General features: G+C 41.0%; 1 protein-coding gene and 1 long non-coding RNA gene across 4 annotated transcripts; one reads left to right on the forward strand and one right to left on the reverse strand.

Moving 5' to 3' along the window:
* The first annotated feature begins 13,241 nt into the window (after positions 1–13,241).
* Positions 13,242–48,372, forward strand: ARFIP1 (ARF interacting protein 1). 3 transcript variants are annotated; one of them, XM_081926129.1, is made up of 10 exons: positions 13,257–13,398; positions 18,997–19,076; positions 23,661–23,762; positions 32,268–32,376; positions 32,787–32,882; positions 35,317–35,429; positions 37,820–38,041; positions 39,663–39,820; positions 42,306–42,480; positions 46,960–48,372. In XM_081926129.1, the coding sequence occupies exons 2-10, from the start codon at positions 18,999–19,001 to the stop codon at positions 47,116–47,118; spliced, it is 1,212 nt and encodes a 403-aa protein (XP_081782255.1). In that variant the 5' UTR covers positions 13,257–13,398; positions 18,997–18,998; the 3' UTR covers positions 47,119–48,372. The 3 variants fall into 3 exon arrangements, with proteins under 3 accessions (XP_081782256.1, XP_081782255.1, XP_081782254.1); XM_081926130.1 differs by lacking the exon at positions 18,997–19,076 and having other exon boundaries at positions 13,242–13,398; XM_081926128.1 differs by lacking the exons at positions 13,257–13,398; positions 18,997–19,076; positions 32,787–32,882.
* LOC309378290 lies at positions 31,466–32,261 on the reverse strand. The gene is made up of 2 exons (XR_014172002.1): positions 31,869–32,261; positions 31,466–31,577 (listed from the first exon to the last, which is right to left on the reverse strand). It is a non-coding gene; the product is annotated as an uncharacterized lncRNA (long non-coding RNA).
* Positions 48,373–53,291: the final 4,919 nt, after the last annotated feature.

Genomic DNA, 53,291 nt, shown 5'->3' on the forward strand with positions numbered 1-53,291 from the left:
GTAGGAAACTACAAGAATGAAGCAGCTGGAGGAAATGACTTGTGATTTCAATTGTCTCTATACTAATGCATAGAGTATGAGGAAACAAGCAAGATGAATTGAGGCTCTTAATAATGCTTTAGTTGAGATTCCTGCATTGTAGGGGGTTGGACCAGGGTTCCTTCCAACTCCACAATTTTGTGATTCTGTATACTTGATTCAGATGCAGCTCTGCAGGGAGGGAATTCCACAACTTAGGGAGACTTAAGGCAGAGAATGCCCTTTATATAATTATAAATTCATCTATAATATAGATGAATTTTTGAAAACTTACTTTTGCTATGCATATCTATCTATCTATCTATCTATCTATCTATCATCTATCTATCTATCATCTATCTCTATCTATCTATCATCAATCTATCTATCTATCTATATCATCTATCTATATTCTATTTTGCTGGAGACTGAAACCTAGTGGAGAAAGGGACGCACACCAAAACAGGTGAGCAACACAGAGAATGAAACTAAAGAAGATACCAAACCATTCATTGATATTTTTGAAACAAAATTCTCTGAATTCCCAAAAATCTCAGTTTCTTCACAACTGTTTAGAATAGACATATACAGAAACCTTTTGCGCTGCAGATCCATGGCTGATCAGTGTCAAGAAGTTAGATGGATCAGTGATCTGACTTTGTAGAAGGCCATTTTCTATGATCCTGTGTAAGTCAAAGCCAACTGCGAAAGGTATCTTTCCCCTACCTGCAGAGCAGAAACCAAAAGGAACCATGCCCAGTTTGAAACAGTCAGAAACAATTGGGTAGGTAAAGCTGATCAGGGATATCTGACTTCCAATCTTTATCTCCATTCAACCATAAGGTTCACTGGGTGGACTTGGCAAACCTTAATCTCTCTGCTTAGGGTGTTTCCAGACTGCCACTATTTTCTGGTGGGATTCAGTCACATATGGACATATCTTAAAGATATGGTGCACGGCTCCAGACAGCATCCTAAAAAGCAGAGGCATTGCCTTGCCAACAAAGGTCCGTATGGTTTTCCCAGTAGTGATGTATGGTTTTCCCAGTAGTGATGTATGGAAGTGAGAGCTGGACCATAAAGAAGGCTGATCGCCAAAGAATTGATGCTTTGGAATTATGGTCCTGGAGGTCTTGAGAGTCCCATGGACTGCAAGAATATCAAACCTTTCTATTCTGAAGGAAATCAGCCCTGAGTGCTCACTGGAAGGACAGATCCTGAAGCTGAGGCTCCAGTACTTTGCCACCTCATGAGAAGAGAAGACTCCCAGGAAAAGACCCTGATGTTGGGAAAGATGGAGGGCACAAGGAGAAGGGGATGACAGAGGACAAGATGGTTGGACAGTGTTCTAGAAGCTACCAGCATGAGTTTGACCAAACTGTGGGAGACAGTGGAAGACAGGAGTGCCTGGCGTGCTCTGGTCCATGGGGTCACGAAGAGTCGGACACGACTAAACGACTAAACAACAACAACAACAAATGGGCAGATTTGGGTGTCATGATGATAATGGCTTAGAAGGTCTTGCATACTAAATCTGATAAGGAAAGTGATGGCGATATGCAACAGAAGTGTGGAAAAAACACTTGCTTTGATGCAATGTCACTTGGCCTCCCCTCAAACAAAGCAGGGTGAATGCTCATTGAGCAGGTTGTCTCTGGAAGTGACCTTAAGCAAACTTGCAGTATTTGCCAAGGCCATAAAATGAGATAATCCCAATTCCCCCTCCCTGAACTCCTTAGAGAATGGGCTGGAAATAAATGTGACTGATACATGGATGGAGATTGGGTCTGGCATTCAGAGTGTGTTACCAAAATAGCTACATTTGATCCCTTTGCACGTGCTCTTAAAGACATGGTGCACAGCTCCAGACACACCAAAAGCACCCTACAGACTTTGGTTCATAAAATGAATGTGCAAATGCACCCGCAGTTACTCCTCCTTTGCAGACTTCCAACATACTCATATACATAACTCTCACCTGATCTTAAAAGGCTCAGTGCCAAGCAACAAGGTATCTCCCTCCATCTTTTGGCTTGTTATCCTGGACACCTCGCTAAGTACACAAAACAGAAAGCAAGCTGGGAAAGCACGCAGAGCATTGGCATGTAGATGTCGACACCCAGCAACAATATGCCTATAAAACATATTGCCTGGTGCTTTTGTGGCAGCAGCTACCAGCCTGGCACAGAGTCAAAGCATATGGTTTGGGTTGAAGCAAAGCCTTGTGTTCTGTTCCGTTGCAGGCCCTCAGCTGCCTGGGACAAGATCGTGCCGTTTTTAAAGCCCTTCGTTCTACCTTAATAGCTGGTAGAGTTTCAGTTCATTTGGTTTTCGACTCATTGCTAGGACTACCAGACAACAGCAAAACATGGACGGGGGGATTAAGACAATAAAGGTGTTTTTTGGCTCATTTAAAGCACAGGGGAAAGCTGTGGTACGCAGAACCATGGCCTCCAAGCATTAAGCCTCACTTTGTTCAATGCTTTTCACTTGTATAAGGGAAGGCAAGTCTGATGTGGTTGGTATGAGACGGAGGCCTGCTTCTGCTTTACTCCTCAGCATGCTCCTTGACCACAGAAGAAGCCGGCCCAAGACATTTTGCTGCCTGAGGCAAAGGGCAAGATGGTGCTAGCCTTCATGTTCAGAAGGTGAAGGGACCGAGAGCTGACTCAAACTTCAAGGCTGGCAACAGGATAGCAGAATTCCCCAGCACACCTGAGGGATACTGAGTAGTTTAGGGGGTGCAGGGCAGTCTACCTGGCACACCCAATTCTGCCCTCCAGCAGAGAGGAACAGTCAAGGAGGTGCTGCTGCTGCTGCTGCCACCCCTCAGCAAGTGAAGCCTGAGGCAGCTGCCTCCCTCTGCCCAACGGTCATGTCAGCCCTGACCAGAAATACATTACCTTCCTCATCTCTTGACTACACCAGGTCTTTCTGCCAGATGTGGTAGTGGGGCACGGAGTTCAACTTTCAATTTTTTAAAGCAATCGTCTTGCTTTATTTATTCATCTCTCTAAACCCCACGCTTCCTGTAAGGTGCTTCCTGTGGCATAAATAGATTTCCCCTTTATCCTGTGAGGTACAGTAGGCTGAAAGATAGTAGTGACCCTTAAATATCACCCAGTATCTCAGGTGTGTGCTCTCTCTATATATATATATATGCTTGTTCAGGTTTGCTCCCTGCCCTGGTTATGTGTCCGAAGTGTGGGTTTTTCCTCATATATGAGGTACCGCATTGCCTTAGAACTGATATAAATGAAAACTTAAAAATAGAACTTCACTGAAGATCCTGCAACCATAATATTTAAGAAGGACACAAGGTAAAGAGATCAAATATGTCTAGGTCCATTTAAAATTGAACAAATAGCAATATGAAGAATATGAAACCACCAATATCATTTTAAACCTTTGGCTGGATATTTTTGTGGTTTAGTTCCCACCCCACACCAAACCACACATATACTCTGATTACTGCTTTAGCAGCGCCCTCTAGTGCCCTGCTATGACCTGCTACAGTTTACAGAAGGGTTTTAATGTTAACAGCAACAGGTGTGCACCTTAAGGGCTTGGAGCGTTTCATTATTAAGGTGGTTTTGAAAGCTGAACCTAAATTGGCCTGGGGGGGTGAGGAATATGTAAACTCAATCTTTGCAACTGCTAGAACAAAGCTGAGGATGGTTCTTTTTAAATTTTAATGTTAAAACTTTTAATTCTTTTAAATAAAACTAACCAGTTTTGTTTGTTTGTTTCTTAATTCTAAAGATTGCCATCATATTCTGCCTAACTCCTTTATAAATGCACAGGAACAACATTGCTGTAATTTAGATCAGACTTCCCAGCTCAGTGCTTGGCAGGTTTACTTGGAAGCAATGTCCAATGTTCAATGGAGATTATTTCCAGTCAGTGTGCATAGGATCACATCCAATATGGGAGTACAGTGGTACCTCGGGTTAAGTACTTAATTCGTTCCTAAGGTCCGTTCTTAACCTGAAACTGTTCTTAACCTGAAGCACCACTTAGCTAATGGGGCCTCCTGCTGCTGCCGCGCCACCAGAGCACGATTTCTGTTCTCATCCTGAAGCAAAGGTCTTAACCCGAAGCACTATTTCTGGATTAGCAGAGTCTGTAACCTGAAGCATATGTAACCTGAAGCGTATGTAACCCGAGGTACCACTGTAATGGAATCTATTGGTAGGTCACTACGTAATCTGAAGTAGACTGGCAAGGATTTCTGATTCCCAACCACTTAACAATGGCAACAAATACAATTCCATACACCCTGCCCAAATAAAATAGTGTTGCACTCCAGCCCATTCTCTGAGCAGTGAGAGATTCCAGGGGTTCCAGGCACTTCCCCAGGATTTATGTTTCCTTTTGGAAATGAGGCACAGCAGAGACTGTGGAGTCTTTATGATATATGGTTTATTTACATATATATATGACCTGAGCCTGAGATGGAGGGGCTCACAGCATTAATTAACACCCCAAGGGGGTCTTGTTTCTCTTGTAGCCAGAGCCTTGGGTTCAAGCAGAAATCAGTTCCGATTCTCTCTTTGCCTTTACAGCCTGCAGCTTTTTCCTCTAGGTCACATCACAGCAAACTCTGCTCTCCAACTCAGGCTTTGTCCTTCTAGCTATCTAAGATCTGGAGGAGGGGCACCACACCTTTGGCATCTGACACAGAGCCCCCTTCCTTTTGTTCTCTTAATGACCCGTCACGCAGGCAGTAACATCTGGATGCTTGCCTGGCTTAAATATCTTGCTAGGTTTAAATTCATAAGAATATATTGCTGCAATAAAGACACCGTATGGAAGGACTGTGAATTCCATTTAGTTCTAGCACTCAGACAAACTCCTGGTCTCAGAATTCTTTAATTTTAGATCTATCTCTTTTGTAGTTAGCTCCAGTTGGAGGATCCTGGGAGTTCTAGTACTGTATAAAAACATGAATCCCTCAGGCCTCCCCTGCTTTTGGCTATAACTGTGTGTGCACTCTACTGACCAGGCAGGGTTTTTCCGAAAGTAGAGTTTTGAAAGTAGAGTTTTCAAAAGACTAACTATATTTAGCGTCTAGGGGTCATGAATCCCAGAATATGCATCTCCAAAGAGCACCAAATTTCATTAAGAAGCACTAAATCTTTAAATGATTTTCTTTTGTAATGTCGATGCTCAACAGTTTCTCTAAATTCTTTTACTTCTGCTTCCACTGTTTGCATATCTGAACTTGCCAAATATAAGTTTATTTTTCTTAAGGGGCTTCATGGTCCACTAAGTTCACCTTTTAAAGTCACCCAGGTAGGATTTATGAGCATAACTACATTTTGCAGGGAGGGGAACGTGCTGTCACACTGGATCAAGACCTAGGGGCAACCTGTGGGTAACCTGTGGCCCTCCAAAAGTGGTCAGACTCCAATTCCCATCAGCCCCTGCCAGCATAGCCAAAGGTTGTTGGACCACAACCAAATCTGAAGGGCCCACCCTCAAAACTACAGGAAGCAAGAGCTTTATAACAGAGGGGAAGAGCAGGGGCATTGCTAGGGAAGGACCAACACAACCCAAAAATAAAATGACAGACCAAGTAACACAACGGAAACTTTGTGTGATGCATTTCGTGAGCAGTGTTATGGTAATGTATTTACCTTATCCCTAACTCAAATAGTAATAACGTAATTCTCTTTTCTTCTTCTTCCAGGTGTGAAAGAGTGTCATTCAACGACTGTTTACTTAGGAAACAACATTACCACATCCCAAGACATACAAAGGCAGGGATGAGGGAACAGCAATGCTCTCTTTTACAAGTGAAATCTGTGTTAAACCATACCACCATAAATTTACCTTGTACAGATTAAGGCAGTGGGTAGGTATAATACCAGTCTTCAAATATCTAGGTGGCTGTCATGGAGAAGAGAGAGCAGACTTGTCCTCTGTTATTTGAGAAACTGCATCATAGACGTGGATTGCGACTAATGTCACGTGTACACGGTTTCGAAAACCAGCAGTGGGAGCACTCTGGAGCCAGAATAAATTCAATGTGTGCATAGCCTTAGTTGTTGCCCTGCCAGTAAACCTCCAAGTTGCTCTCTGGCACTCTTACATCCTTAAGCCAAAGTACATACTCAGGATCACTTTCCACAGATTACATAATTTGTGTATTTTTTTGCAAAGTGCCTTTGATCCTGCCCCCTATAAAGATGAATTAAGCAACGTAAAGAAAAGAAAACCATCAACCAGATGGGCAGAGTAACATTTATTTATTTATTGAAATATATATATATATATATATATTTGCTTTCGTAGATTTTCACGGGTACAGGAATGCAGGTTTTGGTGTCCTCGGGTGTCTTCCCGTGTAAAAGTTGGGGTGTCTAGGCGACGTTTCGACGAGGTCTCACTCGTCATCTTCATGTCTTCCCGTGTAAAAGTTGGGGTGTCTAGGCGACGTTTCGACGAGGTCTCACTCGTCATCTTCATATATAAATATATATATTTAGTACGTTCTGTAGTACTGGGATACACGTTTTGGAATACTGCCATAAATAGTACTGCTGAAATTATATCATGAGATCACCATCATGTGCTGTAGTGGTAAGAATAGTAGTCAGAATCTTGTGTGTGTGTGTGTGTGCGTGCGCACGTGCGCGCACACACACACTTTTATGTAAGGCACTGTAATTTGCCAGCAGGAGCAAAGAAGTAGAGTTTTAAAGTCAGAGCACGCCAAATGGGTTTCCTTAAGGCAGTCAGATTGCAACTCCCATTATTCCCATCTGTTACCCAGGATGGCTGGAGGTCATGGGAGTTATAGTCTGAAGCATCTGGAAATTTCAGGCTGTGTAGGAAGGGGTTTTTGTATGTATCCAGAACACCTCAGAATATATTTAGCTGATATTTTGGGTGGTATGCTGCTCGGAGTAGACGCACTAAAATTCACAGATCTAACTTGCGTTTATTAATTTCAGTGGGTCTGCTTTTAATAAAACATAGTTGATTACCACCAGTTATTTGGATCGTTTTTTTCCTTCTGTCCGAGATCAGCTCATCTTACTGGAGTCCAAGCAGGCACAGAGACCAAAGTGCAGGTAGAATTCTGGCACAAAGCAAAGGGAGATCCAGTCAGGAGCCAGTGCCAGAATGAACAAAAAAGCAGGGCAAAGATCAGGCACACACTGAGCTGTTTTATGCTAGGAAAGCCAGGCCATTCTCTTTCAGATCACCAACTGGGTGCCAAGATGCACCAGTTGCCCACTTAAGTATACATTTTCTAAGCAGACCTCTGGTTCTTCGCCAGTTCTGTTTCTTCCTCAGCTTTAGGGAGATAGGAGGTTAGGATAGGAAGTGGTGGAAACCTGGATCTGTAAAGGGGTGCAGAAGCTGATCAAAGCACCCCTGCCCCGAGTGAGGTGTCTGAATGACAAGGTGAGTTGGACTGCTAAACAGGTTATTCAGGTGTGTCAAGGCTGTCTGTTTGGTCCCAGTCTGAATCCTTTGGGTCTTAACATCTTCCTAATATATTGAGCTGCTATAAAGGCTTGAGCATGTGGGTATATATTGTTATCTGTTAATATTACTTGATTTAATTCATAACAAAATAACTTTTTTAGTCTGCATCATGTGAAACAGAGCCAGTGAAATGTTGTAAGTACATTCTAGTCTTAAATATTTCATTTATTTTAGTGTTTTCTTCACACACTTTGTGTAAAGTACTTCATGCTGGCAGCTCAAGTCACATTTTACATCCATGTCAAACCTGACCCACTTTGCTGCTATGCATCTCACAGTTAGTTTTGCAATGTGATCTCTTTAGGGGTATAATATTAGATGTGTTAGATGGTGGGGAGTCGCTTGTCAAAGCAATATGCCAAGATTCCACTCAAGGGCTACTGACTGGAAGAGCTGGGGAAGCATCTTCAGCTAAAGAAACAGCAAGCAGTAACAAAATATTATACACTGGTACCTCAGTTTATGAACTTAATCCATTCCGGAAGTCCGTTCTTAAACCGAAACCATTCTTAAACCAAGGCGCACTTTCCCTAATGAGGCCTCCTGCACTGGTGCCCTTCCACCATTCGGATTCCGTTCTTAGACTGAGGTAAAGTTCGCAAACTGGGACCCTACTTCTGGTTTTGCGGAGTTCGGAAACTGAATAGTTCATAAACAGGGCTGTTCGTAAACCGAGGTACCACTGCATCTGTAAGTTGCTTTGAGTCCCATCAAGCGGAAAGACGGGGTATAAATAAATATCTAATCATAATCATAAATGCAGAAAGAAAAACTACTATTTTAGGATAACTTGCATTAACATAAACTAGTTGTTATACAGCAGTGCTTACAAAGATACATCTTGATCTCTTGCCATAATCTACCTTACAGGATTGTTGTGAGCATCAAATGCTACTCTGAATTCTTCTGGGGTGAGAAGAATACATTTGTAACCTGAGAGCGTAGACAGAATTATGGATCGGGGTAGCACCAACACAATTCACAAATCTTGCATTGTTCATTGGGCCTGTCCAGTTTGTGACCTGCCAAGGCAGACACAATCCACCAGCCATGTGGTGGGCATTTGACAGCTCTCTGGGTTTTTGCAGTCCCATGGAGGCAGCAAAATCCACCATACAAGGCTCATAGGCCGGGTTTAGCATAATAGGCCTCAAATTTTATAGGCCTTTACTATATGATAGAGTTGTTTTTAAAATGAACTAAGCAATTAGTAGTTTCCATTAAAGTACTTATTTAGATGCTGCAAGATGAATAAAGTCCTCCAGAATCGTGAAGGAAGTATGAAGAGATTCCTTCAAATCTTGATGTCTAAGAAATCTTCGAAGAGTATCTAAAGCAGTAAGGGCCTCCTTCTTTGATGGCGAAGGGTGTTTACATCCTGGAAAGTCATCACCTTCATCTTTCTCATAAGTTCCACTTGAAGTACCTTTTTTAGCCTGTGATATTTCAGTGTTAGGAGGCATTTCACAATTTATCAAGTCATCATTGAAAGTTACATATTCCTCCAAAGACAAGCCTTTTGGAAACTCAACTCCTGCTGCCAATGCATATGCAGCCAAATCAAAATTAATTTCCGTTTCTGCGTCCTCTTCAATGTTTCCCCCAGTTTGTGATCTAAACCCTTCTTTGCTATGGCTTTTAACAACTGTCCCTGGAGATACAGCCCTCCAACACAGGTATAACATGTCAACGGCATCAAGCAAAGTCAGCGTGAATTCCTTACCACTTTCAACACAGTCTACAAATCTCTTGAGAAGAAGGCACCGGTATTTTACTTTCAGACTCTTGGTGATATTTTGTTTCACAGCTGTAAATCTGGAGGGTGAGCAAGAAGGGAAGGATACAAGTCTGATAGACTTCAAATTCCTTACCTCTGGGTGAAAAGGGAAAGAGTCCACAAAAATAATGATGTGACGCTTCTGCATTTGAAATCTCTTGTCAAGTTTGCTCACCCACTGATCAAACAGCTCTGAAGTCATCTGTGCCATGGTAGTTGACTGATATTCCACAGGCAGTGATGTGACACCCTGAAAGCAGCAGGGAGTTTTGTTCTTTCCTATAACAAGCAACGGAAGTTTTTCTGAAGCATCCATATTTACGCCAACCACTACAGTTATTTTTTCTTTGCCTAATTTTCCCAGGGAGAATGTTTCTCCTTTAAATGTAAAAGTAGGACTAGGTAACATCTGATAAAACAATCCTGTCTCCTTCATGTTAAATATATCATTTGGCTGATAAACCTTTAAATAGTAAGACAGAATATTTTGATGCCAAGCAGTTGCTGTATCCTCTGTAGCGGTAGCAGTAGTGGTACGAGTAGTACGAGCAGTAGCTACAACTGGCTGAGATCTGAATGCCAGTCCATACCTTGCTTTAAAACGATCTAGCCAGCCATTGCTGCATTTAAAATCGTTATGTCCAAGTTTCTGGGCAAAATCATTAGCTTGAAAGCGTAGCATCGGCCCATTCACTGGTATATTTGAACACTGAGCCATTCTGTACCACTTCACCAGTGCCTCTTCCAGATCTGTATGAAATGCAGTCCTTAACCTTTTTCTTTTAGGGTCAAATTGCCATGATTCAAATGCCTCTAAAACTTTCTCTTTGTTCTTCATGATGGAGGACAAGGAGTTTTTCTTTATACCGTATCTTTCCGCAATGTCTGCCTTCTTCTTGCCACTTTCTATTGCAGCTATTATACTAATTTTGTCCTTGATTGATAAGCTTTTCTTCTTCCTTACTGCAGGCAGAAGTGAGGGAGCATCTGAAGACTCCGCCATGGTACAACCCCCAAACTCCCTCAGAGGCTCAAATGCATCTAGAGACATTTGTTCTGTCACCTCGCTATCCTCAAGTGCTTTAATTAGATTGGCTTTCAAATGAGTACCCTGATCTCATGGTTATAAACGTCACTGTGTTAATAAATAAACGTCACAGAGTTAGAGTAGCAATGCCATGGGTATATTCTTGTATATCACAAGCACACAGTTAAGGAATGAGCACAAACAAGCCCTTCTGGTATCTTTGCCCAATAAAAATATTTTCCATAACTTCTCTAGACTGAGTTTCAAACATGTGGACTAAAGAGTTGAGTACTTTTCAACTAGGAATCTTCTTATTTCACATCAAAATAAAGTGTGAAACGTAACTTCAGCTGTACTATATGTAAAACATGTCAGTACTGCTGCTTTAATTTGAGAGATCTGCTGACAGATGTGTCTATTTGTTGCAGTAGCTGTTTTAACATGGATCTTGGGCGCCCTACTCTATGCCTGGCACAGGTTTAGGGAACCTTATTTCAGCTGAAGGGCTGCTGTCTATTCTGAGCAGGCCGGGGGGGGGGGGGTGAAGCCTGAGGCCAAAGTGAGCAGAGCAACTAACTAGAAGGCTACTTTCTCCCTATACTCATGCTTTCCTCTCTATCTTGCAATGTCAGAGTTCAAGGGCACATTCTAGCAGGGCAAAACACTCAAGGAGGGTGTTGAGCAGGCCTGGTGAGGGGTGTGGCCTGTGGAGAGTCCTGGGGGCCAAACAGAGAATCCTGTAGGGCCAAATTTGGCATGAGGTTCACCACTTGTGCTCTAAAAGTAGAATCATGTCCTATCAAACATTCCATGTGAAGATCTGATGGGAGAATGCACTCAGCTGAACATGCTTTGAAATTTTATTCAGGCCTTTATGCAAAATGCAGAAAAGTCAGGAGTGATCACAGGGAAAGAGCCTGTAATGGGTGAAGTGCGGAGGCTTGGCAGGTGGCTTAGTCCAAATCCTACACTCACTCAGCCATTGTTTCCACCAATGTAACTTTACTCCCGAAAAAAGGAGTACAGCACATTATTCCACTTCCTCTCACATTAATAGAGAGCCCAGGTGACTGCCCCTCCCAACCTATTCCAGCCACAATATAGACTTTGGTTCCAACTCACATTCTTCACTGAACTCTATTTAGCCATGATATTCTCCATGCAATCAACAGCACATGAAGAAAGAGCAGAGCCATGCGTGCTAGCGCTGTCATTAGGTGCATATCTCCTAAGCAGAGATCACTGAATAGAACTGTGTATGCAGCCTGACTTTTTCTTCACATGATGTTAATTACATGCAGCCCTGGCACACTAGCTAAGGACCTCACTGCAGCTCAACTCAGCTATGCCACCACTCACTGTCCTCACTGCTACCCCCCCTCCCCTGGTGGTGTCTTAGCAGCGGGTAGCACTGCTGCTTTTTATTGGAAGCCATGGTTAGGTCCAGTCTATGGTGGCTGCCCACCATCTTGATTTACCCAGAACACAATGATCTATGCGATCCAAAGATGGTGGCCACCACAGATGGCAATCAAGGTCAGTCCTATTCTAAAGCTGCACTGCTGCCCTTCCGAAGGTTAGACGCCACACTGGCAGCCCAGCAAGGAAGGTGGGTTGGGCTGTTGATTCCATGGTGGTGGCGGTGGGGGGACGCAGCTACATTAAGGGTGGTGTGTGTGTGTGATCAGGTGCGGTGGAGGCCCAGCAGCAGCACTTGAATTCTCGTGTACAGTGGAACCTCGGGTTACATACTGTCCTCCTTATGAACGTTTATGAAGTAGGTGTTCCGGGTAACAAACTTTGCTCTAGGATGTGAGTGGAAGTCGCACGGCAGTGGGAGGCCCTATTAGCGAAAGCACACCTCAGGTTAAGAACGGTTTTGGGTTAAGAATGGACCTCCGCAACAAATTAAGTTCGTAAACCAAGGTACCACTGTACCTCTGGATGCGAACGGGATCCATTCTGGAGCCCTGTTCGCATCCAGAAGTGAATGCAACCTACACCCGTGCATCTGCGGGTTGCAATTCACCCCTTCTGTGCATGCGTGTGACGTCATTTTTACCGTCTGCGCATGCATGAGTGGCGAAACCCGAAAGTAGCGCGCTCCGTTACTTCCGGGTCACCGCAGTGCACAACCGGAAAATATTTATCCCAAAGCTACTTCAACCCGAGGTATGACTGTATTTCCGTTTGCCGCTTACAACAATCCCACCTCTCCTGGGAATCACAGAACTGTAGAGTTGGGAGGGAACCTGAGAGTCATCAACCCCCTGCAATGCAGGAATCTCAACTAAAGCATCCATGACAGACAGCCCCCCCATCTCTGCTTAAAAACCTCCAAGGGAGGCCCACCACCTTCCAAAGGAACCTTTTCCACTGTCAAACAGCTCTTGCCATCAGAAAGGTCTTCCTGATGTTTAGTTGGAATCTCAACATCTGAAGGCAACCCTGTTTAGGGAAGTTCCCGGGTGAAACGAGGCTCTTCCTTGTTTTTGCCGCGGGCAATTGAATGCACTTAAGTCCTCTGGGAGGGCGGGAAAGGAAAAGCCACACACAGCACACCCTTCGCTTCCCGTGCCTACTGGCGAGCCGCAATTCGTAGTGGAGGAGCCCTTAAAGGGCACGGCACCCTATTCTACTTCTGCGCACTGGTTGCCCTGCACAACCGGAGGAGCTCCCCCTTTTTCCCACTAGGTTTGCAGCCGCGGCCCGCTTGTCGCAGGCTGGAAGCGAGAAGGGGGGGGGGGGGGGAGACCGGCCGCAAAACGACAGGCCCGGATGCTGTTGCCATGGTGACAGCAACGTGGAAGCGGCCCCTCGCTGCTGCTGCCGCCGCCTAGAGCGGCCCCTTCGGAAGGTTACAGAGCAGCAAGCGGACGCTCTACTTCCGGCCAGGCAGTTCCGGTTGGTGCAGCCGTTCAGGGAGGGAAGCAGGGCGGGGAGGGGGGTAGGGAGAGAGAGAGAGAGGCTGAAGTAACCGGCGCCCGTTTCCTCGCGAGCCCTTTCCGTTTAAGCTGCTCTGCCGTGTTTCCGTGGCTTTTGCGGGGGGAGCAGCTGGAAGCAGCCGAGCTTGAAGGCAAGTGAGGGAAGGAGAAGGAGAAGGGTGTGGTGGGTGGCTGCTGTGGGCGGGGGGGGGGCGAAGAGATGAGCGCCGTGTCCCCCCCCAAAAAAAACCCTCTCCCCTCAGACAGGACCGACGCGGAGCCCTCAGCGTCTCCCTCGCCGAAGCGCTTCTCGTTCCGCCGCCGCCTCTCCCGTTACTCCGCTCCTTCCTCCTCGCCCGCGGCGCCAGGCCGGTGTTCTTGGCCTCCTCCTCCTGCTGCGGCGGCCCCGGAGCTTCAGCCGGGGCCTAGGCCACGTATGAGGGAAGGGCGCGTCCCCCCACATTTCGCTCTTTCCCGGAAGAGAGCTCTGCAGCCTGCCCGGCAGGCAGTGGCTCAACAGGTGTTGCTTTATTTTTATTTATTTTTTAAATGTCACGGCACGGAGGTATAGGACGATGCGGGAAGATTAGTTTCGCCTCGCAAACCTTCGCCTGTTAGGTAACAAATCGGCTTGGGAGGCCTGTCGGGAAGGGGATCCTGGTGCGCACTCGGTTCCTGCTCTTTATCTCTTGGAGGGTGGGGCAAAGGGCAGGTGTAAAGCTGATGTGTTTGTGCCCAGGAGGAAGTACTTGTGGTCAGCGGAGAAATACAAACCTCCTCATGGAAAAACGCCCTTTTTGGTTTTCTTCTCTTTCTCACTTTATTTAGCCTTTAAAAAAAACCAAAATCTTTAGGTTCTTTGGTGCTTACACCCTTGACTTCCAAAAGTGAAGTTGCTGCTGCTTTGTTTTTGCTCAGGGGTTGTATTCTGGCCATGCACTCTTCTTTCTGCCCTGCTTCCCCAGAATCCATGACTCCTGGCCATTTGGATGAGTTATAGATGAAAGGTTTGGGGCTATGTTCACACAAAGGTAGCTTTCTTCGTTGTGAAATGGAACTTGTAGTTCAGTACTGTCTGGGATTTAAAACTTGAATAGTTATGTCTTCTTGTGAAGAAATTTAATATTGGATCAGTTCTTAAAGATTGTTAGGGTGGAAGTGACTTCTCTAAAGTCAGTAGGTGAAGCTGATGGTCAAGCTAGGAAATAGTCATCCATAGGAAACAGACATGGAATGGTTTTTGCAGGTACATTCAAAATACAGTGAGATGCACAAATGTGGCTGCTGCTTAGTTGAATAATGTACTCGGGTCTCTTCTTGCACTTCTTATACCGTAGCATTCATCTTGCAGAGTACACTAGTCTGTGTGTATTGTACCAACTCTTTCTGGAATTGTGGCTTTTCTGGTTTTATAGATGACTAGAACTTGGAGGATTTGCCCAAGAATGTCCTCCCCCACCTGCCCCATGCATGCTTCTCCTTTCAGTTTTATGTGGAGGTAATAGCTTATTGTTCCTTAAGACAGCTTTATTGTACAGTAGGATATGTTTTCCTGTGTCTTTAGAGGCAAACATTTTAAACACAAGGCTAATCACAAAAGCATGCACCTAATTCTGTGTTGTATTTCTGCTTTAATTCCATGATGTTTGCTGTACAGTATACAGTATATACAGTTTTATGCTTAATAACATGCTACAAGGAGCAGCAGTTGCCACCAGTGTTTTTCTTTAAAATCTTAGGCAACTTTTTGGAAAGCCCCCAAAGCAACACACAATATTAAAATATGCTCATAAAAACAAAAAAGAAAAGGCTGAAACAACAGAACCAAATAAAGCCTATGTTTAAGACCCAGGGTGTAACTTTTAAAAAGAATAAAAACTAGGCAGCTAGTGTAAAAAGGAAGTAATGGCATATATATAGTCTACCTTCTGCCATTACGATATTGTTTTATTGAAGGAAATTGTTGGGGGTTTTATAGCATGCATATATTATGGGATCATAATGATTCATAATATGACATAGTTCTGAGATTTCTGGTAAAAGAACTGGAATATTTTTAGATTGCTCAATTGTGATTCCAGGTCCACAAATTGTGTTTCGGCTTGGTAGGTAGTGAGACTTTATTTGGTGCCATGATCAGGGGTCAGAAAACTTTTTCAGCAGGGGGCCGGTACACTGTCCTTCAGACCTTGTGGAACGCCAGACTATATTTTTTTAAAAAATGTGAATAACCCAGAGATGCATTTTAAATAAAAGCACGCATTCTACTTATGTAAAAACACCAGACAGGCCCCACAAATAACCCAGAGATGCATTTTAAATAAAAGGACACATTCTACTCATGTAAAAGCATGCTGATTCCCAGACTGTCCACTGGCCGGATTTAGAAGGCGATTGGGCCTGATCCGGCCCCTGGGCCTTAGTTTGCCTATCCATGGGTTAGGTGTTCTCCTTTTACACCCACTGACAAGGAAGGGGAGCTTTACAGGGAAGTGATGAGAAGAGGTACCGGTATATACCAAATCCTAATCCAATTTAAGGTAAGATACTCAGGTGCTTCTTTAAGACAATGAACAGATGAGACTTGACTGCTACATTGAGTTTCGGCATAACCTAAATGAAAACTTGGATGTGGCAGGCTGCATGAACTGTTTGATGGGTGGTATAACATGGCCAAGTCAACACTTCATGTATGCTCACCCGCAAAATCCTGTTTCTGTCTACCTACTCATATTACATCCCACAAGTGGCAGACTTTGGGTTTTCAAGTTTCAGAGGTGCCCTGTGCAAGGCCAGAATTCAGCACCCGCTTGCCTCTCGTCTTCCATTCTAAGTCATTGTTGTGGTTTCCCCTGTGGCACCTTCTCGGCTTGGCACCCAGCGCAGGTGAACCAATCACACTCCCTTAAATCCGCCTCTGACCACACCAGTTAGATGCAGGCTGGTGCTAACTGTGAAAGAAATGCTTCCAAAAAAATGTACTTAAATACTTGAACTTACTGGAAGCCTTCCCTGCACGTTTAATTTTCTGTTTACCACTAGTGTATTTGTGGGTTCTTGGCAGGTTAGAAAGGCATCATGTAAAACCACACTGTTAAACATACTAATTTGCAGTGAACTTTGCTTAACTTCCTCAGTCCTAGGAAGTACAGCGATTAATGGTAACTACTTCCACTTGTTGAAAATTCTCTCCATTTTCTCTGTTGTGATTGACACAATGTCATTCATTATGAAGTGAAAGAGTTTGTTTAATACTAGATTAATATTCAAGCTGATAATGTCCTCTTTACACATAAAGTAAAGGTCTTTGACAAGACCTGATTTTTATTGTATTTTTTTTAAAAAAAGTTCAGTGTATATTTTCTGAATTGATGGAAGAAGAGAGAGAAAGGGGCAGTGGGTTTAAAGAGGTCTAGAATGGTAAGACCATATGGTCAGAGTCTTCAACAGCAGCAGCAAAGAGTAAGAGCTGAATATGGAGTGAAACAGTGTGGGCTTTCCAGCAGCCTGCATATCTGAAAAGAAAGGGTACTAGTGTTCCCTGAGACTCATATTTTTCCCCCAAGTTTCTGAAGTGCTTCAATGCATAGTGCAATATCTGCTAATTCTATTGTGCCAATATTAACTTCTTTTTTAGCGGGTGAGTTTATATACTTAAAATGGCATTTAAAAGTTGTTAAAGGTTTGAAAAGTTTTAAGTGCTGCCTTTTGGCTATGATAATGTAGCAAGATGTACATCAGTGTACAGTAATGTAATCCATGTGATTCAGTTTCACTATCTTACGTTCAGCGTGTTCTTGTATGCTAGGTAATGTAGCCATGTGATGGAAATACTTTTAATTAGCTACAGTATAAATAAAACATTCTAAATTGGTTATATTGTTGAAATGATGATTCCTGCAGTGGACAGGTCCATTGCTTTTAGTGGGTCTACTCTTGAGTATAGCTAAGGTTGGAATCCTAACCTCCTATGCCTGAATGTAAGTCGCATTGAATCCAGTGAACTTGCTTCAAAAAAGACATGGCTAGGATTGTAGCCTTAGTTGGATAGTGCCTTTAGATGCTCTAGGTCTCTTGAGTTTAGTTGTAAATAGGCACTGAAGGCATCAGCAGTCAGTCTTCCTGTTTCCCTCTATAACCTTCCTACAGAGTGTTTGCTCAGCATTTAGTTTTGGCCGGGAAATAGGAAAACTTAGGTTTAGGGGAGGGTTTTTAATCAGGAAAAGTAGGAGCATACATATAGTAAATAAGAAAGTATAGTATTCAGCATAGTCTTCTGCAACTCTCAAAAGATTATTCTTGTTTATGGATCTAATTGTTCTGGAACAGGAGCTTTATAACGCTAGTCAGGGCTTGTGTGAGGAGGATTGTAAATAGCCACATAAAGGAAAACTTCTTTCTTTCTTTTCCACCTTCCTGTAACTCTTGTGCTGTATAATGCTAAAAGATTTGGATGGACTGTCATCAACAAACCTGATCAATTTGCTGTGTATCAGAGTGGTAGAGATGAAGACTATGTATGGCATTTAAAAAGGCATTTAAAGGAGATGACCTAATTCATATCTTGCAGACTTAAACATGAATTGAAACATAATTTTGCAGTACAGTTCCTGGTTCAAAATGTACCAGCACGTGTTTAAAAATGTGTTTTAGGATAGAAAGTTTAGGAATATGTACATTGAGATAAAATTAATACTTAAATATAAATATTTGTATGGACTTCTTTTTAAAATCAGATTAATGTGGAGATAGGACCGACCATACTTAAGAGTAAATGCATGTAAAATTGACCCAGGTCACAAGTGGACTGATCTATCCATCACTAAAAAGCGGGGGTGGGGGAGGTTTCTGAAGAGGGAAAGAAAAATAGTACTAGTTCGGCTCCTCCTTCACCTGAAACCTGTATAGTTTGGAGAAGAGCTTTATTTTAACCTCATTACAATCTTCTCTTTGACCTTAATCCCCCTAATTAATCCCAATTATAGAACGTTGAGAGCTGTTACAAGCTCACCCAGAACAATTTCCCTTTTTTTCTAATAACACTCAACATTCTGTATCTCAACTGCCTTCAGTATTCTATAGGTCCTGGAAATTAAGGATTAGGTTTTTCTGGGGGCTTCCCCCCTTACAACTAAATACATTTCTGCAAACCTAAAAAAGTCCCTTGTTATGAAGAAAATACTGTCCAGTTTTTAGATTTCCCTGTTTCGGTTCCAAACTGATAGTCATGAGGCTATGCAGGTTTGATTGGCGTGTGACCGCTGACGTGTATGCAGATTTTGGCCCCGGAAAGGGAGCAGGGCAGGGTTAGGGTTAAATGTGCATAAGTTATAAATTACCTGTATCTAAAATATTGTTGTGGATATCTAATACTGAAAAAGCTTATCAGGTGCTGGTATACAGCATTGTGACCTTGAGTTTCTTGTGTTAGTCTCAGCATTTTGATCTATAGGTAGAACTAATAGTAATTCGTTTTTAGATTGCTTGGGAACATTTGTATTTTTTAATTAGTAGTTCTAGTTTAGCTGAGGGAGCCCTTAACTATTCTCTTGTTGTTCTGTCCCTTGTGTTATGAAAGAGAGTAAAAGTAATTTACATTTAATGATAACATTTGTTAGTTAATGAAAAGTGTACTAACTTGGATACATATAGTTGGAAAGGTTTGTAAATATCTTGAAGGAACTTCCTTAAAGCCCATAATTTAGTTACTTAGAAGAACTCAATGCATGCTCAACTTATTTCACTTTCAGGTATGTCAGAAAACAGCAAGAATCCTGAAACTGTTGATGAACTTCACCAGGCTCCAGAAGAACTCCAGTCTGACTCTGAGGTGATTGGGTGATACAAGTGGTTGTAGCGATTTATAATCAACCAATCCAATAACAGGCTCAGACTGGGGGGAAATTGAACCAATCTCTGTTTTAATTGTTCTTGATTATAACAGAATATTATTTGTCAAATTCAAAACATGATTAACTGAAAACAGTTTAATTTTTACATTTGATTTTGTATTGACCCATTAAACAGCAAAGTATTCTGTCAGAGCATAGGAACAATGAGGATTTTATAGATAACCTTGCAAGTGTTTTTGTTGTCCCTCAGCCTCATTTTTGTCCCCACAGGTTTTTGGGTGGTTGGGGCCACCTGGTGCTTTTTCAGGAAAGATACACATGACAGACCTCTGTGACAGATTCTTGTGTGTTTATAGAGAAATAATTAATATTAAGATAGAATCACAGATGCTAGATGGTTTGATAAGTCTTTCACCACTATGCCCTGGTACGTAAAATCTCATAATACCTCCCTCCCCCACACCTCCCACTTATGCCCACTGCTATTCTTTGGCAAGATCTAGCTGAAAAGCATGCAGTTGGCCAGGTAGAAGATAGGGGATATAGCATACCCATCTCGGATGTTTGCACCCTCATAATATGGATCTTTGGCTACCAGTTATTTTGAGACTGAAAGTGTTGCCTAGTCTTATCCCGAATTGAGAGACTATTACAGTTTCAGCTTTTGTTGTAAGGGCACAGCTTCCCCTTTGTGGGTAAGGAGCTTATTTGGTGCTTGAGTAACTTCTTGCAAAGTGTCCTATTAAGATGTGAACAAAAGAAAATGGCCAAATCCTGCTCTTAAGTCTGTCCTTGAACAGCTACAACTGGTGCAGAATGCTCCAGGCCACTTTCAGGTGATTATATCCAGTTGTTGCTGCATCGGTTGTGCTAGTTGTATCTTAGGATAAGGGCTGAGCCTTGTTGGTTGTGTCCCTGGTACTATGGCAAGCTCTGCATGGTGCAGTCCGCCAGAGCTTACACCTGCAACTTTTAGAACAGTTGTGGGAAGTTCTGTTTTTCTGTAAGGGGCAATACTCCTAGTTGGTGCTGATCTCTTGGCAGCTGCATGTCAGTAGTGGGCAGGGACATTCTCTTTCTGGAATGACTCGATCAAGAGAAACACAAACATGAGGGGAAGGTGGCTGTGCCCACCAGTGTAATGAATTGCTTTTTAACTTGTAAACTGCTTTACATGATGGTTGACTGGGAATGTTGGAGGAAGAGTCTGTACATTGTAAAGAACCCTGTGAGTAGTGGCTACGCGGTGTTGGGAGTACAGGCTTGCCTTTGTTTCATCCCGAAATGCATCTTGTCCCCATAGGAAAGAAATGTAGTCATTCATTTAGGTGGGAAAAATGGACATCACCAGGCCAGTGGCAAAGCATGTCTCTGGTGAGTGCCCAAGGTAAGAAGGGAGAGAAGTCTGCTTGGCTGAATGTGGAGCACAAAAATCTTCCATGCTGCTTTCAGTCTAGCAGGGGTCGGGTCCATCAAAGCACGACATTATGCATGGTCAGCCAGTGAGCTTCATGACTGAGTGGGCATTTGAATCCTGGTCTCCTTGGTCCTAAAGTGACTTGCTAACCACTACACTACATAAATGTGTTTGGGATTGAAGCCAGTTCCATTGGATTCAGTGGGGCTTACTTCTGAATAGACATGTACTGGCTGCAAATGAAGGATGATGATGGTAATAAATTTATGTACTTCCCCATACCTGCATGTTTCAGGGCAGTTCACAGGATAAAATCACAATATAAAATCACAAGAAAGCCCCCTTTCCACCCAGTAAAGTGAGATGTGATAGGAAGGGTAGGACACTCATTCCTTCTTCCAGAAGTTCACTCAGCTTCCATGCTCACTGCTGAGGAAGATAAACCTTTTCCTCTGCAGCCACCCAGAAACTACCAAAGCAGGGGCAGAGCAATCTGTCTTCCTTAAGCTCACCTTGCATCCCTCAAAGACAGCACATGTGTTGCAGACCAGATTAAAAGTATGTGGAGGGGGATGAGGAGACTGCAGGCTACATAGGAATGTGCCGTGGGTAAGTTTTTATATTGAGTCAGACTTCAGTACAGTTTGGTGGTGTCTCCCTTTGGCTTTGAAAAAGCAGGGAACACAACCCTAAATAAGCAAGACTTGTGATATCAAAGTATTTAAAATAATCATAGCTGGTTAAATTTTGACCTGACTGATGTGATTTTGGGCATTTTGTGTTTAGGCTTCTTAAATTTTAGAACATGGTGCTATTGTGCTGAATTGTATAGCTGTAGGCTCAAAGGCTACTCGTGCCTCCAGAGTCATATAATGCATTGTAGATTTTATAGTGTGTACTAAAGTTTTATGAAGTGTCTTTTAATTTGTATTGAGAAACTTTTTATTGGTTTTTTTGTTTTTGCATATAGCAATGCTTCTGATTACATCATAGAAAAAGTATTACACCTACGGAAAGTGATGCAATACCTTATTTCCTAGCATGATCATAGGATTGCATGTTGTTGGCAGGTGGATTTTATTCAGGAGACATACATGATCAAAGAGAGAAGTACATAACTGATAGCCTTCTTTCTACAATCTGTCTACTGGCAGAAAACAGAAAAGATTTGTTTATTTATTGCATTTATATCCCAACTTTTCTGTTGGCAGGATTCCTGCATTGCAGGGGGTTGGACTGGATGATCCTTGGGATCCCTTCCAACTCTACAATTCTGTGATTCTCTAAGGAGCTCAAGGTGGCGTACATGGTTCTCCCTTCTGTCTGTTCTATCATTGCAACAATCCTGTGAATTAGATTAGGCTGAGAGACTATTACTTACCCAAGGTCATGCAGAGAGCTTCATAGCCAACTGGGTATATGAAACCAACCACAGTAGGTAAGGATTTTGCTAGCATATATTATGAAATCATGGTTCAGCATCAAGTGAACAGACTAGTAGAAGCCACAGAGAGGAGTGCCTTGGGAACTATTAAGCAGCATACACCAGACCATAGTTTGGTTAAAACTATGGTTTAATATGACGTGCAAACCATGCCATTGCTTTAAGAACTGAATGCTACATTTGATTGACGTGACCTGATCTGTGGCAAGGCAGGTCTGCTTGAACGACTATTACAATATGTCATACCAGGCTTAACTAATCCAGCTAGTGTCTTAGCACTTTCAGCACTGGTCACTCTGTATGATGTACTCTGTGGTGACTTCATTGGTTCAGGCTTTTGCCACATAGTCATGTGGACTCTTTGTTATGTCCTTTCACATTCTAATAAAACCCAGAAGATGCAGAGAGATACTCTAGCACATGGGGCATATGCCGTTTTGCAAAGATGAGCTAAAGTTACAGATAATAGGTATGTAGTGTTTTTATATTACCGTATTTTTCGTTCAATATGACACACTTTTTTCCTCCTAAAAAGTAAGGGGAAATGTGTGTGCGTCTTATGGAGCGAATGTCGCTGTGCAGCACCCCTTCAGTGAAGCAGGAGGAGGAACAGAAGGGGCACCGGTCCTCCTTCCGCTTCGCAGGAGAGGCGCTTCACTGAAGGGGTGCTGCGCAGAGAGGGAGAGCTGCACAGCACCCCTTCAGCGAAGCGGGAGGAGGAACAGAAGGGGCTCCGTTCCTCCTCCCGCTTCGCAGGAGAGGCGCTGCACAGAGAGGGATAGGGTTGTTTATTAAATAGTTTAGTACAACATTTGATTCAGAATATTTTTTTTCTTGTTCTCTTCCTCTAAAAACTTATGGTCAGGTGTGTCTTACAGAGCGAAAAATACGGTAGCTTGCATGTGTGCATTAGTCTTTTGATTTGCTTTCAATACCTTATAAAAACAGATGCCATAGTTACATGAGTTTTGACTAATAAAATTGCAGGTGTTGTGTGAAAGAGGAAACAGTTTGCCCGTAAACTACTTATTCAACTGTTTACAGTATCAAAATTGTACATCTGCTGAGATTAAATATATAACCTATTATAATACTCCAGTGTTAATATGGGAACACCATGGGAGGTAAGTGAACAGCCGTTGGTTGGCCTTAGTTTTATGTACACTTCTATAGAGAAATTGGGGAAACTAGAGTTTTACCTGGCACTGTGACAATCAGGTGCTTGATCAGATGCACTCATCAGCCTTACGGGCATTAATATTTGAGGCTGCACAACAAGAGGCAGATGACTCACATGCGGTGCAGTTCTCTTAAGTCCTTCTGTGAGCATCTTTTGATAACTGAAAAGGGTTGCCATGTACCAAAGTAAATATAAATATTATGCTGTTTGGTAATGTTAAGTGTCAGGAATATCTAATGTATTATGACTAGGAGGCAGAAGTTACTATGTGGGCCATCAATTGTTTTTATGTGTGTCTAGCACTGGGGTGGGAGCAGACTGACCTGAACAAAGGGTACTTGATCTACTACTTGCTTTTTGTTTAGGAGACTGAATAATTTAACAAGCTATGTTTCATAGGATCATTGTGTTGGGATCTGCATCTTTGTGGTTCAGTGAAATGTGGTAGTTTAGCGAAATAGCTAAACATTTAATATTAATATCATTTTATAACACTCAACATATTTCTCTTCAAACTATAGGAGTGTTCAATGGCTGAAGAATCTCCAAAAAATTCAGCAGCAGAGATTTCTGTGACAAGTAATGGAGAACTTGAAGATACACATGAGCACAACTATAACAGGGTATGAGGCATAACTAAGCAGTTTAACAATATGTATAATAGCAATGTTTTTTAGTGTTTGAGTTTAATATATTTTCTCAGCTAGTGGCTTAATATTTTTCATGGGGAGTGTTACGTTTTGAATGATGAATTTGCACATATTTAGATCAGCTCAAAATGGGGGTTTTCAATTGTTAGTTTTTTTAAAAAAACTATTTTTGCTTTAAAAAACAGAATTTGTGGTACTGTAAGTTGCCTAGTGGCATTTTGCATTGGGCAACACATATATTAATATTAATAAATAATGATGATGATGATAAAAGTATAGTGTAAATTAAATTCTTGAGCATTTTACTAATAATCGAATTAGATTAATGCCTGGAGCAAGCAAATTACAGGGTGAAAGTATTGCCTAGATTAATCTAATGTTCTCCTGCTTGGAGAAGGCTTGCCAGCCTTTTGTCTAGAGATGAATATAGGTTTTATCCTTTCAAATCACAAGATATGTTGCAAATAACACCATAAAAGTAATAAAACATAGAAGAGTAAGATGCTGTAATGTTTTAATTTCTTGCAGTTAAAGTTATTTGTAGATTTCATTTAATATTTTCTGGAGTGTAATTTGTTCTGATTGTTGGGAATAAGGAAAGTCCAATATCCAGGTGAATAAATCAGAGAATCTGAGAACATATTAGACTGCTAGACTATTCAGGTTATTCTCTCCTTGTTGAGTCCAACTTTAGTTGTATTTTGAAACATTAGCTTTCTGGGACTTGAAATATACTTCATTTCTATCAAGTTGTGGTGACCAGGAATTTTGCTTGGGTCGGTAGGGCTTGTTAATACAGGCAGGATGAGAATATGTGCCTGCAAGTACATGAGGCACAAGTCTTCCCAACCTCAAGCCACAAAGGGATGGGGAGGAGAGCAACAGCTACATGCTTCAGCCACCACCCACCCACAAACACCTCCCTTCCAGCACCAGACTCACGGGACCAGCATGTTTTGCAAGCAAAGTAGGAATGTGCTGCCACCTCCCACCAGCACCCGTTGATTATGATTGCTATTTGAAATAGCATTCCATTGATACTAACTGATGGGATCATGATGCTGTGTCAGTTTGAACTTGAGGATTCTGTCTTAACTGCTTTGTGAATCAGACAATTAATGTAGCTGCAGTGATTTGAGAGAACAGGAGGAAAAGAATATCTAAGTATTGCTTTCTTTGCTGAGAGTGATAGGGGAGGTGTGGGATCAAGTGGTGGTGGGGTGACTGTAAATGACAGGATAGCAGAGTGTTGTGGCAGTCCTAGATGTCTGTTCAGAAGTAAGCCCCCATTGACTTCAGTGGATCTCCCATGTAAGTGAGTATGGAGTTGATGCCTCAATTCTGAAGGTTTGTTATTGATGGGAAGGATGAAAAAAGGTTTGTCTAGGTGGCTGTGGAGAGGCTGGTCAAAGTAATAAGTGATGAAAATCAGTGCTGAGGGTGTAGAAATCTTTTGCATATGTGTCCTTGTTTTGCATGCTTTCTTTGAAGTTAATTATTTTTAACTTTCTTAGAATGTTTTCTGTGTTACTCCTTTTTGCAAAGAGCACCTTTTTCTGGCTGCAGGAGACCTACAAATATGGTGTGTGTTGGTTATCAGGGCTTATATTCTGGATATGTAAAATTATTATGCTCCCATTAAAATTATCCATAAGCAGGCTAGCAACGTTTGTTGGCTTATTTACAAGGCTGGCATTGTTAAGTGAAATATTCTTGCCGAATAGGGATTGCTATTGTAAAATAAACACTGCATGAATAAAATGAAATTGTAACATACTTTTGTGTCCACTAGGGGCTGCTCTGGTATAGGCTGTGTGGTTTGAGGGATAACCTCTCTCAGACTTGAAAAAATCTTATGTTTTATACCTGGCTGGTTGGCTGTGCCCATAAAATGTTTGTAGAATCATCTGCTGCCTCTGTAAAAGTAGGAGAGCATTTTCAACAACTATTGCGGGAGATCAAATCTCTTAATTTTCAGAGGGGAAGGAACGTACCAATATGAGAGGATGTGGCAGGCATTTTCCAGTTTATTTAAAGATTTTTAAAATCCTTGCTGCCACTTCATGTCAGCAGAGCTGCATTTTGCAGCCTAGCAGTGTTGCAATATGCTGCTACAGAATGGAAATAATGGGGGCAGCCCTTCCCATTGTGTCATTCTGTGTAGGACAGGGGTCAGCTGACTTTTTCAGCAGGAGGCCGGTCCACTGTCCCTCAGACCTTGTGGAGGGCCAGACTACATTTTTTTGGGGGGGGGAGAATGAATTCCTATGCCCCACAAATAACCCAGAGATGCATTTTAAACAAAAAGACACATTCTACTCATGTAAAAACACGCTGATTCCCGGACCATCCGAAGACGATTGGGCCATATCCGGCCCCTGGGCCTTAGTTTGCCTACCCATTGTGTAGGATGTTACAATGCTGCCGCTGCCGCTACTGCTGCCGCTGCTGCTGCTGTTGTTACTTAAAACGGCACCAAGGCTTTTGACTGAAGGAAATCATTATTGCCTGTCTGTCAGAAGGATTTCCTAAACACAACTCCATGTTGCTCCCAAGTCCCTTGCATAGCGAAAGTAGTAGAAATTAATTGCTGCAAACTTGTATTAAAAGATCAGCTCTGTTCAGAGCTGATGAGATTAAGGTATTTAATTATTTAGACAGTGCATTGGAAAACAATAGCTCTTACCATCAAAAAGTTTTTCCTGATGTTTTAGTCGGAATCCTCTTATCACTTTGTTAAACTGGAAGCTACAAAAGGCTTTCAAAATCTGTTCTTGAGCAATGCTGAATAGACAACGTTATCACATTAATTGCTGGAGTTCAAATGGAAGAAAGTATATGCACCCTTGAGTTCATTACTGGTAGCCCATTCAATGGAGTGGCTGGCTGGCAGGTCCCTCTTAACTACTCTTTAGGACAGGAAATGCAGCAGACTAAATTATTCTGCAGGACACACAAGTAAAGTTACTGCCTTGTGCTGTATAAATAATGTCAGGAAATTATTTTTGTCATTTGAATGCTTGCATCACTCATCTTTGCTCATTTGGGAGCACTTGACATATTAGCACTTCTAGGTGTGCCCCACAGAGGAGGAGAAATATTGCAGGTGGGAAGTTGGAAGGGGGTTTCATATGCCTGGTGTGTAGGGCACACTTTCCAATAACTAATTCTGCACTGTGACCTGTTCAGAATTGGGTTTGGTCTAGGTTACTCATTTAGTCACTCAAGGCTTCACAGCTGCCAAAAATGCAAGTTTCTGCATATTTTCTGACATGGAACTTTAGCTCCTAAACTCATTTTCTAAAGTTGTCAGAGCTGTAGGGCAGCACACTCCAGCACTAACATTGGCATGGGGTCCAAGGGCCCCCTGGGAGACTCCTTACCTTCCCAGAAGTCGACTTGGATCCATCAGCCCCCAAAGGAGCAGCTACATGAATCTTACTTCCCCTTCATCAGCCCCAGCCCCAGTTCTTCCCTCCATATTTGTAAAAGCGTCGTTTAGAGTATAGGATGTTAATCATTGTTTTATTGATTTCTAGAGAGCCAGCTTCCCTTCTTTTTTGTTCTATGAGTTTAAGGAGGTTTTTTGCTCCTGTTTGTAGTGTGATGAGAGGGTCATAATTTATTGTTCTAATTTACCAATTTTGGAGGTTTGTTTTTTAAGGGATGCTCTCTCCTTTATCCAGGCTCCTCTGGTGACCACTTTCATTGTGTCCCAGAGGAGGGGGTTATTATGTCGCCCACATAATTGTCCTTAAAGTAGCTTTGGAGAGTTTTCAAGAGACTCTCTCTAGCCAGTTGGTTTGTGATTAGGACGGGGCTGAAGGACCGTGATGGGGTTGTTTGTGTTTCCTCTCCTATTTTGAGAGTAACTTCTACTGGGGTGTGGTCTATGATTTTAATGTTACCAATGTTTGTTGTTTCTACCACAGGGATCAGGCCTTGTGTGAGCTGAATTCTGCCCAGTCTGGACATTGTGCCATGGCATTTAAACTGGAATGTGTGGCTGGTGTCTTCTAGGTTCTTTTCTCCCTGGATGTCACAAAGGCCTCTGTTTCTTTGAATTTTCAGTAGATTGTAAGAGTCTCTAATTGTTTGGGGTTTCCCACTGAGGAAGGTTGCCCATGGGGTTGTAGGATGGATGTCTTTTAGGGAGGTGCCTCTCATATTTAGGTTGAGGTCATCTCCTAGGATTGCTTCCCCTTGGAGGAGGAGAGGAGTTTGCTTAGTGTCTTTTGGATGAACTCTAGTTGTTTTGTGTTTGGGGCATTTATGGATCCATTTGTCAGTTTAGTTTCCCATCTAGTACCCCTTTAGCAAAAATGAATCTGCCTTTAAGCACTGTTGTGGCTTTAAAATTTAGGTCTCTACTGAGTACTATAACTACCCTGCAGACCTTACCTGAGCCAGGGGCCACCCATTGTTGACTGAAGCAGGGTTCACTCAGGAGTTTGCTTCCTGTATTTGTATTTTCTGTAGAAAGGCAATGTGTGATTTCATTGTGCTTACATACGAGGTGATGTGTTTTCTTTTGATAGGGTTTCCCAGTTTCCTCAGGTTTAGTACAGTTGCTTTTAAGCTAGCCATTTTGTATGTCTGTTATATGTGATGTTTTCCTGCCAACCCGTCTGGGTTGTCCTGTGTGTATCTCCCCTTACATTGTCTATCAAACCTAGAGTGTTGTGCCGACATACAGTATGGGAGAAGGGGAGTTAGAGTTAGAGATGGGCTGAATAGTGGGGGCGATATGTTATAGAGGGTAGCCTATATGTAGTTATATAGGTGTTTGTTTGGGGTAGCTTGGACCATTTGGATTCCAGCCTGTTGGTCCGGTCACCCATATTAATAACAGTTAAAGCTACAGGCAGCTGAGAATAGGCATCATTCATTTTTATGTTTCTTTGTGGATTTTGGTCATTGTCAACTCTGCATTTCAAAGAGTTGCCAGTAAATTACATTAAAGTGGCAAAAGGTTGGTGAGAGAGTTGTCTAAAGCTGGTGCCCTATTCCAACCCGGCCTTGAAAAAGTTGCAGAAACTATACATGTTTTTTAAAACCTTTTAAAGCATCGAGCTAAAAATTGAGATATGGGTAGGCTTTTGGCATGGTTTTTTGTGCCTATTATGGTCATTAACATTGTGGTTTTGAAACTAATGCTGACAACCTTTCTCAATAGAGGCTGGATCTCTTGATTAGAGATTAAAGCCTTAATCCCTGGTGTTTGTTCATTGCTATAAGACTTTGGCACTTAGTTGAAAACAAGAAAATGTTTCAGATCTGCCAGAAGTTGGGTGTGGTAAGGGGATGAGAGTGACTCTAGGGAGGAATATTGTACAGAGGTCCCACAGAGCAGCATACTTCTATAGAGCATTAGCAGAATGGGCAAGTAACAGAATGATTCAGGAAACAGAGATTTGTACCTGGGAATAAAGTTGAGAAAGCCACTGAAAAGCAAATCTGGTCCATATCTTTGTCAAATCTTGTTGAGGATATTTAAGGGGATTTACGAGGGCTGAGGGGAACACCATAAGTCAGCGCTCTCTCTCTCTCCCTCCCTCCCTCCCCCTTTAAAAAAACTAACAAACCCCAAACCACACATAGTTTTCTTGTAGAAATAAGCATCCATAGCAAAGGAAATCAGTGCCTATTCTGCCAGTCAGGGCAGTGATTGCTAGTCAACTGAAATGTAAGTTGTATTTCTGGCAAAAGGAAATGCAAAAATCCTACTTAGTTGATCAGCCTATGCAATGCTGGGAAATGTAGAAGGGTGTTAACTGCTTCTGTTAATTCTGCCATACTGCTGGGTGGCAGAATGCTACCTTTGCAACTCTCCTTATTTCTGTAAGTTAGCATGTAAGTTTCTGACTTTTAATATGAAAGCAGAATACATGCAGTGAGAAGCCTGGACTCACAGACTTTATGACTTCAGACCTGGTGTGGACAAATTAGGATGCAGCTTTGGGAATCATTTATACAGTCAAATCTCGGTTCTCGAACAGCTCCATTTTCAAATGTTTCAGCTCCCGAATGCCAAAAACCCAGAAGTAAATGCTCTGGTTTTCGAACATTTTTCAGAACCTGAACATCTGACGCAGCTTTCGCTTGAGTGCAAGAAGCTCTTGCAACCAATTGGAAGCCACTCCTCGGTTGTCAAACGTTTTGGAAGTTGAACCGTCTTCCAGAACGGATTATGTTCAACAACTGAGGTTTGACTATATCCTCATTTTACTGTGGTGTAGTATTTCTTGAACTACTCAGCGATTATTAGTCATTATGTTGAGAAAATCTTAGCTACACTAACATACCACAGACATGCCAATGCTATTGCTACCAGAGGTAATGGCAAACCCTGGGCTAGAGATGCTTGTCTCCTTTAATTTATTATTATTATTATTATTAGCTTTTCACCATGAGGTCCCAGGATTGGTCAGCACAGTGTAAAATACAACATTGAAAACAGTTTAAAACAAATTGCAATCACAACTAGAGTGGGTTCTTGTTTCACCATAATTATTTATATTGAGGTTTGTAAATCCACTTGAAACCATTTCCTATTTTGATTAACCAACAAGTCATGAACCATAGTTTATCAGTTCAGATATTTCACAAATCCAAAGTTAAATTTAGTTAATAGCTTGTCTAAATTGAGCCTTACGTCTTAGTCAAATGTAATGCTGCCCATTGTTTGACATTATGTGCCTGAACCTAGAACTCTGCACTCCCTCCTTCCCCTGACACATGGCAGGTCCCTACCTCTGATACATGTTTGTCTTGGGGTTTGTCCCAGCTTACAAACCAAGCTTGATCCTAGTCTACAGGCAAGTGCAAATTACAGTTTACTTGTATGTATAAAATTGCAAGCTATAGTTTGCTGCAAATAAGGATTGAAGAAGAAAGCAGAAGCATGTAAGTCTGAAGTTTCTAAGGGTTTGTTTTGGCAACATCTAACTATAGCCTGCCATAATGTCTAAATGTAAACTTCTAAAAAACTTTATAATTTTTTTAAGGTAAAATAGTTCCCAATTTGGGGAATAGAGGGAGTTGGGTTTTTTTAACCATTTCAAATACCTTCTGAATTTGATGCAAATCTCTGACGTTTGTGTTCATTTTGGAATTGCTCAATCAGCCCTTGCTCCCAGGTCCTCTTTCTCAAACCTTCCCATAACTGTGGGTCAGTTGCATGGAGGACTGGCAACAGTAAATACCTTAGGCTTAGGACCTGGGCATACCAGCAGTTCCCTTTGTTGTCACTGAGCAGCGGAGGAAATGTAGCTTGCTGTGTGAAAACTCAAAATCTGGGGCATCTGCTGTCCCCTCCTTAACCAGGTTAAATTGGGGGGAAGAAGCAGTGGGATCCAAATTCTTGTCTAAGCCTTAATTCATGCTGTATCAGACCCAGGTTGGTTCTGAATGGAGCCCTGGGGACTTTGTGGCACTAAGTTGTGCTTGATACCACACATTTTCCTAAAATGCTGTTAGGGCTAGCTCAGTTTATTGATGAGGACAATGATAATAGAAAGCTTTTTGCTAGAGACTGTTACGTTTTATTATCATCTCATAACTATATTCACCAAATTTGGCTTGTTGAGTAAACTGTTGCAAGAAGTGGCTTCTATATGTAAGGTATCCCAAACTTAAGAGATATTCTCTAAGGCAGAAATTATAAAACTCTGTCCTAAATGTCCTAAACACATTTATTTAGAATGCAGTTGCATTGAACTTGATGGAACTCGTCTCATTCTTAAGCCTTCCAAATGGCAGAGGGATACTTGAAGTCAAAGCAAAATCCTTTAGGAAAGAAATTGGATATAAGTACTATATTGACCCAATCAAGGTGCATTCTAGACCACAAGTTATATTGCCCTCCCCACGTTCCTAATAGAAACCACTTTGTCCTTGTAAACCATTGGTATATAGCAGGCACATCCAACTCCCAAGAGACTGTGAACTACTCCCAGTAGAGCCAAAGTTGTTGACCTTTTTTAGGGGGGGACGAAGCCAAAGTTGTTGAGCTTCTTTTAGGGAGGAATAGCAAAGCATGTTAGCTTTATTTTTTTTTGGGGGGGGGACACTGCTCACCTATAACAACGATGTTTTCTAACTCGTTGGCAAAATACCCATTTGACACAACAAAGGAAAAGAGCAGTGGGGGGGGCTGGAACTTTCACTCCATTGTTTATCACTACTGCCGATCTATAGGGATCCCGCGGTGCACCACAGTCATCCAGGGATCGATCTACTGGTTGGACACCCCTGGCATATAGCACCTGGTTCACAAATGTAAGTGAAATGTATGATGCAGACTGCAAAGCTGTACTGTGTTAAGTCATCATAATAGAATCTCATGACACCATAAACTAGATTCTAGGCTGTCATATGCCTTGTTATAGAGGAGCTTGATAGCTTGTTATAATGCCTACAAGTTCCTTTATCTGGGATCTTTACATGGATTTCCCTTTTTATTCAAACATTTCTAAGGACTTGAAGCACTCAATACCAGCTGGACTTGGTCTGTCTGAAACCCAAATTACATCGCATGGCTTCGACAGTACCAAAGAGGGAATCATTGAAGCTGGACCATTTCAAGGTAAGTAATTACTGATGAACTAAGAATATTTACTACAAATACATTAATGATAGAAAAGGGATTCTATGTAGTATTCGTTGTTACTCATTTGTATGTTTTTTTTAAAAAAAAACACTTTGGCCAGAGAATATGTCTATTCGCAATTCATTCAATGAATTTGTACATGAAAAAACTCTGCTGAGTTCTAAAGGCTAGTTCATGGTGGTGGTGGTGAGATAAATAAATGGTCAGTATACACAAAAGGGCTTGCCCTGTGGAGCAGCCCCCATAATGGAGCTGCCTCTGCTTCAAAGCAGCCCTAACATGAAATGTTGATGTACAAGTTTCAGTCTAGTTTCTCCAGTATTTTGTGTACATGTAATGTGTTGATCGAATAGGATGGATTTTCATGGTGTATGTCCTGTTTTCAGGTCCCTCGTCATTACCCATGTCACCTGTTGTATCTCCTAGCAGCGCAGCTGCTAGCAGGCTGGCTGAACAAGGGAGTGATTTAATTATGCCGAAAGGTATTCAGAGGTTTAAGCAGATAACACTCTTGCTGATACAATACTAACTCCCAAGTTAGCAGATAATTCGTTATGATTCCTTTACTTGCTATTGCTAAACATAACAGCTGCTTTTTCATGGTTCTGTCACTTGGCAAAGTAACCAGTGCATTTTTCTTTCTGTATACTATCTTTCTTTACTATTAAACATGATCAAACAAATATTATCATCAGGAGAATGATTTGAGGAATGACCTTGCTACTGCAGTTTTCTCTTGTAGTGGTAGTGGTGTTCCATTAGTTCTCCATTATAACAGGAATATATAATTTCCAAGGCTATACCATGGACTGCTTGGCTTTCCTCAAGTTAGTCTAGTGTTGGTACTTCGTTCTGAAAGGGTAGATTATTTCCCAGGTCTATTGTATAAGGCAGCCTCCCCCATCCAGGTGCCATCCAGATGTTTTGGACGCCTCCCATCATTCTTGGACATTGGTCATGCTAGCTGGGGCTGATGGCAGTTTAGCCCAAAACCCATTTAGGACATCAGCTTGGGGAAGGCTTTTGTGTGTAGGGTATTCTGCAGACATTATTTGAGGTATGATGAAGTTGAGAGTATGTGTCAGTGATCAGCACTGAAATCTCTAAATGTACCTGAGGCCTTCATGTTTTAGCCTTTTAAAAATTAGATTCATGCATGGTTGGAAATGTGAACATATTTTAAAGCTTATAGAAAGCACTTGCTATCCAGTAATTGTATGAGCCACTTAGAATGAATTGATAATACTTTGGCTTACAGCAATTTAAAATCTGCTTGCTTGTGGCTCTGCTGGATCATTTGCAGAAATCAAATGAATTGATACCTTCCTAAAGTTGCTATTGGTTGTTAATGTTTAGGTCATAGCCCAAACATGTTCCTACTGGATTGTTAGCTTTCACATAGCAAACATCTCAGGTTGCAGCTTTTAGAATTGCAGGAGCTGGTGTGCTTCTTCTCAACATGCTCTATCCTGTATACTAAAATAACATCATCTGTGGGAGTCAACACCATCCTGACAGTTCATCTTTGTACTAGCAAGCTGCAATGCCATACATTTTTTTTTTAGTTAGCTATGAGTATTGCTATGAAGGAACATATCATAAAACTGGTATAGGTGAGGCATATGTTGCAATTTGGAATGTTTTCCAACAATTCTGTGCTTGTTTCTGGTGGGTGTTTGTAAAAAGAGCAGACTTTATGCACTCCCTATCTGCAGTTCAATGCCACTAAATATAGAGTGCTGATGGTAACATTTTAAAATTCACAGCCTTGCTTGCAATTCTTTTACTAACTTCTACTTATGGCTGGGTTCCACTGCTCTCTTGATTTTGAAGGTCATGGTAAAAAATCATTTCAAAATTATTGAGATGCCTAACTGAATCATTGCATGAATTTGGGATAATAATTCTGATATGGTGCGCTAAAAATGCCCTCTGGTTGACGAAACTGTAATGTGGCTGCTTTCTCTCCTCTACCTTGCAGTGTATTTGTAGTCATCACTAGAGTCACTTTAGAATCACTGTGTGATTCTTCACACATGTCTTCTGAGCATCAAAACATCTGAAGGGGGTGATGCATCACATGCAAACACATGGTAGGCACATCCTAGGTTCACCACAGCTCACAGCTCAGAAAGACATCTGCTTTAAAAAAATTTGAAGCCTTCTTGAGTAATGGGGTGCTATAGAAGTTAGATGGGGTTGGAAGGAAGAGTGCCTCTTCCCTTGACAACAGTGAGCAGCACTCAAGCATGCTGTACTGGTATTTAACTGTCAGAGCTATTTATTTATTTATCTGTATATTAGTTATAGGGAAGTTAATTCTGTCTGCATATCTTTTTAAAAGTGAAATAGCATAGTTACTATGTCATGTAGATGTCCTCTTGTGACTTGATCTTGTTCCTCTCAACTCTGAAACAAGTCCCATAGAGTTCAGCAGACTGGCTTCCAGTTAAATGTGTGTAGGCTTGTAACCATAACTGCTATGCAGATATTTAAAAGAACCAGTCTTCATAAGCTTTACTGCAACATATGCCTTTAGTGAAAATACAAGATACTGCATATTTTCCACATGCTGAGAGAATTGTTAATTCATCAGTGTACTTGGACATCAGTTCATACTGTGAACAATGCAACAGCTGGCAAATGCAGTAATTAATTGAGTCTGCTTTGTAGCATTTTCTAATATCCTGTTCATAAAAGTATTTTAAAGCTTCTTAATTAAGATCTCCAAATTACTGACTATTGTAACTTAAATCCAAATACCCAAGCAATCTTATTCTTTAAGGTTCACCATAATATTAACACAGAGATTAGTGTGCTATTCACTTCAGAATGAAGCGGGAAATGCTTTACTTTGTAGCTTTCTGTTTAAGTGGCACACTTCAGCATGCCTATTTACATTTGGTTTCTAAACAGGCAATCTAAGAATGCAGCAGAAAAGTGGACCAGTTGTGCTAGCAGAGGAGGCGAAGAACCCAGCCATGGAAAAGCTGGAGCTTGTAAGAAGATGGAGCCTAAATACTTACAAGGTTTGTATTTCATAGTTGCAGTTTAGATCCCACAGATGCAAGCTAAGCATTCTCTCTTGGCCTGTTGGCTAAGAGGAAGCACTGTTTCCAATACTACAAATGTAAAAGGATTTGGCGTTTTACCAGAATTAGAAGTCTTAAGAGACTGGCGTGCATTTTGAAAATTTAATCTCCTTCTGCTACAGTGACCCCTTGGGATGAAGAGAGGCTTTTGGAACAGTGACATGTAATAAGGAACCTAATTTGTTTTTCTAAAATTTACTTCTTCAAGATGATTTTGAGTACTGTGTGAACTTCTTAATAAAGTGGGCTATTAAGTAATTGCTTTGGAGTTATTTGAATTGGTCATCTCCTAATAGAACTGCTGAAATTGGCAAGAAATGCAACACGTGTGTAAGATTTACACACGATAAGATCTCGAATTTCATTGTTATGTGTGCTGCTCATTATGTAGTCGGTAGATTTTAGATTGCAAAAGAAGGGGCAGTGTGTGTTTTAATGGTGCTGTTTTGTGCTTAGGGTGTATAATTATGTCATTTTGCAGCATATTCCCAGTGAAATTAATATTCACAACTTTAATCTGAAATACGCAGTTGTTTACTAGGACAAGACTGCCCCACCTATGAAGACTGCCTATACTGCCACAACTATATATGTACTTAAAATAGAAAACAAACTATATTTTTGCTTCTGAGTTACGTTTTTTCTTACTAGCATAAATATACTAAAGGCAGCGGAAAGTATTCTTCCAAACCTGGGAAGGATATTTTTTTTATTTACACCATTTGTATACCACTTAATATACAAATATATATCTTAGCAGTGTACAGTAAACTAAAACAGGAGCAACAAACGTTACAAAAATACCAGGGAAACCATTCATATAGCTTACCAATAAATAAAGACTGCTATAAATTCCTTCTTCTAACACATTTCTTCCCTGAGCAGCTCTCAGTCGCCTGGCTCTCACCCATGGCCCAAACAAACTCACTGATTACTCCAAAAATCTCACATCAAAGAAGGTCCGTAGAACCTGGCGACATCACTGTAGTTTCCGACTTTAAGCACCAAGGATATGCTAGGATGCCAAACTTTTTCAGCTTAGGAAAATGTAGTATAAGTAACCATTAATGGATTTCTTCCTCAAATAAGCTAGTTCAAAGACACATTACATCTTTCCCATATGTATGTGCTCCTCACATGGAGAAACTTAATGTGCCTATTTATACCTATTCATAGATGAGCTCATTTATAAATGAGTGACAAAATGTGTCCATGGGCTAACTGTTACCTTGCCCTCACTTCTGCATGTTGATATAGCATGTTAAGGCTGATATGTATGCATTATTTCAACAAAGTTCAGGCTCACATGCTTAGATTCCCTCCCTCATTTTCTGATTCACAGCAGTTAACAGTATATAAATGCCTCTTTCAACATGGGAGTGGCTAACTGGCTGTATCCGTGATCCATGACTTCCACATTGTTTTTTCCCATTTACATGTATACCTATTGAAAGTCAGAATTTCTTTCAATGCGGAATCAGGAAATTGTATTGTTGTGTCAACTGGTCCTTATGGAACTTGGTAATTTTAAGCAGGGTAGTGAATTGGCTCCCTGCTCCCAGAGTCTATTATGTGCATCCCAAATCATTCTGTGCTTTTATGTTTGATCTTTTTTGTTGATGGAAAATTTTAAGAATTATGATTGTTTCAAAACTTGCTGCTGTATTTGCTCTTGATCATGCTTTCTGTTTATCTGCTTACCGTTTGGCTGCCTCATCAGTTGCTGAGGACAGTATTCCTCATTAAAGTTCCTGCAACTTTTAAAAAAATGCAGTGGGTTTTTTCTTCACACTTCATTGTGGCCCTGTGCTTGGTTTACTATTAAGAATATTGGTGAGTTTCTTTGTGTGTTACAGCATATTTACTTAAGCCCAGACAGAAGATTGACTAATACTAAAATCTGCTCTCTATTTTTCAGGATGAATTGAAATCTTTTTAATGAGCTTTTTCAGTCTCGAATGGCTACATAGCAGCAGTAACCCAAAATGACACTTTTACCCTTTAATCTGAAAAATACACTTGTTCTTTTTTCGCATACAGAACCAGTATGAATTGTACTAGCTTGCTCTAATTGGCTTTTCACAGAGTTAAGTGAGTGGAATACATACTACAGGGATCACAGATCTACTTTTTAGAGTTCTAGATCAACATTTGAATCACTAGTGTGGTGCACTCAGTATTTTAATATTGTTTTTGGAGTCCTAAACAGGCTACGAATTGTGAAGAAAGCTTCTTAGGTGTATTTTATTTATTTATTTAGCAAAATATTTATACTGCCTGATTGTAAGAAAATGGTAATTTTATACTTTGTTTTGCAAACTTTTTAGTGTACTCGCCAGATTATCTCTGAGAAGCTGGGTCGAGGCTCACGAACAGTAGATCTGGAATTGGAAGCTCAAATAGAAATACTGAGGGATAACAAAAAGAAGTACGAGAATGTCCTGAAATTGGCACAAACATTGTCCACACAGCTTTTCCAGATGGTGAATACCCAAAGACAGCTGGGAGATACATTTGCAGACTTGAGTTTGAAATCATTAGAACTCCATGTAAGCATTTAATTGCAATAGAAAAATAGTAAAGTTTCAGGAAAGTTGGAAATGTCTCCATTTGTTTAATCTAATTTTTAGTACAATTGCCTGATAGCATAATTTTAAAAAAGAAAACAGCATAAATTGTTGCCTTGCATGTTAATCACTAGCTTTCTAGCTTAGTGGGGCGGGGGAGCTTTTTTGACTTATCACAATTGGCTTCATGGGCCCTGCCCACCTGTCAGATCACCTGATGTTACAACTACAGTGGTACCTCAGGTTAAGTACTTAATTCGTTAAGAACCTGAAACTGTTCTTAACCTGAAGCACCACTTTAGTTAATGGGGCCTCCTGTTGCTGCTGCGCCGTCGTCTCGCGATTTCTGTTCTCATCCTGAAGCAAAGTTCTTAACCCGAGATACTATTTCTGGGTTAGCAGAGTCTGTAACCTGAAGCGTATGTAACCTGAAGCGTACGTAACCCGAGGTACCACTGTATTTCAATGGAAACCATCTCCTTGCCTAGAGAAAAGAAAGGGGATGGACAACTGAAATTGCAGCTAAAATGGAGCAAAAGTATCCCTGACCATGAAGGGAGTTTGCATTGAAATCCCCAGCAGGGTTCAACTCCTCATGCATCCTGATTTCTGCAGGGTTCAAATATGCAAGCTAGTTCCGGGGGTGGGGGGTGGGGAAACCTAGCTCATGCACTTGAGCCCCACAGGATTGAACTTGCCAGACAAGAGCCGATGTGCAGATATTTTGGTCCTGCATTCCATAGGGGTTGGCTGTGTAAGCAGCTGATCCAACCATGTCTCCAAGTGCCCCACACCTAACATCACATGACATCAGTTGTGAGGCATGTGGTCATGGTTTTGGGAAATGGCTTCCCAAGCCAAGTGGGGAGGCCTGGCAGACCAAATCTGGCACATAGGCCTGAGGTTCCCCGTGCCTACTCTAGCTAATCTCTGCACATTCATTTCAATTTTTGCAATAAGCTAATTTAGGGCAGAAGGTGTACCTATTTGTGCGTAATGTTAAGCCATGGTTTCTTATACAAACATGAGTTATTCCACAGATGATCAAACAACAGTAAGTTGTTTCTCCAAAACTTGTTTTGTTTTCCAGCTGGTTTTGCCTTGTGCCTTTGTAGTTTGGTGAGCATTTGAGATGCAGTACCCCAACTAGCCAAGAATGCTTGAGTGTTTGTGCATAACACTAAGCCATAATTAAAACAAATCAAGTTCATAAGCTAAAAATAAACCATGGCTTCAGATGATGCTTTGCTGGAAGTAAATGAACCATAAGTAAACCACTGGGTATGGTTTGCACGTATTAGCTAAGTCATGGATTAATGAAATTATCGTAGTGTTATGTACAAACAGGTCACCACAATTTTTACCCACAGAAAAGCCATTCATTCCACTTTTAAAAGGATTATAGACGTGTAGCATATAGAATAACGTTCTTACAAATGAAGAATTCAGTTTTGTGAGAGAAGCTAATCAGTAAGCTAACACAGGCTATTTTAGGGCTTTGAAGTCTCTTGATTGCTATGAATAGTGTCAATAATTTGGCATTTAATAAATAATGGAAAGTTAAGCATTCAAAAACACTGTTATATTTCCAATCTCTTAACAGGAGGAATTTGGATACAATGCAGATACTCAGAAACTTCTTGCTAAAAACGGTGAAACTCTACTTGGGGCAATTAACTTTTTTATTGCTAGTGTGAACACTTTGGTGAACAAAACTATTGAGGACACATTAATAACCGTGAAACAATATGAAAGTGCCAGGTAATGGATTATACAATATTATCTGATGTCTTCCTGAAGTATGTAGTTTTAACACATAGGCTAGTTGTTCGTTGAATCTTGAGTTTAGATATCATTAAGACATACCGTCCACAGAAACAAATTCAAATATACTGTCTGAGGCATTTTTACCCTGCTGTTTACATGGAAAGCCCTCCCTGACCAGCTTACATGAGATCAATAGCAAACAAAGCAGTCCCTGCCCTCTGGCTTAAGACATGGCATAAAAGGAAACAGGGATGTGGAAGGCAGGTGAAAACTACCCAACTGATGCACCAGTTCTTGGTCTGCATCCCAAAAACAAATTTATAAGCATGTCAGGAAACCATATTATGCAGCTACAGCTTTTTTCATAGCTTTTCTTACTGGTCCTTTTCCACTGCTGAAGAAGCAAGCTGCTGTTCATCTTCGAAATTAATCTATTTGAGGGTGTGAGTTGATGTGGGGAGCATTTCAGAGAAAGATCTGGCTATGCCATAGTTTCCAGTACTTGCTTGTAAATGACTTTATTTTTATCTTACTCATTTAATATATGCCACTCAGTACTGAAGACAATCTCTATACAGTTTACAAAATAACCAATACAATACAATACAATACAATACAATACAATACAATGAATACTCAGAAATTACCATATAATTCACTGCCATAAAACTTTTTAAAAAAGCAGCAAAGCTACAGATTTTGAGACATCTTTATAGAGTTCAGCCTTCCTCTTGCCAAGGCACATTCCGACTCACAAAATGAAACACTTATCCCATTAACACGTACACATCACACACACATTCTGCCTGTATTTATACAAATCATACATCACCTACTACTCATTCATTACTGCACACACATCCACTAGTACACACAATCACTCTCCCACTCAATCACAACTGCTATCACCCGTCACTCCTTCCACTCAACAAAAATGTACTGCAGAAGCACCAGGAGACAATGAAACCATTCACTGACAGAACCACATAAATGACACTACACATTGCCACCCATCTGTCACTCAGAGATTCACTGTTCCTGATAGCAATCTGGCTCTCACCCGGATTGCTCTGTCTCACCCAAAGATGCATTGAACTGAACACACCCCTCCCTGGTACTCCTTTCTGTCACCAAAGAGGGCCTTCAGACAATTAAACCCATTCAAGAGGCACTCCAAAAGGAAAACTTGAAAGAGGGTCTCAGCCTTGCTGGTTCTGTAGCTCTCTGGGTGGATGGCAGTCATTAGCAACAGCTGGTTCCACACTTCCTCTGCAGTTCTGCTCCAACAAAATGACTCCTGGGGCACCCAGTCGCAAAGTCTTTAAAAAGTCAGTATCTCCCTCATAGAGTGCTATAGTCTCATTGATGAGGGGAAGGGTGGAGATCAGTCAAGGGTGGAAATGCCATCCATTATTGCTAAAAAATATTCTAAAGCAAGGGTGGGAAACCTGTAGCCCACAGGCCAAAGTTGGCCTCCTAGACCTCTCTATTTGGCCTGCTGAGCCATTTCCCCTAAACCACAACCGGCATTGGAGCAGGTATCAACATGCCTACAAAGTAATAATTGGGAATTTAAAGTGTGCTATCAATTTTTCCTCTGCTGGAGAAAGGTACGCTCCCGCCACTCATTGGGTGCACCTTGCTCATACAGCACCAAAGGTTTGCATTGAAACGCTGTTTAAATGAAGCTTGTTCTTTGCATTTTAGCAACAGTTTCAAGGCAGACTGCTTGGTGCTATAGGAGCAGCAAAGCCCCACATACTGTGGTTCCCAAGTGCCCAACAACCAACTGGCTGTAGAGTGCTTAGGAAGTGCTGTGCAATGGACTTTCATGGGTGGGACAGCCCACCTGCCAGTCATCTGCAATCATAATGAAGTCAGGTGATTGACAGATGGGTTGTACTATCAAAGCTGGCCCATGTGGTTTGGTCAGATAAAGATCTGGCTCATCAAGCCAAAAGAAGTTTGCCACCCGTGTTCTGTAGCATACAGTATTGCAGAATACCCTGCATGCTCCCATGAGCATTATTGTTGAAACCTGAAATATGAATGCTATATGATCTCCCCTGCTCATTTATAACCAACTCCTACCAGACACAGAAAGTGGAACTATTTGTAAGAGGCTCCAGATGACAAAATAAAAGATTTTAGCTTCCCCCATATTATCATACATTTGTAATCTTTTGAAAACATCTGTTACATGTATTGGTGAGACCCAGGGTAGTGTGAGAAGAGCAATAGATTACTGTTGAGTAAGCAGACAGACTTATTGGTTATCACTCTGTGAGTACTTCGGTCCATATCATATTCCCAAATGGGAGCCTTTATTCCCTTTTTCTGATTGCAAGAACTGATACCTGGGTTACTTGTTTGGACAGGGATGATATGTAAGCCTTTAAAACGGGGCGGGGGGCGGACTTATATATGTTTCTGTTGCTCCATGCAAATATGCACAGGTCATTTTAATTCTTCTTCTCAGGATTGAATATGATGCTTATCGCACAGATCTAGAGGAGCTGAATCTTGGCCCACGAGATGCAAACACATTGCCAAAAATTGAGCAGTCACAACAACTATTCCAAATACATAAGGAGAAATATGACAAAATGCGCAATGATGTATCAGTTAAATTGAAGTTTTTGGAGGAAAACAAGGTAAGGAACTGCATTACTTCCTAATTTGCTATATACTTGAAATTCAACTTTGCATTATCAACTATATATTAGATCACACAGTATTGAATTTGATTATTTCTGTCTCTTTTCTAAAGTATTTAAACTTCTGGCAGGTAAGTACTAGAATAGATTTGAGTAAGAGCATTAAATCAGATTCTTTTTCTATTCTTAACTCCTTTTTGTTTTTCTTGTTTGTGCGTAGCAGGACACCTTAAAATTATTTCAGTGCCATATTGACAACAAGGGGTTGATAATGTACCTGACTATTCATGAGGACCCTTGGAGACCTTGAAGACAGATAAAATCAGGGCTCAACTGATTATAAAAGTTCACCACTGTAAAGGGAGGAGTGGAACACTAACCCTGCTGGTAATTTTGGCTGCTGAGCTACAGTGACATGGACATAAGTTTCAACCCCTGGCACTGATCAATAGTCTAGCAGAAGTATGTAATGAGCAGCCACAACAGTTAACAGTCCTGCTTTACTGCAAGGGAAAGTGTGACACATACACACCTTCTAGAGGTGATATTAGCCCCCTCAGTTCTGAAATAGTTGTCATATTTGGTGAAATTAAAATGCTTTATTGTCTGGCAAGCATAAGTTTTGCCAGCACTCTTCCCTTCCTAGAACTGCTTTTGTTTTGAGTTCCAAATTAGATTGCAAATTCATTTTTTATCTGAAGCTTGAGATGTCATCTAACGTATGCTTACTTGCTTCAGTTTTTGGAGAAAAGCTCAGAACATGAACTGAATGTTTCTCTTTCTGACATTAGGGTATACTTGGAAACCAAACTCTGTAATTTTGGGTGGTTGGTCAGTGTTTGCTGGCCAATATCATTGAGTTCCAGTTTCAGTACTACCATTAGTAGACCTCTGTTTCCTGACCAAATATGTCATTTTGGCTAAATATGTGGAATGTAACAGCTATAGCTATTCTTGTTAACATATAAGTAGTGTCGATTGCTATCAGAATTGGAGTACAATGAACTTCTATACAAAAAGGGGCCAAGACTTTTATTCTCTATATGACAGGTAGCTGCATTGGGCAAAGGCAAACCTCCCAAAAGATTTGTTTCATGTGTAATAGCCCACTGATTAAAAGTGCTAGTTTGAAGCAGTAGGACAACTCTATAATGAGCCTCTATCTGACTGTTAATAGTTCTATTTGCACCATGTTAAGCAGCAATCTGGTACCTACCACATTGAAGGTACATATATGTACTTCTAAGACAGTTTCATATTTATACCTGTTGTGTTGGCTGCTTACAGGGAAATGAGTGGCAGAAGCTGTGTGCAAGCTGTGACTGATGTGCGTGGGTTGAAAGGAGGGAAAGGTGGAGACTTCATCCTATGGACTGAATGCGGTTCTGCAATATTTGTCAGATAGTCAGTTTACTTGAAATGCTGCAGGTTTCCCCTTTGCATCATTTTCAGAAATTTGCTAAGGATAGTAATTTGAAGGTCAATAATTCTTATGTTGATTGTCTTTGAATTCTGTCACAATGACTTCATTAGCTATAGACACCCTAAGGGGAAGGAGGTTTGGCAGCCATTCAAATGTTAAGATAAATTGATATCTTTGCTCTCTTCACAAAAAATAAAAAGCTGTACTGACAATGTGCAGTGATAAGTGTCTGTAGGATGTCAAAAACTCTTTTGACAGTTAGTAGCACTACCTGTTACTCTAGCCTAGTCTGTGTTTGCACAGATTGCACCTTATTAAATGTAACCAACAATATCCACTCTTGTATAGATCTCTGCACATTTTGAGTAGCAGAATATTCTGAAATGTCATCCACATCTGCAATCTGTGGCAGTGATGGAAGATCCTGCTAGGATCAGCATGCTTCTGTTTGCACACTAGTGCTTCCATAAGTGCCTCATATAGTATTTATTCACTGTGGGGAACAGCAAATTCTGGTAAGTTCCCCTTGGTTTTGAGCCACATGCAGGCAAAAGTCAGGAATTTATGGCACCCAAATTAGGGGGGGGGGGTGTCATTTTCTCTTGGAAATCACTCTTCTTGATTTTGTCTATTTGTAACCATGAAGCACTACTTACGTCTGTGGATTAGTTTTGGACATAGCAGTCCCCTCTTCCTTCTCTTCCATACACACAAGAAAAAGATCTAAAATTTCTTCTGCTTTAGAGCATGCATGGAGAATCTCCAGCCTGTGGGCATAGTTTGACCTGGCATGGATCCCAGTATGGCTGTTTTCCCCAAGTTACGCCCTCCTGCACCACACCTGACATCATGTGGGGTTGGTAGAAATGTAGCAGTCAAGGAACAATTGGGAGCCTTAAAGTCCTTCCGGTCGTTCCTTGGCAAGGAATGCTCACTGTTGGTGCCAATCATTTGATCAGCAGTAACAGCATACAGAAAGCTAGATTTCAGGGGACAGGATTTTAGCCTTCTCCCAGCTTTCCTCAGGGACATACCTGCTATTTGAAATTCAAAGCTAATGATTCAAAGTTGTGGCTAAGAAGAAGCCTTTAAATATTTGATACTGAAAGATAGAGGAATATAGGAATATAAATAATTGCCTGAAAATAATTTTGCAGGCCTCTGGCTTGTAGTGAAATCCACTTCTTCATGGGAAGATTTGAGGGAACATAATTGTTTTGCAATATCCTGTTTTTGCACTGCGTTGATCTTAGAAGGGTGTGTGGGAGCCATGGGACCTATAATTTTCTCCCTTAAGTTGCTGAGTTCTATACCATACACTCCTTTAAAGCACCTGCGTCTCCAAGAAATAAATGTAAAGTATTAAAACTTCAGGACAATGGAACTTCCAGAAGATCTGTCATCTTAAATAACTATATGTGGCATGGCACACAGATCTTTTAGTTTGAGGTTACTTCAATAATTCAAAAATGCATTTAAAAGCCTTTGCTGTCTTCTAATGATGGCATTAGTAAAAGATAAAGCTACAGTTATAGCAACATTCATAAAAATGTGCTCTGTCCCATACATTCTCAACGGTTCTGAACATTTTGAACACAAGCTAGTTTTATAGATGTGCATTTAGCGTTCAAATAGTAAATGAAAAAAGCATACATTGTTCCTTGTTGCCACTTCCCTTTTTATAGAAAGCATTCAGATATGATGGGTTGTATCCTATGCTTGCACTACAGAACTTTCAGTTTTACTCCTTCCCTGCACCCAAAAAAAAAAAAAACAGTTCTGGGGGGACCTCCAACGTTTGGAATATGATTTGGGGGGCTTTTATGCTTTCTTTTATGTCAGTGTTGCTCTATTGGTATGTATGAGTATTGCTGACTATTATGGGCTGCCATTAAAAGTATTGTGAATTATAAGCGAATACATAAATCTAACTCAAAACACTTGATTTTAAAATTCTGTTTAGTCAGTAAAATACAGCAATGTCTAGGTGTGCTGTCGGAGTATTGTAATCAGATGTTCATATTATTTTAAGTGTGTCCATCCCACATAGTTCACCCACGAAGTCTGGTTTCCCAGCCTTTAGTTGTAAACACCCAAAAGACTGAATAGTAGAAGAAGTGAACAATGAACAAATAGTTGCCATACAGCACTGATGCCTTTTTTCACATTGGCTTTTATTTTGATGTGTTGCAAGATTGCCACTCTATATTTTTGCTTATTAAAGGGAAGGAATATCAATTGAGATCGTATTTGTTTGCCTTGTAGCGAAAGTTGCTGCAGGGAGCCCAAATGGTAACTGCTACAGTTAACTGATGTAGCATATTTCCAGACGTTCTGGAGCAGGCATAGGCAAACTCGTCCCTCCAGATGTTTGGGACTACAACTCCCATCATCCCTGATGTTAGCTAGGGATGATGAGAGTTGTAGTCCCAAAACATCTGGAGGGATGAGTTTGCCTATGCCTGTTCTGGAGGGATAGTCATGTTTATCTGTTGTAGCAAAACTAAAAAAAGACTTGTAACATTTCAAAAACTAACATATTTATTATGGCATAAGTTGTGGATCAGATTCATGGAAGTTTTTGTCCTAAGCTAGAAGATGTGTGTGGGGAGAGAGAGAGAGGGAGGGAGGTAGTTCTGGAGGAAACAAAAGTCAATTTTGCAGAGGTGAAATAATAACAGAAAAGGATGATAGTACTGCTAAATTTTAAGAATATCCACGGATCAAAATTGAGTATGTATGTGAAAAGATGAAGCAGACGCCTCTCTTATAGGAGTCCACAACTTTTATTTTACTAGTCTCCTTCAGGGGTTTCCATCCATTCAGTCATCTCCAAAATTTTGGGGTACTCTCTTTGCCTCCATACACTGCACTCTTGTTTTCCTCTCATATCAACAGCTACTGATTCCACATCTGCACAGCTTTTTAACTGTGAAGAATGTTGGAAAACTATTTGTTTGTTCTTAAAACTGGAACACCTTGGGGTTAACCTCTGATCATCTTCGATATTCAATTACATGCCTTTTCATCTTTAACTTTATCCTTGTCCACAGGTGAAAGTATTGCACAATCAGCTTGTTCTGTTCCACAATGCCATTGCAGCATACTTTGCGGGGAATCAAAAACAGCTTGAACAGACTCTTAAACTATTCCATATCAAATTGAAAACGCCTGGAGTAGATGCTCCATCCTGGCTTGAAGATCAACAATAGGACCACAGCATGAAGATCCCTTGATCAACCAAGAATATTGTACACCTAATGAGAATCAATGAATTTGTATAAGGAGGACTGTTTGTAATGATACTTGCACAAGCAGCTTTAATTTCCCCCTTGATAATAATTACTATAATAGTTTGGGAGGGTGGATGGATGTAACCAAATGTAACTTGCCATTTCAGAAACAGATCTTTTTTGTATTTGAGGGTGGATGGTTTTCTGTAGTAGGGAAATATAGATTTGCACTGACAAAGATGTTCGTGATCTCCGGTAATTGTGGTGGCTAGATGAGAATTTTTTCAAAGGGAGATGCTCATGGTTTGTATCAACATCAGATATTTTATATAAATGTATTAAGCTTCTCTAAAGATTCTTTTTTCATGTAAATGTGTTAAAAGAATAAATGTTTTACAGAGTAATAATATAAGGAAGGCCTTCAAGCAACATCCACAAAATATCAGTGGCTGGCTGATACGTGGAATTGCAGCAAATAGCTTTTTAAAAAAATGTTGGATCATTCAATTTTGTGGTTCAGAAACACTAAATATAGAATTGCCCTCTTGGTCTGAAGCTTTGAAAACACATTTTAGCATTGTAAAGATGAACTGTTGGAGAAGCAGACCATAGCCCTACTTCTTTAATATTTAAATGTCTATTAAAAAAAATACCTTTACTTGCCTTAAATTCAGAAGTGCCTTTTGCAACACACTTTGTACCCAGTGTACATAATCTGTAAGAAACCCTCTTTGGATTGATGACTTTTTAAAGAGACAGTCTGAGGCCAGTCTGGGTTGTGTGTGCTTCTGTTGAACGGCAGACCATGTCACATGACTAATATGACTGATTGTTTCTTTTCTCAATCAATAGTGTAACCTTTATTAAACATACATTTCTGTTCTCTTATAGCCTTTTAAAATTCACTGTTATGGAGCATCCTCAATTGCACATTATCCACTGCTTTTTGTGTTTATATAAATGAAGTAAAAATAACTTAACACAGTTTATATGGATTGTACAATTATGTATTATATGTTGAAATGATTCAGTTGCTTCTTTAAATGGTTTAGTTTAAGTCTTAATGTAATGTGTGTATCAAGTACATTTTAAATCATTCCTTATTACATTCTTGTCTGTTCAATGACTGTTTGCAATTGGATTTTTTCTCTTGCAATAACTTTACCAAGTTACCATTCCTCAGAATGTGCCTCCATTGTTAACTTTGTTTTCATACTAAAGGTGTTTGCTGCAGTCTGTTTCCTTTATTTCATGGGATTTGTGGATTAACATTTGCACAAACCTTCTTTTTCTTTCAGCTAAGCCTTGGGGATACTTTTATTAGCCATAGCCCTACAAACAAGATATGATTAGCTGCCTTTCTGACTGGAACTTTTTCCCTCCAATGGCTTTTTTCCTCCACTGCTAGGAAGGGAAGCAGATGTTCTTGAGGAAGCAGGGCTATAGCAGAAATGTACTCTTCTTCACCCCCTTTGTTCACATTCCTTCAAACAGCATGTTCTGTTGCTTTGTCTTGTGTGAACTTACAGCTGGAACGTTGGAGATGCGACAAAAACTTATCAGGGTAGACAAGGTGAGTCTGTGGTACCAAAAAAACCACAAATCCTCTGAATAGAAGTGGTATTCATGTGTTTTCATGTATTATAATGTTTTTAAATGTTGACAGCTAAGTTAACAATCATCCTGGCTTTTGTACTAGTTGGCTAAAAATTTGCTTGACATATAAACAAAAACTTTCTAAACTGTCTCTTCCCTGCTTACATCCTCATGGCCACAGCTCTGGTAATGTGAAATGGCTAACTCTCAAGATGACAATATAGCAAGCATAGCAAAACTTGTGTGTCAGCTGGGTAGATTTAGTTGTCTCCCCCTAATTCTTCAGTCTTTCCTAAGACAGTTCTTTCTTTTTTAAGTACCTAGCCCCATTTATCATTTTATACTTTCCTCCAGCCCTAGGCTGTGTTGTTGGACTCCTTCATAAGTTTCAACTTCGCGTGTGACATCTCCATGCAGTAAAACTGTTAAACGGAGGCTTGGTGCTGCTTTGAGCTTTCAAACTTCCTCCTTTAAAATTTATCTGGCATTTTCACAAAGCAACTATTGGCCAAGTTTACATCTTTTGTGCCTCAGTTTGATAATAACTGACTTCACAGAAACCCCAAGTTTGTTCCTAGAGTTCTGTTTTGACTTGTCACTGTCGTTTTCCTTCTCTATTTGCATTTCTCACTTCTTATGGCGCTGTGTGACATGGTGAATTTCTGTATATCAGTTTGAGAAATTGTCTGGAGGTACAAGTCATGAAATATTTATCAAAGAATTTCAAATTCTGCATTGAAGAATTTGAAAACACACAAGGAAAATCATAAAATCTTTTGCAGAATAATCAACATATGCAAATAGGTGTAAATTTAATGGGGTACTTTGTATTATTCAATCTATTTTTTTTGCGGTGCTGCAGGTTGTCATACTGCCATACTGGTGTCAGAAGCATAGATCAGTAGTAACTGAAATAGAAATCAGGATCACTTTTGTCTCAGGGAGTTGGACTAGATGACCCTTGGAGTTCCTTCTTACTTTTTAGTTCTATGACTCTATGAACAGTAAGGCACAATGCAATCCCACTATAAATGCACTAGATTCCACCACTTTTCTAGTGCAAGCTTGAGTGCTTCTATGAAGGGTGCACTAATAAACATTGCCGTGTCTAAGCTCTTAGTTGTAAGGATAGTTCTTTATGACTAGATCAAAGACACGGACTAGATGAAATCCAACTTGATGTGGACACAATAAAATGGAACGTTCCAAAGGATGCTTAGTGCTTTGATTTTTAAAAATAATAACAATCAACGTTTGTAAGATACTATAGTGACTTGGCTATCTTAGAAAGCTGGGATCAGGGAAGTGGGTGTTTTTGGAGGGGAGGAATTTTTTGAACTTTGTTAGGAGCATTTGCTTCTCTCCACTGAAAGGAAATAAACACAGATAAATGAATCCAAACCTGGAGTGGCAGTGGCCTACTGTGGAGGTCCCTGCTCCACCCACCAAATGCATGAACAGGAGAAGCTACTACCAGTGGTAGTCAATGTACCATATTTCACTGCATAATAGTTGCACCACCACCCCTAAAAGCTGTCCCCAGAGCATTCCCCACGTAATAGTTGCAGCAGCGGTGAAAATGCCTTGCCGATGGGACATTAGTCTTGCCTAACAGCATTTGCCCGCTTTTGTAATTGAAATTGCTTTTAGCACAGCTGTTTCCCAGCCTCTTCCTGTTCCTACCTGTGGAACTTGCCTGTTGGCTGAGCCAGCCCTCAACCCACAGAGGATGAGGCAGCCTCGTGCGAGGAGCGAAAGCAGCAGCTGAGGAGGCCTCACCCGAGAGGAGTATGGAGATGGAGGAGAAATGTGGTGGCAAGGTCCTGGCCAGTGGCATGCGGCTTGGGCCCGTGGATATGCCCAGCAATTGTAAACTGCCTGGTCTAGAGGGGTGTGCGTCTAAGGCCCCTTGCAGTGGGCCTACTTCTCCGTGGGGGGCTTGCAGGGCGGGGTTAAGAGACCAGGCTAAGCTATGCATTTACTGTATTTCACCACATAATGGTTTCCACCGCATAAGCCGCACCCCTCTTTTTTGAAAATAAAAATTGGCATTAAAAATGTGACTTATGGGGTGAAATATGATAACCCTGGAATGAAGGAATATGGAACTGATCTAGCCAAGGAGCCACTGGACCCTAAGGTGCTCGTATCTATTGACAAATCTTGTGAGGCGTCTGAGCCACGCCTGTTTGCTGCGCCAGCCTGGAGCTGGTGCAGCAAATGTATTCTTTTCGCGCCCCACCTTCTACTCTGGCTGCCACAAATGGTGGAACACCAGATGCCGCAGTGACTCCCATCACTCACTACTTCCCTCCAGGAGTTCAGATTGTGCTCTTTATCTCATTGTTAAGGAAATTAAGAGGAGATAGTGAAGGATTTCACAACCACTCATTATACACTAGGAGTGTCCCATGTACCAAATAAGATGCAGGAGTTATAAATACAAAATTCCTCACATGAATCTTGAAATAGGTTACTGACATGCTCTCTGTTGTTGCATAGATAGGCACATTTTGAGGTTCAGACGGCACATATTATCCAAAACTACTAAGTAATTCATGACTGAGCTGGATTGGTATTACAGTTAAACCTGTGAACAATAAACTGTCCTTGGTAGAGAGGCATACTGTTACCATTTTTGTTGCAGCTACTGATGTTGGTGGGAGTTTGCCGTCTGCATAAATGATAAAGGGAGGCCTTTGCGTATATGTCATCCTCACAGCTTGGCCCTCTAAAGACAATGTCGTAAGTGTGCAGAAGGACAGAACGTTTCCTATGAAGAATTGTGCACTGTGTGGGCAGCTGGCCACTGCCCATAACACAAACTCACAAACCCAAGTGGAAATTTTCCTCTGGGCTGTGAATATTCATAATGACGACTAGTAGAAATTACATAATCATTATTAGCATTACCATCCCTGATGCAATTCCAGTATGTGAACAAATAGGTCTACTTTCTCTAATCTCAACCGTAAGCTTGTATTTTCTTAAAACGTGTATTACATTTTTGAGTGTGGCCTCTTGAGTGCTATATTACTGTGCAAACTCCTAAAAGGTATCTGGAGCTAGTCCTTGGTCTGGATAATTAATGATATCAGTTGTGGGATTTAATTGTGAAATATACATTATCTACCAATGTTAAGTGCTTTTAGATTTCATTTGATCACAATGGGAGAGATTAAAGCACTTACAGTAATTGATTTTAATGCAGTAAGATGCAAGTGTTTAGCTTTGGTTAGATTGTTTTCCTTAGGTTGTTTTCTCAATATGTCAGAAACAATTTCCTCTCATAAAGGGAACCCCCTTTTTGCAGAAAGCATGATAGAGTAAATAAAGATGGCCCCTCTCCCTGCTTTTGGTGGAACAGTAAGAATGCTTTGCTGTTGTAATAATATCATTTCTGCTTACGGTGCATTGATTTCAGCTTCTATGATGTGTCTCTGTAAATGCACAAAATCCAGGAAACCTAGACACTAAGCAGTGGATTGGGAATGCTGGCCTGGAATCACGCAGATAGCACAAGTTCATGCAATTAACAGCAGGGTCGATTTGTGCTTTGACTTGGAGTGATTGCAAAGCATTGACATGAGTCTAGTAAAAATCAACAAAGGTGATGCCCCCTTAGCTGTAGTTGTTAATTATTAAGTAGACTTACTATAACGATAGTAACATTAAAAAAAAAAAAAACCCAGCCAGTACAGAGCAGGGCTGTGTGAACCCTACAGAAGCACATTGTGGTTTAAAATAATTAAGAGTTACTTATATATATAGGTGGTGATGCTTGTGTGAGAATCTGAACTCCTTTTAAAGGGTTTTTGCATAAGCCTGATGGCAAGCCTTCACCTTAAGCAACCTCTGCCATCACTGCTTGTGTTTTTTCTTTCTTTCTGGGTTTCAAAACGCTGACTTCTCTCTTCTACTCACTGTGTGCTGCTCCTGTGTGAACTGTCTAAGCTTCTCCCGTAGCATACCCTGGCCTCCCAGATACTCTGGGAATTTGTCAGAAATTATTAGGATTTAGTGACTTGGGGGAAGGGCATTCAGTAACAGGCTCATTTTCTAAGAGATGGTGACTGGAAGAAGCCAAAATACTTGCAAAAATTGAGTTGTTCCCTTCATTCTCCTTCAACATTAATAACCCTCTCTACTTAGTGTAAGCAGACATCCATGCACACTCTATTAATGCATTCAAACCAACAAAACTCCTAGTTCTCGGAACTGTGTTTACACTTCTAGTTAGATGGTTTAACTACATGGTTCATTCTAAAAAGAGAGAGCACTGCAGAAAGGAAAGAAGCATTTACAGAACCATGTAATGTTCAGTACACAAGCGTGGTATAGACGTTGGGGAGCTTGGAGACATAGGTTCAAATGCCCACTCAGCCAGGATTGACTCACTGGGCCAATCATTATCTCTCAGCCCAACCTATCCCACAAGGTTGTGATGAGGCAAGGATAAAACGGGGAGATGGAAATCCTGTGCACCATTTTACACCTCCTTGGAGGAAAGGCAGACTGTAAATGTAATAATAATAAATAATGAATATTTATTACTT

This window comes from Podarcis melisellensis (genome assembly GCF_964234715.1).
Source record: "Podarcis melisellensis genome assembly, chromosome: 9".
Lineage (NCBI taxonomy): Eukaryota > Metazoa > Chordata > Lepidosauria > Squamata > Lacertidae > Podarcis > Podarcis melisellensis.

What these genes read in the sequence shown, in the direction of transcription:
- ARFIP1 (XM_081926129.1), top strand. Translation starts at nt 18,999, where the DNA reads ATGTCAGAAAACAGCAAGAATCCTGAAACTGTTGATGAACTTCACCAG. An exon ending in AACTCCAGTCTGACTCTGAG is followed by an intron (nt 19,077 to 23,660) that starts GTGATTGGGTGA and finishes TTCAAACTATAG; the next exon opens with GAGTGTTCAATGGCTGAAGA. An exon ending in TGAAATCATTAGAACTCCAT is followed by an intron (nt 38,042 to 39,662) that starts GTAAGCATTTAA and finishes ATCTCTTAACAG; the next exon opens with GAGGAATTTGGATACAATGC.